This window comes from Chiloscyllium punctatum, chromosome X, assembly GCF_047496795.1.
Source record: "Chiloscyllium punctatum isolate Juve2018m chromosome X, sChiPun1.3, whole genome shotgun sequence".
NCBI classification, from domain to species: Eukaryota; Metazoa; Chordata; class Chondrichthyes; order Orectolobiformes; family Hemiscylliidae; genus Chiloscyllium; species Chiloscyllium punctatum.
The window spans coordinates 19,222,414-19,294,502 of record NC_092791.1 but is presented as its reverse complement, the minus strand read 5'-3'; positions in this window follow the sequence as shown (position 1 = coordinate 19,294,502).

The window sequence follows — 72,089 nt, the reverse complement described above, 5'->3', positions numbered from 1 at the left end:
ATGAGTTCATGAAAGACGCTGTAGAAATGCAAATGCCTTCCGTTCTTTCAAAGAACTGGAGTCATTTATCTGAATCCTAACAGAACAGCAGTTGTGGAGCAGAAGTGAGGAATGCTAAACAGTGTGATGGTGTCAGTCAAGAAACCGCCACATTCCTGACATTGCATCTCATCCGCTCCTTGGAGCTGCAGGGGCCATGGGAAGGTAATAGGAAGCTTAAAAAAATAAACAGCAAAAGAAAATGTGAGGGAGGAAGGAGGGGAGGGGAGGACAAACACCAACCACAGCAGCTGCAGTGTAAGTCAAATGGGGAAGGAACTGACAGCCCAGACTAATCATTCTCAGCCTTCACTCCTTTATGTGTTGCCGAATTATAACTTCCATCTTCAACCAGTTCCAGTTTTGGAATTTATTCTTGCTTTTTACTTCTAGAGTCAAAATGATAGTGAGTGAGGGAGGAAGGCAGACAGCAAGACCCTGGGGAACAAAAAGGTGCAGTAGTGAGTGGGGAGGCAAGAGAAAGCTAAGAGGACACGAAACGTGAGATTGTAATAAATTTGCAAGAAGCAGGGAGACACGAAGAGGAGGGGGCAAACCAAACAAAAGGTGGTAAGAAAGTAATAAGAAAATGGGAGGGGAGACAAACTGGGGATTCTCATGGCAAATTGTGAAAAAGAGAGAGGGGGCAAAGGAGAGAATGTCAGAGAAGAAGGAGAATGACGCTACGGGGATGGGACGTGTAACATGAGAAAGGGGACAGTCAGGCAGACTGACAGTGTTTCTGCAACTTTGGATATTCCCTGACAAAACGTTTAAACTGATGCATCATGGAATGCTGGTATCACAGGTGGAATAGCCAGTGAAAAGCCAGCAATAACTTTGAAATGAACAGATTGGTCAAATGGAGTTCCAATATGACCAGTCAGACCAGTATGTGTCATTCATGAGTCTTACTGGTCTTTTCTTCTGGGATATTTGCTCTGACCATTTTGTCTCGTACAATTTCCTTGCAGTGAAGACAGTTGTAAATTCAGGATTGCCCTCAGGCTGGGGTTAGCTTGACACATTGTCTTCTTCACAAAAGAAATGAACAGCAGATGTAGCTTGCTGGTAAAGTGGTAACATCTGGAGTATGAAATGACTGGATGGGAAGAACACCCAGGTCAGCGAGGCATTTGAGGAATAACAATATGGAGCAGTGATGGGGAGCACAAAGGAAATCAAAGAGCGAGGGAACGGGATGGCATCAACAGAGACAAAAGGGAGAATGAGAGAGAGGGTTTCAGAGAAAGAGCCATAAGGAGATGAAATAAGGAGAGAAGGAGATTCAGACAAGCAGAGCCAGAGATAGAAAGATCTAATGATCCAGAAAGAGAGAGAGAAAGAGAGAGAGAAGCGAGACAGAGACACATACAGATAAATCAAGACGGAATGACAGAACAAAGATAGGAGATAAATATAAAAAGACCATGAGAGTCTGAGAGGAACAATGTGCCAGAAGAGACAGGGGACAGAGAAAACCACAAGGTGAAAAAGAGAAAAAGATAGAACAGAAAGACAAGCAGAGAGAAATATATGAGAAAGACAGAGACAGAGAGAAATGCAAAGAGAATAACGGACAAAGTGCTGAATTTTAATCTGCCAGGTCAGATGGGTTTCTGCACAGGATGCAGGTTAAAATTTCTGGTTTGTCAGTACCAGCAGAAACCTCTATATTTAATTCAAACACTTGGTAGATCATCCAACTAAACTAAATAGCCTGTTCCTACTTTTCCCCACATCCTTTGATGCCTTTAGCCCCAAGTGCCAATTCAAATTCTTCTTGAAATCATACAATGTTTTGGCCTTGATTACTTTCTGTGGCAGAGAATTCCACAGGCTCACCACTGTCTGGGTGAAGACATTTCTCCTCATCTCAGTCTTAAATGGTTTATCCCATGGACTCCCCTGCCATCAAGAACATTATTCCTGCATCTACCCTGTCTCATCCTGTTCGAATTGTATAGGTTTCTATGAGATCCCTCTCATTCTTCTAAACTCCAGCGAATATGATGACCTAGTTTCTCCAATATGCTGGTAGGAGAAGGGGAATGTAGTAACTGCGCTACATCTTTGGAGCAGGAGGAAAAAAAGGATGACAAGCTTGATGTGGCAAGGACTCACTTAGCTGCCAGGGACAGACTGATTCAGGCTTCAGCTAATCTGAGGCTGCACATAGGAGCATAGGAATTAGGAGCAGGAGGAGGTAATTCAGCCCTTCAAGCCTACTCTGCCATTTCACATGATCATGGCTGATTTTATCCTGGTCTCAACTCTACTCTCCTACCTGCTCCCCATAGCCCTTTGTCCTGCTTTTCATTATAGCTGTTTCTTTTTTGAATTTGTAGATTGATTCTGTCCCACTTTGGGGTAGTGAGCTCCACAGATACACAACCCTCTGAGAGAAATAGTTTCTCCATATCTCAGTTCTGAACCAGCCTCCACTCAGTCTATATCTATGATGTCTTATTCGAGACATCTGATCAATGTCCATCTTATCAATCCCCTTTAGCATTTTCTATATCTCAAGTAGATCCCACCTCATTTTTCTGAACTCCAGCGAGTAGAAGTCCAGGCAATTCAACTGCTCCTTGTACAACAGCCCTTTCATCCTTGGAATCAACCTGGTGAACCTCCTCTGAGCTGCCCCCAGTGCCACCACATCCTCCTTCAAGTAAGAAGACCAAAACTGGACACAATATTCCAGATGTGCACTCACCAACACCTTATATAATCCAGTTATTTTGCAATAAATGCTAGGATTCCATTTGCCTTTCTTATTATAAGCAGCACCTGCACACCCACTTTCTGTGATTCATGCACAAAAGCACCCAGATCCCTCTTTGTCGATCTCCTTTTTTGAATATGGGCATCACGTGAGCATGTTTCTAATCCACTGGCACCAGACCAGAATCCAAGGAATTTTGGAAAATCATAACTAATGCATCCACTATCGCTAGTACCACCTCTTTTAAAACCTTAGGTTGCAGGCCATCAGGCTCCAGGGATTTATTTGCAGGCACAGCCATCGAGCACCCCAATTCTGAACCAATTGTGTCCCCATCGTGCCGTAGAATCCCCAGAGTATGGAAGCAGGCCATTCAGCCCATCAAGTCTACACCCACCATAGCATGGTCAATTCACCTAACCTGCACAGCTTTGGACTGTGGCAGGAAACCAGAGCACCCAGAGACAGGGAGAATGTGAAAACTGCACACAAACAGTTGTCCGAGGCTGGATTCGAACCTGGGTCCTGGCACAGTGAGGCAGCAGTGTTAACCAATGAGCCACTGTGTCATCCAGCTTCTGCTAGCCTCCAGGTCAAAGCAGTCACACAACAAACAATCCAGCCCCATCTCAGCCATCCATCGTTTATTGTTCACTCTTGTCATCACATTCTTCAAAGGCAGAAGACCCCCATGGCAAGCAGCTGCAACAGTAGTGAGGACAGGACAATGGAGTGCTTTGAAACAAAATTCATTGAAGATTTCACACAATAATCGTGTTGTCACAACATTAAACAAACAAGTGTACAACCTTGTACAACCATACATCCTGCACCTCAAGTCCAACATACACAATCCCTGTGATATCAGGTGAGCTCGGCACAGGCTCCTTAGAATCCTGCTTGAGGGTTCGGTTGCTCTGGCTGAGTGTCTCTTGGTTTTGGAGCCTGTGAGGCCCCTACTTAAAACTGCTCTGTGCATGGGCAGCAGGAGACAAACTATGTGGCTCTGACTGGGGATCATGAATAGAAACACTTTGACTAGGACCCTTTCTCACTTCTATGAGCCCATTCTCAACATTGCCTGTCCCAGCTCATCCCTACTTCCAAGCTGGACATCAGTGAGTTGCTCAGCAGGCACAGCAAAATACGCTACTCTCTGTTCACAGAGACAGAATGAGTGTGTTGGTTACTGATCAGCTGCATCTGAGTATTGAGCTGCATCGATTGACCATGCCACTAACTGCTCTTGGCATGAGGTTGGACATCAGTGCCGAGGATCAAAACATCATGGCACACATGGTTGAGAAAGCCACCTCCAATCTCACTTCAGTGGGCCAGTATCTCTGGAAATGCTGACAGAAACTTACTCAATTCACCCTGCTGCTCCAGAATGGTCTGTTTGTCACCAACTGTCAAGGCTCAGCTCCTTCATCCAGTTCAGCAGAGCCTGGAAGATCCTGAGCACTCTGGCCTCCCCACTGCTGGACCTGTCTTCACCTCCTGCTGTTGCTCCCTTGTGATGTGTAATTCACCATGTGTGCCCCCACCTGAGGTATGTGCATCCGAGCTGGTGGTGGTCACCCATGTCTGTATTTCTTCAGACCCCAAAGGTATGTTTGCTGGGCTGATGGGAGATTCAGGGTGAGAGAGTTCTGAGTCATTCTGTATTGAGCATTGTAATGCAGTGGTTGCTGATATCAAGTCAATATGAGTGACTGCACTCTGCCAAATGACTGATATTTCCTTCTGGCATCGTGTAGTTGGGGGAATGCCATCCCTGCACGGCCAAGACTCAACTTGTCTCTCATGCACCCTCCTCCACAATGATCCCAATGCGATGAGGATTGCAATGCCATCCCAAGTTGTGTGTCTCATCCTACCCTTCTGTGCTGTCTTCTCCTGCAAGTAATGAATGAAGAGACTACTGGGTTGGAGAAATGGAAAGGTTTAAGTGGATTTATGGAGCATCACTGTAAGGGTGGGTGGTGATAAGGTGAGAAGATATGGTATCAACACTGGTTGTTCACATGGGATATACTGGGGTTAGGGTGGGGTGCGGTGACTTGAGAACACTGAATGGGTGTACCTGCAAGGTTTGTTGGTGTGAGGGGTGGGGAAGAAGACTTGGGAAGCCAGAGTGAGAGGGATTTGTACATGACTGTCACACACCACAAACTGATCCTGATCAGCTTCTTAAATCTCTTGCAGCTCTGTATTCAGGAGAATGGCTGTTCAGTTCTTCAGCCATTTCCAACCATGCCTCCTTGTTCTGTACCTCTTCCTTCTTCCTGTTGTCTGCAGAGAACTGAATCTCCCTGTGGGCCCTGACAGCCCACAGCCTGATGTCCCAGGCTGCATCTGAGGACTAGGTGCGAACTCTGCCAAACTGGCACCTACCTATTAGTCAAGTAGTTTGGCTGGTTTGACATGTCTAGAAAGCTTTGTACTGACATTCACAATTGGGTCCCTTGAGGTGCAGGAGCTGAAAGTGGTTATCGTGTTGTCATCGCATCCGCTGTCAGTAATTCATCAGAATCACTGGAAAGCAGATGCAAAAGCTATGAGAAAAGTGCTGCAGACATGCCCGAGTATTGCTGGGCTCCAACAGTTAAAATACAGCTTGACACGTCTCATGGGTAGAAAAGGGAGATGAATTAACGAAGAAGACTTGAAAGATAAGGAAATGTTGGTCAATAGCATTGAGAAGCTGAAGACGATGTGCAAGTCACACAAATATCTAAATTCAGGCAGGTTATATCAAATGCACAATTGGTCATTGAACTGTATGGATATTACAACACCAAATCAGAGTGGTCAGCATAACCAGTCCCTGTTACTGTTCATCCTATCTAAAAGCAGTGAGCTAATCTGTACCTATGTTGTTACCACTTATTTGACAACACTTTTGCACCTGCATCTGAAGTTTGTTGGTTCAAATTCTACTACAAGGATTAAAGTGTAAAAATCCAGGCTGGCAGTCTCGTGCAGTCCTGAGGTAGTACTGCTCTGTCAAATAGTTGTGTGCCAGCCCCCATGTTAAAGTGTGACACCATCTCAGGTGGGCGCTGAGGAGCCCCTATCAGCATTCAGAGGACAAGCACATGAGCTCCCCCTGGTGTTCTGGTTAATACTTGTCCCTCAATCAGTGTGTGATGTCATATCATATCAAGTAATCATACAAGAATAAGGAAATTTGCTAATAGAACAAACTTAAAGGCTTTGTATCTGAATGCATGAAGCATTCAAAATAAAAAGAATGTGTTTACAGCACAAATAGAGATATATGGATATGTTTTACTGGCAACAATTGTGACATGGTTGCAGAGAGAGCAGGTTTGGGAATTAAATATTCAAGGGCATTCAGTGTTTCAGAAGGATAGGCAGAAGGAAAAGGTGGTGGTGCAGTTTTATTAGCAAAGGATAAGATCAATGCTGCAGTGAGAAACGATATCAGCACTCAAAATGAAGACACAGAGTCCGTTGCGTAGAAATAAGAAATAACAAGGCAAAGAAGTCACTGGTGGGAGTGACTTTATTCCTGATGAAGGGCTTTTGCCCGAAACGTCGATTTCGCTGCTCCTTGGATGCTGCCTGAACTGCTGTGCTCTTCCAGCACCACTAATCCAGTATATAATAAACAGTAGTCCCATAATGGAGCACAGTAAAAACCAGGAAATGCTGGGGGCTTTTAAGAAGGGTACAACAATAAACATGGGTTATTTTAATATGCATATACACTGGATTAATCAAACTGGCAAGGGTAGCCTTGAAGAGAATTCATTGAATACATTACAGATTGTTTCTTGGAGCATATGCTGGGAACAAACCAGGGAGCAGGCTCTTCTGGATTTAATGTTGTATAATGAAGGAGGATTAATAAATGATCTCACAGTAAAGGACCCTCTCAGGAAGAGTGATCATAGCATGCTAGAATTTCAATTTCATTTGGACAGTGAGAAACTGGAGTCCCACACTAGTGCCAATACTAACCCCATTTATCCCTTGATCTGTGCTCTATGGCTCAGTGGTTAGCACTCTACCGCACAGTGCCGGGGACCCGGGTTCAATTCCATCCTCAGGTGACTGTCTGTGTGGAGTTTGCACATTCTCCCCGTGTCTGCGTGGGTTTCCTCCGGGTGGTCTGGTTTCCTCCCACAATCCAAAGATGTGCAGGTCAGGTGAATTGGCCATGTTAAATTGCCCATAGTGTTAGGTCAATTAGTCAGGGGTAAGTGTAGAAGAATGGGTCTGGGTGGGTTACTGTTCGGAGGGTCGGTGTGGACTTGTTGAGCCAAATGACCTGCTTCCACACTGTAGAGAACGTAATCTAATCTAAACTGGTGTTCTAGAGTGAACCAAACATAATTACAAAGGCATAAAGACAGATCTGGCCCTAGTGGACTGGGCGGGATGGCTAAAGGTTAGGACAGTTGATGAGCAGTGGCAGATGTTGAAGGAGATACTCAATTGCTCCCAACTAAGATATATTCCAGAAAAGAAGAGAGATTGTAAGGGAGGAGCATAAAACATCCATGACTAGCTGGGAGTTTGTATTGCAGACATTTTGTCCCCTGTTTAGGTGACATCCTCAGTGCTTGGGAGCCTCCTGTGAAGCGCTTCTGTGTTAGCGCTTCACAGGAGGCTCCCAAGCACTGAGGATGTCACCTAGACAGGGGACAAAACGTCTGCAACACAACGAGCACCTGAGCTACAAATCTTCTCACAAACTTTGAAATCCATGGCTAAGCAGGAAATTAAAGTTAATATAAAGATAAAAACTAAGACATACCATATTGCAAAGGCAAATGGCAGACTGGGAAAAATTTAAAGATCAACAAAAAGTCCCTAAAAATGTCATTAAAAAGAGCAAAGGTAAACTATAAAAGAAAACTCACACAAAATGTAAAAAACGGATAGCTAAAGCTTCTATAGGTATATAAACAGGAAGAGTGGAGCTAAGGTGAATGTTGGCCACTTGGAGGATGAGACTGGGGAGTTCATACTGCAGAACACAGAAATGGCAGAGTGACTAAATCAAAATTTTATTTCAGTTTTTGTGGTAGAGGATACTAGTACCATCCCAGTAGTTACAAATAATGCAGAGATTATAAAGAGGGAGGAACTTAGAACAATTATCATCACAAAGAAAAAAGTACTGAATAAAGTATGGGGATTGAAGGCAGACAAGGGCCCAGGGCTTGATGGGCTACACCCTAGGGTCTTAAAGGATGTGGCAGAGATAGCGGATCCACTTGTTATAATATTCTAAAATTCTCTGGATGTAGGGAAGGTTCCAGTGGATTGGAAAAATGGTAAGAAAACACCCTTGTTCTAAAAGGGAAGGAGACAGACAGTAGAAGATAATAGACCAGTTAGTTTAACATCTGCTGTTGGCAAATTGTTAGAATCCACTCTTCAGGAAGTGATAACAGGACATTTGGGAAGTCAAAATATAATTCATCAGAGTTAGCATGATTTTATGATGAGTAAATCATGTTTGACTAATTTGCTAGAGTTCTTTGAAGATATAATAAGCAATGTGGAGGGAGGCAACATCCTGGTGGTATTATCGCTGAACTGTTAATCCAGAGATCTGGGCACCCAAGTTTGAATTCTGCCACTAATGTCCTTTAGGGAAGGAAACTGCCATCCTAACCTGGTCTGGTCTATATGTGACTCCAGACCCACAGCATTGTGGCTGACTCTTAACTGCTCTCTGGGCAATTAGAGATGGACAATAAATGCTAGCCTAGCCTCATCCGATGAAGGAATTTTAAAAATGGTAATAGGGATCCTGTAGTTGTTGTATATCAGGACTTCTGGAAGCCATTTCATCAGATGCTGCACAGAAAGCTACCATGGGGTTATGGGTAATTTATTTGCTTGAATAGAGGATTAGTGAACCAACAGAAAACTGAGAGTTGGGGTAAATCAGTCTCCTTTCTGGTTGGCTAGTGGGGTACCATAGAGTTCAGTCCTCGGGCCCTAACTAATTGCAATCTATATTAATTCCTTGGATGCTGGGATAGAAGAGACTATAGCCAAACTTGCAGATGACTCTAAAATAGGTGGGAAATAAGAACTTTACAAATGGATATGGATAGGTTAGGTGATCGGGCTAAAATGTGGCAGATAAAGTTTAATGTGTGAGGTTATCCGTTTTGGCCAGAGGAATAGAAAGGCAATTTATTGTCTAAATGGAGAGGAACTTCAGAATACTTCAGTGCAGAGGAATTGGGTATCTTCTTGCTTGAATTGTGGAAAACTAGTATCAACACGGACATTTACTATAAACCGACTAACTCCCAGAGCTACCTAGACTACACCTCCTCCCACCCTGCCCCCTGTAAAAACGCCATCCCATATTCCCAATTCCTTCGTCTCCGCCGCATCTGCTCCCAGGAGGACCAGTTCCAATACCGAACAACCCAGATGGCCTCCTTCTTCAAAGACCGCAATTTCCCCCCAGACGTGATCAGCGATGCTCTCCACCCCATCTCCTCCACTTCCCGCTCCTCCACCTTTGAGCCCCGCCCCTCCAATCACCACCAGGACAGAACCCCACTGCTCCTCACCTACCACCCCACCAACCTCCATATACGTCGTATTATCCGTCGTCATTTCCGCCACCTCCAAATGGACCCCACCACCAGGGATATATTTCCCTCCCCTCCCCTATCAGCATTCCAAAAAGACCACTCCCTCTGTGACTCCCTCGTCAGGTCCACACCCCCCCCCCCCCACCAACCCAACCTCAACTCTCAGCACCTTTCCCTGCAACTGCAGGAAATGCAAAACTTGCGCCCACACCTCCCCCCTTACTTCCCTCCAAGGCCCCAAGGGATCCTTCCATATCCACCACAAATTCACCTGCACCTCCACACACCACTTACTGCATCCGCTGCACCCGATGTGGCCTCCTCTATATTGGGAGACAGGCCGCCTACTTGGGGAGCGTTTCAGAAAACACCTCTGGGACACCTGGACCAACCAACCCAACCACCCTGTGGCTCAACACTTCAACTCCCCCTCCCACTCCACCAAGGACATGCAGGTCCTTGGACTCCTCCATTGCCAGACCATAGCAACATGACGGTTGGAGGAAGAGCGCCTCATCTTCCGCCTAGGAACCCTCCAACCACAAGGGATGAACTCAGATTTCTCCAGTTTCCTCATTTTCCCTCCCCCCACCTTGTCTCAGTCAAATCCCTCGAACTTAGCACCACCTTCCTAACTTGCAATCTTCTTCCTGACCTCTCCGTCCCCACCCCACTCCGGCCTATCACCCTCACCTTAACCTCCCTCCACCTATCACATTTCCAATGCCCGTCCCCCAAGTCCCCCCTCCCTACCTTTTATCTTAGCCTGCTTGGTACACTCTCCTCATTCTTGAAGAAGGGCTCATGCCCGAAACGTCGATTATCCTGCTTCTTGGATGCTGCCTGACCTGCTGCGCTTTTCCAGTAACACATTTTCAGTTAAGGAGGAGATAGGCAGATCTTTAATTGGACAAAAGTGAGGACTGCAGATGCTGTAGGTTAGAGTCCAGAGTGTGGTGCTGGAAAAGCACAGCAGGTCAGGCAGCATCCGAGGAGCAGGAGATTCGATGTTTCAGGAAAAAGCCCTTCATCAGGAATAGTATTGGGTTGAAGCATTATGGAGAGCGGGCAGGAAAGTGCAATGGAGGCCAAAATGAGATCAGCCATGATCATATCAAATAGCGGAGCAAGTTTGAGGAGCTAAATTGCCTACTCCTGCTCCTAGTTCTTATGTCCTCAATCAACATCACATAGAGATTGTCTGGCCATTATTGCATTGCTGTTTGTGGGAGCTTGCTGTGCATGAATTGGCTGCTGCATTATCTACATTACAACAGTGACCGCACTTCAAAAGCAATTAGTTGGCTGCAAAAACATTTAAATATCCTATGGTCACGAAAGTCTTTTTTCTTAACTCCTTTATCCTCCCTTCCTTTAAACAGTTATCTAACCTATTCTTAAACTCTGCCATCTTCTTTCAAACACAAACTAAACTGCTGCATTTCACAGCCTCAAAATCCTGAGTAAATCATTTTCGCTTGCTGACTCTCCTGAATTTCTCACATTTTATCTCATACTGATAACCTCCTTATCACTGGTAGCAATTATTTCTAAACTGTTCTATCTGGTCCTAATTTTAACAAGCTTTATCAATTGACTATCAAATCTCATCAGGATTCACTGGAGGCTTGGTGTAGCAGTCTCCTCTCTGTGTCACAGGCTATGAATTCAAACATCACTAAAGGCCCGAGCACCAATATTCCCTCTAAGTTGCACATTAAGGCTCCCATACAGGCCATGCACTAGTTGCCCCTTTAAGTTAGTGTGTGCATAGCTACATGCCAAAAAAATTAAAATTACTCCCCCACTTTAACTAATTGCCCACACTGTGTAAAAAATTTGGAGGGTACATCATTGAGACATAATCTAGTCTGACAGCACATTGTTCTGAAGAACCATATCGGATACAGAATATTAACTTTCCATGGATGTTGCTGAGTTTCTCTAGCACTCTGTTTGTTTCAGATTTCCAGCATCCACAGTTATTTTGTCTTTACCTGTCAGAGGTGCTGTTTTTTGAACAAGATATCAAATTAAGATCTACTCAGAGGGAAAAAAAGCCAGTAAATAACCAGTAATAACCTTGCCCAACTGCCCTGTCCTTGCTGCATCTGTGTTATTACTTCAGCCCAGAAACAGGACCAAAAAAAACAGCCTCAGTTCTTCATTTACACAAATCAATAGCAAGGAGCCCATGAGGACACGGTGAAGGAATGGCAAGATGAAGGACTTTGAAGCACAGCTAAGTATTACATACACACAGTGTGTAAATGGATCAAATGGAGACAGGATCTGGCTATGTCGTGAGGCCCGCTATGGTCAAAATAGCCTGCTGACACACACTTTCCAGTGTTGACTTATGATGAACAGACACCTATGTGAGCAACCAACTACTGAACCAATCCTGTAATGAGATGGCAGTCTGATTACCTGTGGAGTAGGACAGGATTAAAGAAAACACAGAGTAAGAGGGGTTCTGGTCCATGGCAAGAAACCATTTTTAAATTATTTTAAAAAGACAAACTCTTGATCCAAGAAGATGCAGCCATTTTCTCTGCATGAAGGGACACCTGATACCTGAGCACCTCCGAGCCCCATAGATCCTCAGCACACAGTGGCAGAGCTGTTTGGAATGTAGACACATCAGTGTTCACACATAGAAGGGAGCACTGTGTGTGTGTAATTGTGTGTGTAGATGCTCGCTAAACCTCCAGCCTGGCTGGATTGCTTACCAGAGTGCCTGTGAAAGTCTTTTTTTTTTAAAAACAGAAAGCATTTGTGCGTCAGAGGCTAACAAAATCGTTCTTTAATATATCACTTGTATGCTGGTCTCTCTATTTCCCAACTTGTTTTCTAGTTTAGCCAATAAGCCAGCAGACAGCGGGTGCCTTGCTGGCAGATTGCAGGGCTGCTGTTTGCCAAGTGGAAAGCAGGGAAGTGCACAGGCGAAGTTTGCGAGATCCAACACCAAGCCTGTGTTCCGGGGTGTTGCAGGAGCACTGGGGGAGCTTGGCCCTGCAGATCAACACTGACTGCTTGCAAGGTCCCAATGGGGGCACTGGGCCTCATCAGGCTGAGCCAGTCCAGGAAGTGAGACTGAAGCAGCAACCGCCAGAAGTGCAGAGAGTGGGAAGGTTCAGGTTGGTGATGGTTGGGATAGAAGTAGAGATTGAACTTCTTATGTCACTGTAGTACATCCACCAATCAGGTTTTCAGCCTTCATGGGAATCGCCTTAATTTTGGGTCTTGCTGCATGTTGCAGAAGAGCCTGGGCTTTTTAGAATGACCTGATTCCAAACTTGAGGAATCTTTTTATTCGCTGTATCCTCTGCCGATTCAATCTTGGCAGAGGCTATGTTCCTTTATAATTTTCCTTCCCCCTTTAAATTTCCCTTAAAGGTGCTGTGACTGACTGAAGAGGTGTGCTGGTAATCAAGCCCTCTAACTCCATGAGCAGTACGCAAGGTGTAAACATTTAATTTATCACCAATATAGTCAATAAACTTCTGTTTATTGCTGTTACCTTAAACAAAAGAGAAGTTCACCAGGTTTTTTCAATATACTCAAAAATAAGTTGTTTATTAGAAACAAATCAATTCTTTAGAGACATGGCAAAAGTGGTTATCAATTATGCTACTGTGCAGAATTAAGCTATATCCCCTTAATCTAAAAATACACATTCATACATAAACAACACAGATCTGTAATGATATCATGGGTTTGGGTACAAAATAGGCAAAAAGTGAACAAGGTCAAGGATACTGATTTCAGTTTTGACTTCTCACAGTTCCTTCAATTTCTTGTCAATGAGATAAAATTGCTGACAGTCACAGAATGATAGAAGATCTTCAGGAAGATTTCGGATTCAGTTGGGAAACTCTTGGGAATCTTGATACGTGAAACTTTATTAGGTTTTCAAACCACCTCACTAAGGGAGTATGCTTTTCGCTGTCTTTGCTTTTGTCTCTTCTTGGGTGAGAGAGAGAAAGAGACTGGCTTTCTGATGCACGCATCTCCTACAATTCAAATCCCGTGGATGTGAAAACGCACAGCAACCTGGTCCCAGAGACTGCTGCTAGGCAGTGAACAGTTTAAACTCAAGACCTTTTCAAGTCTCTATATTCTGCAATAAAGGTATAACCCTGCCCCCTCCTTATTTCTTTTTAAAAGCACGGTCTCTCTGCTTTAACAAAGTCACTTGGATTTTGTGAACAGTAGGTAAGCCACGCCTCTCTCTGACCTTTCAATATTTTGTTTCCAAGAAATCACATTATTACACCTCTTCAATCGAGAAATGTCCAAACCTTTCCAAATTCCAGTTCCCCATGTTCCTTAAATATCTGGTATTCATAACAAAGGTGAGGCCACATCTGAATGGAATATTGAGAGTGTTTTGGTCTGTTTGCCATGGAGGGAGTACAGCGAAGACTGATCCCTGGGATGGAGGGATTATCCTATATTGGAGGATTAAATAAAATGGGTCTATATTCGCTGAAGTTTAGAAGAATGAGAGGTGATTGTCCTCAAACACTGAACATTCCTACAGGAATCAACAGAGTCGATGCAGGAAATATGCCCTGCCTGTGGGCCCTTGAATCAAGGGACAAAGTCTCAGGATAAGGGGAAACCCAGTCAGGACCAAGATGAAGTATTTATTCTCTTGGGGGTAGGTGAATTCTCCACCCAGATGCCTGTTGAAGCTCAGTCAATGAGAATTTCAAGACAGAAACTGATGTTAATTTCTAGGTATTAGGGATATATAGGACATGGGGATCTTGCAAGAAAATGGTGCTGAAGTAAAAGATCAGCTATGACTTAATTGGACAGCAGAGTGGGATTGAAGGGCTGAATGGCCTCGCCTTACTCCCATTATCTATGTTTATAAACATAATTAAACCCTATCACCTTCAGTGTCAACCTGGAATAAATTTAGCTAATGGTGTGAGTTAATTATGATTCATCGCAAAGCTTACTTTCAACTCAGAAAATTAACTGCAGCTGGCAATTAAGGTCATAGAGTTGTACAGGACAAAAACAGACCCTTCAATCCGACTCATCCATGCCAACCATCTAGCCTAAATTAATCTAGTCCCATTTGCCAGTATTTGGCCCATGTCCCTCTAAATCCTTCCTATTCATGGACCCATCTAGATGCCTTTTAAATGTTGTTATTTTACCAGCCTCCACCACTTCCTATGGCAGCTCATTCTAAACACATGCCACCCTCTGTGAAAATATTGCCCCTCAGGTCCCTTTTATATCTCTCCCCTCTCACCTTAAACCCAAGCCCTCTAGGTTTGAATTCCCCCACTTCAGAATCAGGTGGGGCCTTGAAGCTGCATCAACCAAATCAAAGCTGAACTGGCTGAAGACCATACTCAGTCCTTCATCTTCTATTTGGTGGTATTTCATGAGGAGTACCTACTATTTTTCTGGTTGCTAACAGTGTGTGGTCTCTGCCTTTATTGTAACTTAAAGAAGGAAGTGCTTTCTAGTTCATGGATAAATCTCACCGTTGTTTTCAGGGGTGAGTTTTTTTTAACTTAATGGTCAGACTTATCATATTTGAAGTAGATGGTTATGGGTTTCAGTTTCACACAGACCTAAGCACAAAATGCAGGCTGGCACTCCAAAGAAAAGGACTGTTGCCCTCTTGGAAATGCCATCTTTTAGATTACATTAAACTGAATCGGTCTAAGATCTCTCAGGATCCACAGTATGAGGTCAAGGTCCTGCCATAATTACTAATGGCAATATTGTTCCTTCCACCAGTATCAGCTGATCAAAAGCCCATTGATATTTGGGATCAAACTGCGTGTTATAAAACAGTGACTGCACTTCAAAAATAGTTTATTTATGGTGAATATCCTGCGATCAAAAAGGTGCAAGATAAATGCAAACATTTTTTAAAAACTACATATTTTGTAAAACGTTTCATCTTGCACTCATCAGCACCATTTGGAAGGATAGCAACTCAAGGGGAAACCCAACATTTATATTGTATGAGAGGAGATTACTAATTGTTTGGCATGTGGACTATTGACCAATCTATGTCAATCTACCCGGTTTACCATTTAAACAGAGCTCAGCAGTCAACTGTCAGTCATCATTAACTGGTGCATTCACCATGGCAACATCTCTACCAAAAAGTGACATGCCAACCAATCACACTGTCTTCTCATACAATATAAATAATTTGAACTCAGATTATTTTCCTTGATGTGTACTCACAAGCAAGCAATACTGCCGTCTCCTGGAATGGGGAGAGGGGTTTGGGATAACATGCGTGTGTTAGTTCCTTTCAATGCAGCCGAGCCTGCTCTTTCACTGTCTCAGTTATCCATGCCATTGGATAAAGACCTTGCCCGCGAACTTCAATTTTATGACCTTGACAATACTGGTCTGAGTAAGACAGGGATCGCAGTCAGCTCAAAGAACAAAGTGGCAGATACAACTTCTTCTGGAAGGGTTAACCCTAGGAAGACTGCTTTTGTAATCATTCAGTTCACCCAAAATCAGAAACAGAGCACCACAGTCATCAATGCACAACCCACAACCTGAGAGGTCCTCGATCAGACTGCTCCTACCCAACAACATGGTGCCCTCAATTATCGAGATCCATAGTGAGCTACCAGACAATGTTCATCAGTTCTCATAAATGGTAGCTTTCCTTCACTTTGTCACTGAAATTCAGCATCATCTCAAGAGCATAAGCATGCACAGATTTTGGCTGTCTGAAGAACAGAGGGATGTACCTCAATTTTGTTTGGCTAGGTGACAGTTTTGTCAAAATGTTTGGAGGGTTTTTCACTGGAAGGCCTAGTGAGATCTCTCACTTCATCTGATCAAACCCAGCTCACGAAATACCTACTATGACACAATGGCATCCTGACTCCAGTCTAATCTTACATGCTAGAGACAAAAAAAAATGCAGATTCTAGAATCCCAAGTAGACAGGCAGGAGACTAGAAGAACACAGGCAGCATCAGGAGGTGGAGAAGTCGACGTTTCAGGTGTAACCCTTCATTCCCAGAACAACCTATCAGTCACCAGATATCTGCCAAATGACTGGCATCCCTTGCGCCTGTGTCATTTTAAAAACACTGCTGAGCATCCAGATGAGCGCAAGGAATTCCAAAGCAGCCTTGCTCACTCAAGGACAGATTGTGAACATATCAGAGATGGGAAGATGGTGCTGCGATTCTCCAACACGTTCTGGGGGGTCTGGTACAGCGGAGGGCTGTCCTCTTCCCAGATGACCAGAAAAGGACTTGATCCTTGCAGCCAGGTTCGTGGTCACCAGCCAGGTCAATGCCATCAAGACAGTCCAGAGGAGTAGCCAGTGGTGCCATAAAAAGATCAATGACCTTCCTCACTGAGCCAAGGTAAGTGCTACCAGCTTCTCCCTGCCACCTACTGCATCCACTTCCCACCAAGGCCCATGCACTATTACTTCCACTGTTACCTGAAACATCTTCGCTCACCCACTCTCATATCCTTCCCTCCCTTCCTTCCCAACTAGATTGCCACACCATTAATGATGCACGCCCTCTTCACTCTCACAGAATAGCTCAACACTTTTCAACCACCTGCACCGCTTTAAACAGCCTTGGCACCTACTTTCACCTCACTCAATCCCTTCCTTTCTCTCATTACAAGACAAGGTAGTCCATAACAGAGCACAGCAAGCCCATACAGGTGAAGGATTACCTGACACTAGATATAGAGACCTGAGTTCAATTCCCGCCTCAGGCGACTGACTGTGTGGAGTTTGCACATTCTCCCCGTGTCTGCGTGGGTTTCCTCCAGGTGCTCCGGTTTCCTCCCACAGTCCAAAGATGTGCAGGTCAGGTGAATTGGCCATGCTAAATTGCCCCTAGTGTTAGGTAAGGGGTAGATGTAGGGGTATGGGTGGGTTGCGCTTCGGCGGGGCGGTGTGGACTTGTTGGGCCGAAGGGCCTGTTTCCACACTGTAAGTAATCTAATCTAATCTAAATAATATATATAATGTAGAATGAGAGCTATCCTATTCAATGATAAGTACTAGGTACAGGGAGACATTGCCTGCTCCATGATATTTACTGGATACAGTGAGAGACACCCCATTCCTGGAAATATATACTGGGCACTGTGAGAGATATCACACTCAATGATATACACTGGGTATAGTGAGAGATACCCTGCTCAAGAATATACACTGTACTCAGTGAGAAATATCCTGCTTCAGGACTTTTATTAGGAGGTACTGTGAGAGATACTTTGCTCACTGACATACACAGGAAAGATTGAGAGATATCCACCTACATGATATATAATGCATTTATTGATCAATATCCTGCTCCATGATTTATATTGGATACAGTGAGAGATATCTTGCTCAATGATATGCACTAAGTGAGAGATATCCTGCTCCATAATAAATAATGGGTAGAGACAGCAATATCCTGCTCCAGGATATATACAGGGTACAGTAAGTGATATCCACCTCAATGATGTACACTGAGTACAATGATAGATTTCCTTATGGATATAGGAAAGAAAGTGAGAGATTTTCTGCTCAAAGATATATACCACCCAAACTGAGAGGCATCCAGCTCCAGGGTAAATATACTGGGTGCAGTGAGAGGTATCCTGCTGAAGCATATATTTGATTTGATTTATTGTTGTCACATGTATCAAGGTACAGTGAAAGGGATGCTTTGTGTGATCTACAGGCAGATCGTAGCATACAAAATGCATCAGGTAGCAGAACAGAGTGCAGAATAACATGTTATAGCTGCAGAGAGAGATATCAGAATTAACATCTGAGAGGCCCAGTCAAAAGTCTGATAACAGCACAGAAGAAGCTGTTCTTGAATCTGTTTGCACATGTATTCAAATGTTTATATCTTCTGCACAACAAAAGAGGGTAGAACAGAGTATAACTGGGGTGGGAGCGTTGTTGGTTATGTCAATTGCCTTCCTGAGGCTGCAGGAAGTCTAGATGGAGTCAATGGATGGAAGGCTGGTTTGCATGATGGATTGGGCTACGTTCACGATTGTGGTCTTGGGAAGACCAGTTGCCATACTACACTGTGATGTATCCAGAAAGGCAAGAGATTTCCTCCTTATATTTACATACTGGGTTTAGTAAGAGGTAACCTGCTCAAGTGAAGATCGTGAAAGTTATTCTACTCCAAGGTATATACTGGATACACTAGAGTTCGAAAGAAGGGTAAAAGCAAATTATTGCAGATGCTGGAATCTGAAACCAAAAGAGAAAATGCTGGAAAATCTCAGCAGGTCTGGCAGCATCTGTAAGGAGAGAAAAGAGCTGACATTTCGAGTCTAACTGACCCTTTGTCAAAGCTTTGACAAAGGGTCAGTTAGACTCGAAATGTCAGCTCTTTTCTCTCCTTACAGATGCTGCCAGACCTGCTGAGATTTTCCAGCATTTTCTCTTTTGGGTTCTAAAGAAGGGTCACTGGATCCGAAACGTTAACTCTAATTTCTCTCCACAGATGCTGCCAATCCCGCTGAGCTTTGCCGGCAATTTCTGTTTTTATATATATAATGGGCGCACTGACAGAGATCTTGCACATTGATATACACTGGGTGTACTGAGAGATAGCCTGCTTAATAATTTATATTAGGTGTTTGAGATTTTGGAAAAGATTTGTAGCTCCGGTAGTGGATCAGGTTGTCAGTCTGCTTGCTGGTAGATTTGTTTTCAGAAGTTTCATCATCATGCTCGGTAAAATCATCAGTAAGCCTCCCTGATGTTAGGTAACATGATTAGTGAGCTCAGCGAACAAACCGACAACCTGGTATATTAAGTGCAATAAAGAGATATCTCGCTCCAGGATATATACTGGGTAAAGTGAGACATCCTGCTCAAAGGTATATTGAAATACAGGAAGAGATATCCTCCTCCAGGATACATTAGATTAGATTGCTTACAGTGTGGAAATAGGCCCTTCGGCCCAACAAGTCCACACCCACGTGCAACCCACCCCCCTACATTTACCTAACACTACGAGCAATTTACACCAATTCACCTAACCTGAACATCTTTGGACTGTGGGAGGAAACCGGAGCACCTGAAGGAAACCCACGCAGACACGGGGAGAATGTGCAAACTCCACACAGACAGTTGCCTGAGGCGGGAATTGAACCCGGGTCTCTGGCGCTGTGAGGCAGCAGTGCTAACCACTGTGCCACCATGCCGCCCACAAATTGAATATAGAGAAAAATATTCTGAGCAATATGTACTGATATATAGTAGATACAGTGAGAAATAGTCTGCTTACAATATATACTGGGTACATGAGAGATATCCTTCTCCAGGATATATACTGAGTACAGTGAGTAATAAACTGCTTATAGTTACACACTGGGTATATTGAGAGATATTCTGCTCAATTATATATCCTGTGTACAGTAAGATATATCCTGATTCATGATATATACTGGGTACTGTTTGAAATAGCATGCCCCGGGATAAATGCTGGCTACAATGAGAGATATCCTGATGAATAATTTTTCTGGGAACAGTGAGAGATTCCACTGCTCCAGCATATATATTGGGTACTGTCAGAGATATCCTGCACCAGAATATGCACTGTGTAAAGTGAGAGTTCTCCTGCTCAATATATATCCTGGGTACAGGGAGATATTCTGCTTCAGGATATATAGTAGGTACACTGAGAAATGCAGGTCCTTGGACTCCTCCATCGCCAGACCATAGCAACACGATGGTTGGAGGAAGAGCGCCTCATCTTCCGCCTAGGAACCCTCCAACCACAAGGGATGAACTCAGATTTCTCCAGTTTCCTCATTTCCCCTCCCCCCACCTTGTCTCAGTCCCAACCCTCGAACTCAGCACCACCTTCCTAACCTGCAATCTTCTTCCTGACCTCTCCGCCCTCACCCCCACTCCGGCCTATCACCCTCACCTTCACCTCCTTCCACCTATCGCATTTCGAACGCCCCTCCCCCAAGTCCCTCCTCCCTACCATTTATCTTAGCCTGCTTGGCACACTCTCCTCATTCCTGAAGAAGGGCTCATGCCCGAAACGTCGATTCTCCTGCTCCTTGGATGCTGCCTGACCTGCTGCGCTTTTCCAGCAACACATTTTCAACACCGAGAAATATCCTTTGCTGAGATGTATACTGGGTACTGTTTGAAATAACCTGCACCAGGATAAATGCTGACTACAATGCGAGATATTCTAATGAATGATATATACTGGGACCAGCAAGAGAATTACTGCTCCAGAATATATACTTGGTACTGTCAGAGATATCTTGCACCAGTGACAGTATCCTGCTCAATTATATATACCTGGTACAGTGAGAGGTATGCTGCCCCAAGATACATACTGAGTACAGTGAGAGATATCATGCCTGAGTACTGTGTTCCACATATATAATGGTTACATTGAGAGATATACTTGTTACAGTGGGAGATATTAAACTCCAGGATGTATATGTACTAGGTGCAGGGAGCGATATTCTGCTCCAGAATATATATAGAATGCAGTGAGAAAAATCCTGCTCCAGCATATGTACTGGGTATAGTAAGAGAAAGCCAGTCCAATGGCCCCACTAGAGGCATACAATATTTTTGTCTTTATTGTTTACCAGGAGATGAAAGATGAAAGGAATATGAGCTCATTGTTGAGGAATAATCAATGCTTGAAAAGAATACAAATCATGTGCAGAGTTATCAAAGCCTTGTACATGGCTTCCTCAAGTCTGATTATTTGATCCTTACATACACCCTCGTCATTCAATGTTGGCATCGTAATTCTGCTGGTGATTTTAAAATAAAGTGGAAACAGCCCACCACAGTGATTGACCAATTTTAATGATCTGAAGAAAACTAACTCACTGAAACCACACTTGCTTTTTTTTATGTTTTATAGAATGAGGAGCTCATAAAAGTCCAAATATTTCAGTGCTTGTTGTCGTAATTCCTTTTAACTACATCTGGTTTGACCTGGCTTCCCCTGCTCACTTCAATCACAGTTGTGAATGAAAGCAACCTTTTCACTGTGACATCTACTATATTTGAGATCAGACAACAGTGGATAATGCGTGAAGTGGCACAAAAACGATCTAATCTTCACAATTTTCAACATTATAGGCTCCCTATTTTAGCCTTTAAAGATCATATAGTGTTTGTAGTAAGTGTTTACTATTGGCAGGAAGAGAAGATCAGAATGAGAAACAACATCAGTATTATCAACTGATTTTCAACCCTAGGCTGTGGGCCTTTTCCAAAGAACTTCACATAATTTGTCACAGGGAGTTCAAAATTGGTTGCGGCCAATTTTTGTGGATTGAAAGAGTAGGCAGCATGCTGAAAACCTGTGCCAGCAGCTCAAAGCTGGTCTGAAATCAGCCCTCGGAACATATTTTAATAATCATGAAAGTGTGTCACCTTTACTATGCTGAAACAGTGACTGCACTGCAAAAGTATGTCACTGGCTGTAAAACAGTTTGAGCCTTTCAAAGATCGTAGAAGATGCCATATAAATTTTCACCCCTTTGCTTTTGAATAAGAGGATGGAGATATGAGCCATTGCAAACATTCCAGTTCCAATTCTCACACCCCTACCTGATAATTGGGCAATAAATGATGCATCTGGGTTCCTGGAGAAATGAGAGATGTAGAGACATAGAAAATAGAAAAGACCATTCAGCCCACTGAGTTCAATAATCACAGCTGAACCTCTAATTCACACCATACTCCTTGACACCTTTAGTCTTGAGAAATTTTGGCCTTCACAACTTTCGGTGACAGAGAATTCCACATGGTCACTACCCTTTGTGTGAAGAATTTCTCATGGGTCTGAAATGGCCTATCCCATACCCTGAGACTGGGACCCCTGTATCATCATCCTCGCATCTTGTCTATCCTGGTCAGAATTTCAGCTGTTTCAATGAGATCCCCTTTCACTCTTCTAAACTCCAGTCAATACAGGCCCAGTCAATTCAATCTCTCCTCAAACCTGCCAGTCAAGGAATCAGTCTGGAGAACCTTTGCTGCTCTCCCTCTATGAGTAACAGAAAATGAGGTTTTCATAAGTGTTCAGAAGGGAGACAACAAGACAAACCTATCCCGGTGAAACAAGAAGCTGAACATGATAATCAGGACACAGCTCATATTGTTCTGATTTTTCAATATAAGTGCGAGCAGTTCAGCCCTGAGGATTGTAGGCTCAACACCCACATTAGGAAGGTGAACAGCAATTGGTTATGAGTAAAACTAAAAAGCTCAGAACAATGGCTGCAAATCAATGGCTGGTTTGAAGAGAGAGAGGCACATGTAATTCTTTGAAGGTGTGACAGGAGTTATGGTAAGGGAGAGATATTACTTCCCTTGAAATTTTCAATATCATCCCTGTGCAAACCCCTTACATTGATTTCACCCTGTCCTTCATTCCTCTCACCTCTCCCATTCACTTGGGTTTTTTTCTTCCTCGTGGCATCTCCATCTCATTGATCTGAGCTGAATTTAAACATGGAGACCATTGCAAACCCAGATGCTAGAAATCTGAAATAAAAACAAGAAATACTCAGTAGGTGAGCTCAGTTTGTGAAAAGAGGAGCAGAGTTAAAATTTTAATTCTGATGAAAGGTCACTGACTTGAAAGGTTAGCTCTGTTTCTCTCTCCATACCTAACCCAATGAGTATTTCTGTTCTTTTTAATTTTAGTTTCAGCAGCCCACTCGCCAAATGCATTTATCTCCGCCACAGTTTTTGTATTGGAGCTCTGGGTTCAGCAGCCAAATAAGCAGGGTGAGCATGATCACAATCCACTGCAGTCTGTTTAAGCTCCAGTATTCGAGAAGTGCCAAGAACTGAGTCAGTAGCTGGACAAATAATGAGGCCATGAGGATAGACTGCAGGAGAGTGTTTAGATGCAGCCTGGGACATCAGGCTGTGGGCTGTCAGGGCCCACAGGGAGATTCAGTTCTCTGCAGACAACAGGAAGAAGGAAGAGGTACAGAACAAGGAGGCATGGTTGGAAATGGCTGAAGAACTGAACAGCCATTCTCCTGAATACAGAGCTGCAAGAGATTTAAGAAGCTGATCAGGATCAGTTTGTGGTGTGTGACAATCATGTACAAATCCCTCTCACTCTGGCTTCCCAAGTCTTCTTCCCCACCCCTCACACCAACAAACCTTGCAGGTACACCCATTCAGTGTTCTCAAGTCACCGCACCCCACCCTAACCCCAGTATATCCCATGTGAACAACCAGTGCTGACACCATATCTTCTCACCTTATCACCACCCACCCTTACAGTGATGCTCCATAAATCCACTTAAACCTTTCCATTTCTCCAACCCAGTAGTCTCTTCATTCATTACTTGCAGGAGAAGACAGCACAGAAGGGTAGGATGAGACACACAACTTGGGATGGCATTGCAATCCTCATCGCATTGGGATCATTGTGGAGGAGGGTGCATGAGAGACAAGTTGAGTCTTGGCCGTGCAGGGATGGCATTCCCCCAACTACACGATGCCAGAAGAAAATATCAGTCATTTAGCTGAGTGCAGTCACTCATATTGACTTGATATCAGCAACCACTGCATTACAATGCTCAATACAGAATGACTCAGAACTCTCTCACCCTGAATCTCCCATCAGCCCAGCAAACATACCTTTGGGGTCTGAAGAAATACAGACATGGGTGACCACCACCAGCTCGGATGCACATACCTCAGGTGGGGGCACACATGGTGAATTACACATCACAAGGGAGCAACAGCAGGAGGTGAAGACAGGTCCAGCAGTGGGGAGGCCAGAGTGCTCAGGATCTTCCAGGCTCTGCTGAACTGGATGAAGGAGCTGAGCCTTGACAGTTGGTGACAAACAGACCATTCTGGAGCAGCAGGGTGAATTGAGTAAGTTTCTGTCAGCATTTCCAGAGATACTGGCCCACTGAAGTGAGATTGGAGGTGGCTTTCTCAACCATGTGTGCCATGATGTTTCGATCCTCGGCACTGATGTCCAACCTCATGCCAAGAGCAGTTAGTGGCATGGTCAATCGATGCAGCTCAATACTCAGATGCAGCTGATCAGTAACCAACACACTCATTCTGTCTGTGTGAACAGAGAGTAGCGGACTGTACCTTGCTGAGCAACTCACTGGGGAGTAGGCCCTGTCGCCAAGGATCATCTACTGACTCTGAGTGATGTGACTGGAGCAGAGTTGAAGAAGTATGCAAGCTTGCCATGTACCTTGATCAGGCTGGTATGATAATCTTTTGGTGGCTGACAAATATAGAACCACAGTGCGCCTACAGTGTGGAAAGAGGCTATTCGGCCCATCAAGTCTCCACTGACCCTCCGAACAGCATCCCACCTAGCCCCACACTCTATCCCCACATTTCCCATAATTAATCCACCTCCTGGGCACAATGAACAATTTAGCATAGCCAAACCACCTAACCTGCACATCTTTGGACTGTGGGAGGAAACCCACGCAGACATGGGAAGAATATGTAAACTCCACACAGTCATCCTACAGTGAAATCAAACCCAGGTCCTTGGTGCTGTCACGCAACAGTGCTAACACTGAGTCACCATGCTGCAACTGAACATTGAGGCAGTGCAAGCTCTTCCCATAGTTCAATGCTGCTGGGTGATCAGCGGGACCCTCAAGTGTCATATGTGTGCAGTCTGCGATTGGCTGTACTGCTCAGGATCTAGCCAGCGGCCAATCCAAGGATCCTGTTTTTCCGAATGCATTCATCTGTGACAAAACAGTTGGAGTGGCAAGTAAGAAATATGGGAGATACACTTGTAGGCAGAAGATGAGGAGATTCTGAAATATCATTGGCAGAACACGAGACATAATCGGAGGTGAAGAAACGCAGAGCTATTTTGACCCTGTACACCAATGGCAATGGTCACCCACTTGGAAGGAAGCCTTTTGTGGCTGCAAGTGGCAACAATGTGATGGTGTGACTGAACTAGCTAGGCCAACTGGTGCTCAGTCACCCTCAAAACGCTGTCCAACCAGTGCTAGAGAGTGGGGAAGGGATCATTTGCTGAGAGTTTGCTGCGGCACTTTGCGGTGTGGACTGTGGCTCAGAAGGAGGGATGAAACTGCTGTTGGTGTTGGCACTTCTCCTCTTGTTCTTCATCAGATGTGCAAGGAAGATATTCAGAAGCAGCTTCCACACTGCAGTCATGCAGAGCAATGACAAAATCATTCTAAGGCAGCAGAAACACATCCTGACTGTTGGACTTTGCTCCCAAAGAAGTGGAAGCACACTTTCAGAGCAAGCCTTGTCAGCAGATGCTTTTGACTGAGGTAAGCAACTGCCAACCGATTTCAACATGTCAGGTTTTTTTCCCATTCTTCACTTGTGTAGTTTAACCTGGTGAGTTGGAGGAAGCTTGGACAAGGCGTGTGTTTGAAGTCCAATCCAGAATCCAGGGTTAAACTCTACTTAATTGTCAACTATTCAAAGGTGTCTGTCCCATGCAGGTGCTCCATTTATTAATAAATGCACTTTTTGAGTTAAATATGGACATTGTGAACTGGTCCTGCACCAGTATTTGTTTTGCCAGACCTCCTACAATTTCAAACCACTTGCTATTTGGAACAGGTTAACACTTCAGCCTAGATTTCTAGCAGCCAGGCCCAAATTCTGACTGCTGTCACTTCAACTCACTTGGATGATTTGCTCGTTTTTGGAAATGTATTCCAGAAACCTGTGCTCCTTTGAAAGTAAAGAATTGCATTTATAAGTATTTTGAATCAACCTGTTTGGATATGTTGTGACAAATTACCAGTGCGGATGGAATTTGAACTCAGAACTCTGGCTCAGAGGCAGGGGCACAACCACTATGCCACAACAGCCCTTGGTCTTGCATTTATGTAGTGGCTTTTACAAACTCAATGTTCTAGAAGCATAGAAACTCGGAGTATGAGTAGGCAATTGGACTCTTCAAGCTTGCTCCACCCTTCAATATGATCAGAGCCAATCTTCTACCTCAATACCATATTCCTGCTTTCTCACCATAACTCATGTTGCCTTTAATATCTAAATATTTATCTATCTCTCTCTTGAACACAGTCAGTGATTCAGCCTTGGCAGCCTTCTGTGGTGGGGAATTCCACAGGTTCACTACCCTTTGAGTGATCACATATTTCCTCATCTCACTCCGAAATGGCCTACTCCACATCCTGAGACTGTGTCCTATGCTTCTATACTTCCCCAACCATGGGAAACTTTCTCCCTGCATGTCATCTGGCCAGCTCTGTTAGAATTTCATACACATTAATCAGATTTCCTTCAGAAGCACTTTGCCACTAATTCAGTAAATTAATTGAAGTGTAGCCTCACAGGAGGGAAATGTGACGCTAATTTGCACACAGTAAGATTCTACAAATAATGGTGATATAAGTGAACAAATGATTCATTGAGGGATGTTAATTAAGTCTCCCCTCCCTTAAATTCCCATCATGCCCCTAATTCAAAACACTTAACTTAATGTCCTGTGGGATTTGAATCTTTCACCACAGGGAACAATTTTCCAGAAAAAAAACAATTTCCCTGAGTTAGTCTCACCAACTTACCTCAGAAATTTGAAAAATTCAATTAGGCTACCTTGATCATTCCTGTTTTCTGAAGAATATAATCCCAAGCTTCCTTAGCCTTACCTCATAATTTGAATTCATACTGACTTGCAATGCTTGCAATTGTTCAATTCACACAAGAAACATTTTGAGTGAAGTTTTGGATTGGAACAAACAGCTTCCATTCCCCATCCCCACTCCTACCATCCAGCTCAGGACTGAAGGATATGTAGAGTATCTGCAATGGGATATCCTGCCCCAATTGATATGCACGTTGGTCAGTGTTTGGGCTCAGTATACCTATTATCATATAAAAGCTCAGGTCAAATATTGGAAGATTTTCCTGTGTAGGATCATCCAGCTATTTCAATAAATAGGCAACACCTCGGTGAAAGCTTGAGAATTTGATCGAGCATGGATTCCTGTGACAGTTCAACATTGCATTGAATATGCAAACCAGTAGCCTGGACAAGCTTGGGTTGTTTTCTTTCGAGTTGAAAGTTGAAGGAGGGACCTGATAAAGGTGTTTAAGATTGAGAGGCATGGACAGGGTGAATAGAAAGCAGCTGTTGCCCTTAGTCAAAGGGTCAATAACAAGGGGGCATCATTTTAATTTGAAAGTTAGGAGGTTTAGAGGGGGTTTGAGGAAAAGTCTTGTCACCCAGAGGATGGTGGAGGTCTGGAATGCACTGCCTGGGAGGGTAGTTGAGGTAAGAAACTGTGCTACCTTTAAAAAGTACTTGGATGAGCATAACATTTCAGGCTGAGCATTGTGTGGGAAAGTGGGACTAGTGCAGATAGCAGGATAGGTTTAGCAGCATAGACTCAATGGGTTGAAGGGCCTCTTCTATACGGTATAGTTCTATGATTTGTGATTTTAAAATCAATAAAAGTGTGTTAAGTGTTTATACAATGACATCTCTGGGGAGTAATTGCCACGCTAATGGATGTGCATTACGTGCAGCTTCAGGACAATGCCATTATGTGATCACTGGGAGAATGGAATCCCTGCACTTGTGGGGAATTAGTCTCTGGTAAGTGAAAAATGAGGAAGCTTGTAACAATGTGAAACATGTAACCAGTAGTATCCTCAGAACTCAAATGTGAACATCATTTCAGACAGTGCAGATATCAGTACGATCCCCAACATGACTGTTTCATTAGATCTGCGTTCTCCTGGATACTTGGGGTGCTCTACATTCTGGGTTTCAACACTGTTTTAGAATCAATCACTCTTATCACACTGCCATGGTCATCTTACAGCGAACAGAGTAACTTCCACTGATGAGCACATTATCAAAGCTGCCACTCCTGTGGAATGGTATAGTTATGACAATAGAGACATGTACAGTTTTTTTAAAATAGCTCATGCTAAACTAGAAAATGAGAGTTGTTCATGTCAATGACATGATTAAGAGGAAACAGCTGATGAGTGTTAATTCATTGTCTTTGAGCACATACAAGAGGGCTGCTGAGGTGCAGTGGTAGCGTCTATACCTTTGAGCCATAAGGCCCAGGGTTCAAGTCCCAACTGTTCCAGATGTATGTCAGAATATTGCATATCTGAAGAGGTTAATTAGGAAAATACTTGAAGTGTGTGAAAAGGGGTCAGTTCAGTGCCATGAAACTCTGGATCTTTGGTCAACTGGAGCACAGGGGGCCAGGCAGATCATAGAACCATCTCATGGCTCTGCTCCTGGGCCTGGCCAAGGTGGTCATTTAACAGATTCCTACAGCAGACTGTGGAGAGGATTTGTTGACTTGACTGCCTTCCAATCTTTCATAGTTGTGCTTGCCCCAGCTTCAGTGAACATTCAGCAGAGAACAATGATGTTTTCCTTGTATTAAGGCTAGTTATGTTGATCATTTGTCGTTTGAGCTGGTTGGGGTTCTTCAACATACTGTAGGATTTTAAGAGCAAGTTATGTATTTCCGATGACATTCAAACAAAGGAATACTAAGAGTACTCTCAAAATATAGAATATTGGTCTCTGTACATTTAGAGTGTTCCCTGAATCTTTGAACACTGTTCTGCATGCACTATGCCGTTCTATCAGTCCTCCTCCATTCTGAGCAACCCTTGGAAGGAACACCGATTATGGATAGGGCACAGAATGTACTATGGTTGGGAGGATCAAAGTCCATTGTTAAGAGCACCTCTGCTGACTAAGCTGGGTAACTCCTAAGGGACATTTATGTAAGACCAGATCTGCTGAGAACCAGCAAGAATTAGCTTATCCTTATCAGTCAAGATGTATCAGTCCATGAAAGCATTGGTTAGCACTAGATCACTGTTCAGATCTTGTAGAGATGAAGTGCTGTCTGCACACCGAGAATACTCTTCATCTAGTGTAGCACTATCACTGTTAAATAAGATGGATTTAGGACAAATCTTGCAACCTAGATTGGGCATCCATGAGACATTGTGGATTATCAGCAACAGAATTATACTCCAATACAATCTGCAACCTCATGGAACAGCATTTCCCCAAGGCTACCATGATGATCAAGCCAGGGGATCAACTGTGGTTCAGTGAGGAGTGTAGGAGAGGATACCAGGAACAGCACAAGGCATACCTAAAAATGGAGGTGTTAACCTGGTGAAGCTACAAAATCGAACTACATGCATGCCAAACAGCATAAGCAGCAAGTGTTAGAAAGAGATGAACAGATCAGAGCTAAGCTTTGCAGTCCTGCTGCATCAAATAGTCATGAATAGTGGTGGACAATTAAACAATTCACTGGAGGAGGTTCCACAAATAGCAATTATGGGGGAGCCCAGCACAAGTGCAAAAATAAGGTTGAAGCATTCACAATAATCTTCAGCCAGAAATGCCGAGTCATGATCCACTTTGGTCTCCTCCAGAGATCCCTAGCATCACAGTTGGAGGTTTTTAGTCAATTTGATTCACTCCACGTGATATCAAGAAATGGCCAAAGGGACGAGATACTCCAAAGCGACATGAGCATTGACAACATTCTCGCAGTAATACTGAAGACTTATGGTCTCGAACTTGTTGCATCCATAATCAAGCTGTCCCAGTACAGCTACACATTGGCATCTGCTGACAATGTGGAAAATTGCCCAGATATGTCCTGCACACAAAAAAAAAGAACAAATTCAACCCAGATAATTGTTGTCCCATAAGTCTACTTTTGATCACTTATAAAAGAATGGACAGCTGGCAATGCAATCATGTGATTCTTTTATGTTATGTCCTAATAGAACCCAAACTGAGCATTAGTGAGGTCATTCAGCTCCTGAATGCATTATAGCCTTGGTTCAAACATGAACAAATGAGCTGAGTTCCAGAAGTGAGGTGAGAGTGACTGTCCTTGGCATCACGGCCACTTGACTGAGTGTGGCATCAAGGAGCCCGAGCAAAACTGAAGTATATGAAAATCAGAGGTTGGAATCATACCTGGCACAAAGGAATATGGTTGGAGGTCAGTCATCTCAGCTCTAGGACCTCTCTGGAAAAGTTCCTCAGGGTAGATACTTTCTCAAATTTGCAACCCCTACTGTTGAGAAGACCCATACCACAAGCTTCCTTCCATGCTGGGCTCTAACTTGCAAACATATCACCGTTGCTTTGTTTTGTCTGCATCCTACAGCATCCTCTCTAATGGCATTGTAGGCGTCCCTACATTACATGGACCACAAAGGTTCAAAAAGGCAGCTCACCACCACCTATCCAGAGTAAATAGGATTGGGCAATAAATGCTGCTCCAGACAGTGACATCTCAATCCTATTATTGAATATAAAAAAAGAGAAATTGCTTTGGTCAAGTTGGCCATTAACAGGAAAAACTCAGCAGGTCCAGCAGCATCTGTAGAGATAAAGCAGTTAATGTTTCAGGTCCAGTGACCATTCTTAAGCCCTTTTCCAGTTCTGAAGAAGGGTCACCAGACCTGAAATTTTAACTCTGCTTTCTCTCCACAGGTGCGACCAGACCTGAGTTTTTCCAGCAATTTCTGTTTTTGTTTCTGATTTCCAACTTCTGCAGCTCTTTGGCTCTTTTGGCTATTAACAGGTCCAGGCAAAGGGCTGTGGAGGGGATGATAGCTGCTGCCTGCTCCTCTTCTGTGGCTATGTTCGAACTAAGGATCCTTGGAGAGGGAACTTGCAGCATACACCAATACTCTTAGTGCCTTTAGAGAGTATTCAGAGTCATACAACACAGAAACAGACCCTTTGGTCCAACCAGTCCATGCCGAACATAATCCCAAAATAAACTAGCCCACCTGCCTATTCCTGGCCCATATCCCTCCAAATATTTCTTATTCATGTACTCATTCAAATGTCTTTTAAACATTGTAATTGTGCCCATATCCACCACATCCTGAGGAAGTTCACTCCACACATGAACCCACCCTCTTGTATAAAAAAATTTGCCTTTCATGTCTTTTTTAAGTTGCTCTCCTCTCACCTAATCAGAATTTGAGTTATGATTTCCTTGTATTATTGAACTAGCAACCCAGAAAGCACAATTTCAAATTGCTGTTTAAAGATCTGAATTCAATTTAACAAATCTGAAAATGAAAAGTGACCACAATCGATCAAATAGTCAGTCATAAAACCCTAAACACTTCATGAATGACCTTTTAATGAAGGAGACTTGTCATCCTTACCCATTTTGGTCTGGCCTCCAGGCTCTCGCTTCTTGTGTTTAGTGAGGGTCAGTGTCTGTGGAACTATATAACAAACGGTGCCTAAAAAGCTACTATGGACAATAAATATGCACCTTGTCAATTGGCCTCACATCCCACAATATACTACAATTACAGCCTCAAAACTCCACAAAAGGCAATGTTTGACTGACATACACCTCAGGTTTCCCTTCACATATACACAACATGAGTACTGCTATCAGAACACAATTTTTTGAATAGTAGACTGCTTCAATATTTACAAGACTTGCAGACTTGATACAAGTTCCCTATTCTTGTGATTTCCTTCTGTCCTAGCAGGAGCTGCAAGCTTCAGGCTCACTCAGAAACACCAGCAAACCCGGATCCTGGCAGTACAAACAAGTATTGCAATAGCATTTAATGAAAAAACAAGACGACAATTATTCGGTACAGGTATATTCATCTAAACTTCACAATTACAAGTTCCACGCACGCACAATCTCACTGGAGTATGGGTCCCATGCATACTGACACTCAGAGGTACAGTTCCAACACATTAGCTCTCAGTAGAGTACAGATTCCATACAATCTGACTTTCACTGGGGTATAGGTTATGCACAAACTGACTCACTAGAATTTGGGTTCCACACACAATGACTCTGGGATATAATTATAGAGGCACTGAGTACTGTTCACAAATACTGATTCTCAATGGTGGGGAGTAATGCTGCATTTGTTTTCCATTATATCAACAAAATGGTTTTCATTCATTATGGCCCCATAGACTATAAAAAGTTCAATATAGCTAAGGTGAATGCTTGTGTAGTGACTGGAACCAGGTTGACCTCATTGATTACAGGGTCCTTGATTGGCCCAGGTTAACAACCCCAATCAGGAGGCACTGGCCAACCAAAATAAACAGGGGATCACCCAGCACAGAGGATCGCTGTGGAGTCCGTGGATCATGTATATATTGGGTGTGGGCGTTTGCACTCCCTTTTTGATTTTCTGAAAAACCTTCTCCTCTGTTTCTGGCTGCACTTCAGTCCCACGCTCCTGATCTTCGGGCACCCGGTACGGAGGAGGGAGGGCAGGTCCGAGGACCTCCTCGTGGGTCTGCTCCTGGGCCTGGCCAAACTGGCCATCAACAGGTCCAGGCAGCGGGCCGTGGAGGGGGTCGTTAGGGCCGACTGCCTGCCCCTCTTCCGCGGTTACGTTAGAGCCCGGGTGTCCTTGGAGAAGGAGCACGCGGTGTCCACCGACACCCTGGAGTCGTTCAGGGAGAGGTGGGCGCCGCAGGGAGTGGAGTGCATCATTTCCCCCTCCAACTCTATTTTGATTTAGTCCCTACCCTCCCCTTCACTGTTTTGCTCACACAGCATTGCCCTGTGGTTTGAAGGGCAGTGCTTGTCACTGGCCACTCGGGTGTCTTTCCTATCTTCCTGGTGGTGAAAATTGAATAAAGATTCGTACACTTTGTGTCTTTTCACTGTGTCTCACACCTGCACACGCACACACTATGGGTGCTGGGGAATAAAAATAAGCACTACCGCACAAAAAAAAAACAGGATTGTTCCCGGGTGTCCTTGGAGAAGGAGCACGCGGTGTCCACTGACACCCAGGAGAAAAAAAAAATAAACAGGAGATTCAGAGTCTCTTCAGTTTAGGGGACTGACTCTGTGCTGGCTGGTGCTACAGAAAAAAAAAAAAAATTAACAGGAGATTTACGTTAAAAAAAAATAAATAAACAGGGGATCACCCAGCACAGAGGATCGCTGTGGAGTCCGTGGATCATGTATATATTGGGTGTGGGCGTTTGCACTCCCTTTTTGATTTTCTGAAAAACCTTCTCCTCTGTTTCTGGCTGCACTTCAGTCCCACGCTCCTGATCTTCGGGCAACCGGTACGGAGGAGGGAGGGCAGGTCCGAGGACCTCCTCGTGGGTCTGCTCCTGGGCCTGGCCAAACTGGCCATCAACAGGTCCAGGCAGCGGGCCTTGGAGGGGGTCGTTAGGGCCGACTGCCTGCCCCTCTTCCGGGGTTACGTTAGAGCCCGGGTGTCCTTGGAGAAGGAGCACGCGGGTGTCCACTGACACCCTGGAGTTGTGACTGGCCACTTGTGTGTTTCCTTCCCTTCTGGAGAGATTGGACCATCTTGTGACTGTGACTCTGTGTATGTGCAAGGACTGTTCGTGTTGCTGCCTGGGGCCTGCCTCACTGCTGCTGCCTGGGGCTTGCCTTGGGGCCCCTCCCCAGGACCTCCACCACTGCTGTTGCTGCTGTTACCTGAGGAGAGGCCTGCCTCTACTGCTGCTGCCGCCCGAGGCCTGCCTCCGCCTTTGCTGCCTGGGACTCGCCTTGGGGCCCCTCCCCAACAGGTCTGCCCCACACCGCTGCGACCGAGGGCCTACCTGGGACTCGCCTGAGGCCTGCCTCCACCGCTGTTGTCGCCTGAGGCAGGTCTCCACCGTCGCTGCTTGGGACTCTCCCTGCGACCTCCACCACTGCCGCTGCCAGAGGCCCGACTCCACCACCAGCAGCAGAGGATGGCGAGCCCGAAGGTCGCGGGGCCCAGCCGCACCTACGCCGGGGTAGCCGCTGCCTTAGGCTCGGCTGGCCCAGCCCCGGCTGCAAACCACACCCCCTTCAGGCACCTCACGAAACGCCTGGGGGTCAAGGCCTATCCCCACCCCAATATGACCATCGAGGCCTGCAGCAAGGCCATGGCTAGTGTGGTCGGCCCACTGGCCATAGTCGCTGCGGCCCGGATGTACGGGAAGGCCGTATTTTTCCTGAGGACCGAGCAGGCGGTCCACCTGGCCGTGGAGAGGGGGCTCGCTGTGGGCGGGACACATTTGCCCGTGGACCCTCTGGAGGTCACGGCCCAGAGGGTCGTGATCTCCAACGTCCCGCCCTTTATTGCCAGCGAGCTCCTTCTCCCCCACCTCACCACCTTGGGGGAGATCCGGTCAGGGATCCAGCCGCTCCTGCTCGGTCTGAAGGACCCCGCCCTCCGGCACATCTACTCCTTCCGACGCCAGGTGTTTATTTGCCTGGCCCGGGAGGAGGTCACGGAGGGCTCCTTTACCCTCCTCCACGAGGGCGCGGCCTACTGCGCCTTCTGGACGGCAGACGGCGTGCGGTGCCACCTGTGCCGCGAGGTGGGGCACATCAGGAGAAACTGCCCCACCCAGAAGGCCGCCCAGCCCTCGCCAACGGCTGACGGTGGTGCCGCCGCACCCACTCCCCCTCCCCCAAAGTCAACACCACAGGCCCCGGCACCGGAGCCTGAGCCGGAGGCTTCTGATCCTCCAGCCTCCGGCAGGGAGAGGGGTGAGCGTCCAGCCGGCCGGAAGGCGCTCAGGAAGGCGTGACGCGTCAGGCCCGCCCACGGGGAGACCACCCTATCCCCATCCCCGACACCCAGCCCACGACCTGCCCCGCCCCGGCACGACAATGCCCTTGCGGCCGTGCCAGCGTCGCCCCGGCGCGGGAACCCTGACCCCCAAACCCCCGAACCCGTACCCGACCCTGACCCCACATCTACCCCCCGCCCCGATGGAGATACCCCTGGGGCTGCGACGCCCGCCCCGGGCACTGCAACACCTGGCCCCGGGGACCCCGAGCCCGAGCCCGAGCCCGCGCCCGGGCCCGAGCCCTGCCCCGCCCCGCCCAGCCACACCCTGGCACTAACCTGGGGGGGACCACTGCTGCCCGATCTCCCGCAGCCACCGTGTCTCCGGGCCCCGGAGAGGGAACTGGGCCCCTGCCCCGCCCGCTGTCACCTGATAAACCAGGGGCGGGGCAGGAAGTGACACGGCTGACCCTCCCCACCCTGGCCACGCCCCCTGCCTTCCCCCAGCCAATCGTATTCCGGGAAAGGCTGGGGGGAGGGGCCTCAGGCCCCATGACCACCAAGGCGGGCGGGGAGGGAAAGGCCCATAAATCCCCCCCTGTCTCTCTGGGGAAGAGGGGCTGGCCCTTGGAGGGGAGAGACAGTCCTGCAGCGCGCCGGCGGCGCTGCCCCTCTCCAGGGGACGGGCCCACGGGACCCTCCAACGAACCCGCACCGCGGCCTGACCTGCCCAACAACAACGACGAGGGCCGCGGTGCGGGCGTCGACAAAGGACCCTTTACTGGGTCGCCGAGCGGCGGAGGGGAGGTAGGTGTTATCCCCGCTCCTCCCTCCCAGACTGTTTTTCCGGGAGCCTTGGCCCTGGGGGATGGCCTTGGCCCTGGGGGATGACCTTTTCCCCGAGGAGCCAGGCGTCCCGGTGTCGGGAGGAGAGCGGGGCCCCGAGCCTCCGCCGCCCGACGACCCGAACTCGGGGCGTTCCGGGACGGGGTGCGCCGAGGAAGGTACTGCCGGTGACCCTGGGGGTGGGGTTGCCGGGGGTTCGAGGCCTGTTGGCGGCGCCGGACCAGCCCCCATCCTCTCGGTGGGGGAGGGGTTGGCGACCGAGGGCGACCTCCCGGAGGAGGGTTCGGGATCGGTGGCGGACACCGGGGACGACGCGGACTCCGTCTGCAGTGACGTTTTTGAGTCCCAGGTGCCCCCCGCCGATCTCCCCCTCATCCCCCTCGAGGAACTCCGGGAATTTGTCGAGGAAACTCGAGGTCGCCGGGATAGAGCCCAACTGGCTCTCGACCGCTGGAGCTCTTATGAAAAAGTTTATTGGTCGGCCCACGCTGCTCGCCAGGCGCCTGGGCTCGACGTCAACGAGCGAAAGCGAGTCAGGAACTTCCTGGGGGCACTCCTGGTGAGGACGAGGGACTCCTGTGCCCCTCCCTCGTCCTCCCAGTAATTGTACTTGTTTTTTAACTGTACTGGTGGTGGTAGCACAACGCTTCCGACATGGAGACGACTATAGCCAGCCTCAACATCAACGGCAGCAGGGAGTCACAGCGCAGATTCCAGACCCTCTCGGTCCTTCGGGACGGGAGGTATGCGGTGTGCTTCCTGCAAGAAACCCACACTACCCCGGGAGACGAAGCCACCTGGCTCCTGGAGTGGCGAGGGGGGGTCTACATGAGTCACCTCACCCGCAGATCTGGCGGGGTGGCTATCCTGTTGGCCCCGCATTTTCAGCCAGAGATCTTGGGGGTCAGGGAGCCAGTACCAGGCCGTTTGCTTCACCTGACGGTTCAGCTGGGGGGCGCGGTGCTTCACTTGGTGAACGTATACGCTCCCCTGGCCGGGCCGAGGCAAGCGAGCTTCTTTCAAGAACTGTCCACTCATCTCGCTTCCATCGACGAGAACCAGTGCGTCGTCCTCGGGGGAGATTTTAACTGCGTCCTCGAGGGCAGGGACCACGGCGGTGCCCGCACTGGCTGTGCGTCGGGGAAGAGGTTGGGGGACTTGGTCAAGTCCTTCGACCTGGTGGACGTCTGGCGGAATCTCCATCCCGACTCCATCGCCTTCACCTTCGTGAGGCCTGGGGTCGGAGCGTCCAGAATCGACCGCCTGTACGTTTCGCGGGCGTACGCCTCCTGTTTTCCGAAGGCCTCCACGCGGCAGGTGTTGTGCACGGACCATCACCTGGTGTGGGCGGAACTCCTTCCGTTCGGCGCCAGGCTCGGCTCCGCGTACTGGCACTTTAACAACCTGCTGCTGGAGGACGAGCGGTTCCGGGACTCGTTTCGTCGTTTCTGGGCCGGCTGGAGAAGGAAGCGGGGAAGCTTCCCCTCCCTGAGGCTATGGTGGGACGTGGGCAAGGCTCACGCCCGCGTCTTCTGTCAGGAGTACGCGAGGGGGTCGACCAAGAGGCGGAAATCCAGGATCGTGGAGTTGGAGAGGGAGATGCTCGACCTGGAGTCACGCCTCGGTCAGCCCGACGCGGACCCGGCCCTGCGCGGGGTGTACGAAGAGAAGAAGGCCGCGCTCCGGGACCTGCAGCTCGTCGGGACTCGGGGCGCGTACGTGAGGTCGCAGATCCAGCTCCTCCAGGACCTGGACCGCGGCTCCCCCTTCTTCTACTCGCTGGAAAAAAGGCGCGGCACCCGTCAGCAGCTCCTTGTGCTGCTGGCCGACGACGGGTCCCTCGTCTCGGATCCGGAGGGCGTCAGGGCCCACGTCCGAAACTATTACACGGCTCTGTTCTCTCCGGATCCGTCCAGCGAGGACGCTCGCAGAGTTCTGTGGGAGGACCTGCCGCAGCTCAGCCCGGAGGACGCCGGAAGGCTCGACGCTCCTGTCACTTTAGAGGAGCTGACCGGCGCTCTCGAGGGGCAAAACCCCGGGGCTGGACGGGCTGACTGTGGAGTTCTTCAGGGCGTTCTGGGACGTCCTGGGGAACGACTACGCACAGGTCCTGGGGGAGTGTCTAAATGCCGGACAGCTGCCCCTTTCTTGGCGTAGGGCGGTCATCGTCCTGCTGCCGAAGAAGGGGGACCTTCGTTCCTTAAAGAACTGGCGTCCGGTCTCCCTCCTCGGCACGGACTACAAAATCTTCGCCAGGGTGTTGTCTTCTCGCCTGGCTTCCGTGCTGGCCCACATGATTCACCCGGACCAGTCCTACACGGTCCCGGGTCGGAGGATACATGACAACGTCCACCTGGTCCGGAACCTGATCCATTTCTGTCGACGGGCTGGTCTGCCGAGCGCCTTCCTGTCTCTGGACCAGGAGAAGGCGTTCGACAGGGTCGATCACGAGTACCTGCTCGGGACTCTGCGGGCGTTCGGGTTCGGGACGCGGTTCGTTGCCCGGATCCGACTTTTGTACGCCGCCGCAGAGTGTCTGGTTAAAGTTAACGGGTCCCTGACGGCGCCCCTTCGCTTCGGGAGAGGAGTGCGTCAAGGCTGCCCCCTGTCCGGCCAGCTGTATTCCCTGTGCGTGGAGCCTTTCCTGCGCCTCTTGCGGAGGAGGTTGTCGGGGCTGGTTCTGCGCGGCGCGGGCACGGGGGTGGTCCTCTCGGCCTACACCGACGACGTGCTCCTCACTTTCACCGACCCGGCTGACCTGGGGAGGATGCGCGAGTGCCAGGCCGTGTACTCGGCGGCGTCTTCCGCCAGGATCAACTGGGCCAAGTGTTCCGGACTACTGGTCGGTCCGTGGCGGGTGGACTCTCTGCCGGAGGAGTTACGGGGGTTCAGCTGGAGTACCACCCATCTCCTCTACCTGGGGGTCTACCTCAGCCCGGCTGAGGAATCCTGGCCGGCCAACTGGCAGGAGCTGGAGGCCAAAGTCTCGGCTCGCCTAGGCCGCTGGACAGGACTGCTCCGAGTGCTATCTTACAGGAGTCGAGTGCTGGTCATAAACCAGCTGGTGGCCGCCATGTTGTGGTACCGGCTGGTCACTTTGGTCCCTCCTCCTGGTTTTGTCGCTGACATCCAGAGAACGTTGGTCGACTTCTTCTGGGACAAAAAGATGCACTGGGTCGCCGCGCAGGTTCTCTGAGTCTCCCTATCGAGGAGGGCGGTCAGTCGCTGGTGTGTGTCCGCACCCAGGTCGCGACGTTCCGCCTTCAGACCTTGCAGCGATACCTTTACGTCGAGCCTCCTCCTAGGTGGTGCGCCCTGGTGACGTATTGTTTCCGCCAGGTGCGTAACCTCAACTACGACCCGCAGCTCCTGTTCGTCGACCGCGACGGTTTGGAGGTCGCCCTCAAGGTGCTGCCTGTCTTTTACCAGGACCTGATCACTGTTTGGAACATGGTCGAATCGCGTCGCGCCTACCCTCCGGCTGGAGTAGCGGCTGTCGTCAGGGAGCCGTTGCTCAGGAATCCGCACCTCCGTACTCGCGGGTTCGAGTGGCTGTCGGAGGGGAGGGCCGTGGCGGCGAGGGCGACCAGGGTCGGGGACGTGCTGGGTGCCGGGGGCCTGGGCTGGACGCTGCCGCAGGACATAGCGAGCAGGGCAGCGGTAGACGTCCGGTACGTGGCCACCGCCATCCGACGCCTTAAAACGGCGGTGCTCAGACCCGACGTAGTGCACCAGTTGGAGGACGCTCAGGTGTGCGGTGGGATCACGTCCGCGCTCACCCCAGCCCACACGGAATTTCACATTGGCCCCAAGGTCCCGTACTTCCCGCGGGAGCCTGTGCCCCACAACCTGAGCCGCCTCCGGAATTTTAATTTTGTCCCCTTAAGGGATATAAAAAGGAAGGCCCTGTATCGACTGCTGCTGCACACCGTCCACCTCTTCTCCCTCATCCACCGTCCGGACACACCTTGGTGTGCCCATTTGCCACTGGCCGGTGGAGATCCCCAGTGGAGGGCTCTCTACGCGGGAGTCCTCCCCCTTTCTCTCGGGGATCTGGGGTGGAGGGTGCTGCACGCAGCAGTCCCCTGCAACCGCAGATTGCGGTAGTTCACGGACTCCCAGCCCAACTGCTTGTTCTGTGGCGCTGTGGAGTCCGTGGACCATGTCTATATTGGGTGTGGGCGTTTGCACTCCCTTTTTGATTTCCTCAAAAACCTTCTCCTCTGCTTTTGGCTGCACTTCAGTCCCACGCTCCTGATCTTCGGGCACCCGGTACGGAGGAGGGAGGGCAGGTCCGAAGACCTCCTCGTGGGTCTGCTCCTGGGCCTGGCCAAACTGGCCATCAACAGGTCCAGGCAGCGGGCCGTGGAGGGGGTCGTTAGGGCCGACTGCCTGCCCCTCTTCCGGGGTTACGTTAGGGCCCGGGTGTCCTTGGAGAAGGAGCACGCAGTGCCCACCAACACCCTGCAGTCGTTCAGGGAGAGGTGGGCGCCACAAGGAGTGGAGTGTATTATTTCCCCGTCCAACTCTATTTTGATTTAGTCCTTACCCTCCCCTTCACCTTTTTGATCACACAGCATTGCCCTGTGGTTTGGGGGGCAGTGCTTGTCGCTGGCCACTCGGGTGTTTTTTCCTATCTTCCTGGTGGTGGAAATTGAATAAAGATTCGTGCACTTTGTGTCTTTCACTGTGTCTCACATCTGCACACACACAAAAAAAAAGTAAATATCGAGAAACACAGGTCCAAAGGATCCTTCTATTTCATGGCCTCCACAAGGATTAATGTGCTTTGCAAAGACCATAAAAGTATTAGAATTTAAGTTTCTTTTCCCTTGTTAATTTTATAGTTCGGATTTTTTACTAGGTCTGTCCCTTTATAGAACAGATAGGCACATATAAAAAGAGAGAGATGGTTGTCAGAGCACAATTTATCATAGAAACACTTCTTGATTGCCTGACTTCAATCAATTGAACGCAATGATTGAGATTATCATCAAAAGTGGTCATGAGAATCAAGACATTGTATACTGAATGATGTCAATGAATCATTCAGGAGGTGAGGATTCTTCTGACCAGATTATTTTTTCCAGTGAGTAAGGAATTTGCTGAAGAGTAATCAGTGGTTACGGGTTGGATGGATTATTATGGTGTGAAGTCATGATTTGGAGATGCCGGTGTTGGACTGAGGTGTACAAAGTTAGGGATCGTGCAACACCAGGTTGTAGTCCGGCGGGTTTGGTTGGAGGGATTAGCTTTTGGAGCGCCGCTCCGAACCACCTGATGAAGGAGCGGCGCTCTGAAGGCTGGTGCTTCCGGTTGAACCTGTTGGACTGTGGCCTGGTGTTGTATGATTTTTAGCTATGGTGTGGAGTGAAATACTGAGTAGAGAGTCTGGCGTTCAATGGTGGAACCACTTCTGTTTCTAATTTGCAAAAAAAAAAAATAAACAGGGGATCACCCAGCACAGAGGATCGCTGTGGAGTCCGTGGACCACGTGTATATTGGGTGTGGGTGTTTGCACTCCTTTTTTTGATTTTTCTCAAACCTCCTCCTCTGCTTTTTGGTTGCACTTCAGTCCCACGCTCCTGATCTTCGGGCACCTACTACGGAGGAGGGAGGGCAGGTCCGAGGACCTCCTCGTGGGTCTGCTCCTGGGCCTGGCCAAACTGGCCATCAACAGGTCCAGGCAGCGGGCCGTGGAGGGGGTCGTTAGGGCCGACTGCCTGCCCCTCTTCCGGGGTTACGTTAGAGCCCGGGTGTCCTTGGAGAAGGAGCACGCGGTGTCCACCAACACCCTGGAGTCGTTCAGGGAGAGGTGGGCGCCGCAGGGAGTGGAGTGCATCATTTCTCCCTCCAACTCTATTTTGATTTAGTCCCTACCCTCCCCTTCACTGTTTTGATCACACAGCATTGCCCTGTGGTTTGAAGGGCAGTGCTTGTCACTGGCCACTCGGGTGTTTTTCTATCTTCCTGGTGGTGGAAATTGAATAAAGATTCATGCACTTTGTGTCTTTCACTGTGTCTCACACTTACACACACACACCATGGGTGCTGGGGAAAAATAAGCACTACCGCAGTTAGGCGGTAATGTGGGGGTTAAGGAAAAAGAAAAGAATAAACAGGGGTTTACGTTAGAGCCCAGGAAAAAAAAAGAAAAAAAAAGCACAGAGGATCTCCTCACAGGGGTCTGCTCCTGGGCCTGACCAGGCTGGTCATAAGCAGGTGTGGGCAGTGGAGGGGGTTGTTAGGACTGACTGCCCGCCCCTCTTCTGTGATTACGTTAGGGCCCAGGTGTCTCTGGAAAAGGAGCATATGGTGTCCACCAACACCCTGGTGTTGTTCAGGGAGAGGTGGGTGCCTGAGGCCTGCCTACAATGCTGAGGCCTGCCTCCACCACCGCTGCCTGGGACTCACCTTGTCCCCTCCCCAGGACCTCCACCACTGCCACTGCTGGAGGCCCACCTCCACTCCTGCTGCCTGGGACTCGCCTTGGGGACCCTCCCCAACAGGTTTGCCCCCACCGCTGCGACCAAGGGCCTACCTGGGACTTGCCAGAGCCTGCCTCCACCGCTGCTGTTGCCAGAGGCTGGTCTCCACCGTCGCTGCCTGGGACTCTCCTTGGGTGACTCGCCTTGGGCACCTCCCCAGGACTTCTGCCGCTGCTGCCTGGGGCACACCAACATCCAGCAGCAGAGTATGGCGAGCCCGAAGATCGCAGGGCACAGCCGTACCTAGGCCGGGGTAGCCGCTGCCTTAGGCTCGGCTGCTCCAACCCCGGCTGCAACCACGACCCCCTTCAGGGACCTGACCAAACGCCTGGGGGTAAAGGCCTATCCCCACCCTAAAATGTCCATCGAGGCCTGCAGCGAGGCCTGCAGCAAGGCCATGGCTAGTGTGGTCGGCCCATTGGCCATCGTCACTGCGGCCCGAATGTACGGGAAGGCCGTCTTTTTCCTGAAGACCGAGCAGGCGGTCCACCTGGCAGTGGAGAGGGGGCTCACTGTGGGCGGGACACATTTGCCTGTCGACGCTCTGGAGGTTACGGCCCAGAGGGTCGTGATCTCCAACGTCCCGCCCTTCATTGCCAGCGAGCTCCTTCTCCCCCACCTCACCACCTTGGGGGAGATCCGGTCGGGGATCCAACTGCTCCTGCTCGGTCTTAAGGACCCCGCCCTCCGACACGTATACTCCTTCCGATGCCAGGTGTTCATTTGCCTGGCCTGGGAGGTGGTCACAGAGGGCTCCTTTGCCCTCCTCCACAAGTGCGCGGCCTACCGCGCCTTCTGGACAGCGGACGGCGTGCGGTGCCACCTGTGCTGCGAGGTGGGGCACATAAGAAAAAACTGTCCCACCCAGAAGGCTGCCCAGCCCACGCCAATGGCTGATGGTGGTGCCGCCGCACCCACTCCCCCTCCCCCTCCCCCTCCCCCGAAGTCAACACCACATGCCCTAGCACCAGAGGCTTCCAATGCCCCAGCCTCTGGCAGGGAGGGGGGGTGAGCGTCCGGTCGGCCAGAAGGTGCTCGAGAAGACGCGACGCGTCAGGCCCGCCCACGGGGAGACCACCCTATCCCCTTCCCCGACACCTAGCCCACAACCTGCCCTGGCACAACAATGCCCCTGCAGCCATGCCAGTGTCACCCCGGCACGGGAACCCTGACCCCCAAACCTGTACCTGATCCTGGCCCCACTGACTCCACATCCACCCCCCCAGATAGCAAAACCACTGGGGCTTCGACACCTGCCCCAGGAGCCCCCAAGCCCTGGCACTAACCTGGGGGGAACCACTGCTGCCCTACCTCCTACAGTGACTGTGTCTCTGGGCCCCAGAGAGGGAACAGGGCCCCTGCCCCGGCTGCCATCACCTGATAAACCAGGGGTGGGGCAGGAAGTGACACGGCTGACCCGCCCCACCCTGGCTGTGCCCCCCGTCTTCCCCTAGCCAATCGTATTCGGGGAAAGGCTGGAGGGGGGGGGGGGGGGGGGGCCTCGGGCCCCACAACCACCAAGGTGGGTGGGGAGGGGAAGACCCATAAATTCCCCCGTCTCTCTGGGGAAGAGGTGCTGGCCCTATGAGAGGAGAGATACTCCAGTAGTGTGCCAGCAGCACTGCCCCCTCTCCAGGGGATGAGCCAACAGTGCCTCTTGACTGTCCCACACCATGGCCTGACCTACCCAAACCTCCCAGGGGCGAGAGCAGGGCCTCCTGCTGCCTTGACTCCCCTGGCCCCTGGGGAGGACTGTAATAACCACACGGGCCATGGTGCGGGCGACAACAGAGGACCCTCTGCTGGATTGTGGAGGGGAGGAAGGTGTTATCTTTGCTCCTCCCTCCCAGACTGTTTTTCTGGGGGCCTTGGACCTGGGGAAGGACCTTTTCCCTGAGGAGCAGGGCCCTGAGCCTCTGCCGCCTGATGACCTGAACTCCGGGATGTTCCGGGAAGGGGTGTGCCGTGGAAGGTACCACTGGTGACCCTGGGGGTGGGGTCGCTGGGGGTTTGAGGCCAGTTGGTGGTGCCGGACCAGCCCCCATCCTCTCGGTGGGGGAGGAGTTGGTGACCGAGGGTGACCTCCCGGAGGAGGGTTCGGGATTGGTGTTGGACACCGGGGATGACGCAGACTCTGTCTGCAGCGACATTATTGAGTCCCAAGTGCCCCCCCACCGATCTTCACTTGGTGAACGTCTACGCTCCCCTGGCCGGGCCGAGGCAAGTGAGCTTCTTCGGAGAAGTGTCTGCTCATCTCTCCTCCATCGACGAGAACCAGTGCGTCGTCCTCGGGGGAGATTTTAACTGCGTCCTCGAGGACAGAGACCACGGCGGTTCCCGCACTGGCTGTGCGTCGGGGAGGAGGTTGGGCGACTTGGTCAAGTCTTTCGACCTGGTGGACGTCTGGCGGAATCTCCATCCCGACTCCATCGCCTTCACCTTCGTGAGGCCTGGGGTCGGAGCGTCCAGAATCAACCGCCTGTACGTTTCGCGGGCGTACGCCTCCTGTTTTCCGAAGGCCTCCATGCGGCAGGTGTCGTGCACGGACCATCACCTGGTGTGGGCAGAACTCCTTCCGTTCGGCGCCAGGCTCGGCTCCGCGTACTGGCACTTTAACAACCTGCTGCTGGAGGACGAGCGGTTCCGGGACTCGTTTCGTCGTTTCTGGGCCGGCTGGAGAAGGAAGCGGGGAAGCTTCCCCTCCCTGAGGCTATGGTGGGATGTGGGCAAGGCTCACGTCTGCGTCTTCTGTCAGGAGTACGCGAGGGGGTCGACCAAGAGGCGGAAATCCAGGATCGTGGAGTTGGAGAGGGAGATGCTCGACCTGGAGTCACGCCTCGGTCAGCCCGACGCGGACCCGGCCCTGCGCGGGGTGTACGAAGAGAAGAAGGCCGCGCTCCGGGACCTGCAGCTCGTCGGGGCTCGGGGCGCGTACGTGAGGTCGCGGATCCAGCTCCTCCAGGACCTGGACCGCGGCTCCCCCTTCTTCTACTCGCTGGAAAAAAGGCGTGGCACCCATCAGCAGCTCCTTGTGCTGCTGGCCGACGACGGGTCCCTCGTCTCGGATCCGGAGGGCATCAGGGCCCACGTCCGAAACTACTACACGGCTCTGTTCTCTCCGGATCCGTCCAGCGAGGACGCTCGCAGAGTTCTGTGGGAGGACCTGCCGCAGCTCAGCCCGGAGGACGCCGGAAGGCTCGACGCTCCCGTCACTTTAGAGGAGCTGACCGGCGCCCTCGACCGGCTCTCGAGGGGCAAAACCCCGGGGCTGGACGGGCTGACTGTGGAGTTCTTCAGGGCGTTCTGGGACGTCCTGGGGAACGACTACGCACAGGTCCTGGGGGAGTGTCTAACTGCCGGACAGCTGCCCCTTTCTTGGCGCAGGGCGGTCATCGTCCTGCTGCCGAAGAAGGGGGACCTTCGTTCCTTAAAGAACTGGCGTCCGGTCTCCCTCCTCAGCACGGACTACAAAATTTTCGCCAGGGTGTTGTCTTCTCGCCTGGCTTCCGTGCTGGCCCACATGATTCACCCGGACCAGTCCTACACGATCCCGGGCCGGAGGATACACAACAACGTCCACCTGGTCCGGGACCTGATCCATTTCTGTCGACGGGCTGGTCTGCCGAGCGCCTTCCTGTCTCTCGACCAGGAGAAGGCGTTCGACAGGGTCGATCACGAGTACCTGCTCGGGACTCTGCGGGCGTTCGGGTTCGGGACGCGGTTCGTCGCCCGGATCCGACTTTTGTACGCCGCCGCAGAGTGTCTGGTTAAAGTTAACGGGTCCCTGACGGCGCCCCTTCGCTTCGGGAGAGGAGTGCGTCAAGGCTGCCCCCTGTCCGGCCAGCTGTATTCCCTGTGTGTGGAGCCTTTCCTGCGCCTCTTGCGGAGGAGGTTGTCGGGGCTGGTTCTGCGCGGCGCAGGCACGGGGGTGGTCCTCTCGGCCTACGCCGACGACGTGCTCCTCACTTTCACCGACCCGGCTGACCTGGGGAGGATGCGCGAGTGCCAGGCCGTGTACTCGGCGGCGTCTTCCGCCAGGATCAACTGGGCCAAGTGTTCCGGACTACTGGTCGGTCCGTGGCGGGTGGACTCTCTGCCGGAGGAGTTACGGGGGTTCAGCTGGAGTACCACCCATCTCCTCTACCTGGGGGTCTACCTCAGCCCGGCTGAGGAATCCTGGCCGGCTAACTGGCAGGAGCTGGAGGCCAAAGTCTCGGCTCGCCTAGGCCGCTGGACAGGACTGCTCCGAGTGCTATCTTACAGGAGTCGAGTGCTGGTCATAAACCAGCTGGTGGCCGCCATGTTGTGGTACCGGCTGGTCACTTTGGTCCCTCCTCCTGGCTTTGTCGCTGACATCCAGAGAACGTTGGTCGACTTCTTCTGGGACAAAAAGATGCACTGGGTCGCCGCGCAGGTTCTGAGTCTCCCTATTGAGGAGGGCGGTCAGTCGCTGGTGTGCGTCCGCACCCAGGTCGCGACGTTCCGCCTTCAGACCTTGCGGCGATACCTTTACGTCGAGCCTCCTCCTAGGTGGTGCGCCCTGGCGACGTATTGTTTCCGCCAGGTGCGTAACCTCAACTACGACACGCAGCTCTTGTTCGTCGACCGTGACGGTTTGGAGGTCGCCCTCAAGGCGCTGCCTGTCTTTTACCAGGACCTGATCACTGTCTGGAACATGGTCGAATCGCGTCGCGCCTACCCTCCGGCTGGAGTAGCGGCTGTCGTCAGGGAGCCGTTGCTCAGGAATCCGTACCTCCGTACTCGCGGGTTCGAGTGACTGTCGGAGGGGAGGGCCGTGGCGGCGAGGGCGACCAGGGTCGGGGACGTGCTGGGTGCCGGGGGCCTGGGCTGGGCGCTGCCGCAGGACATAGCGAGCAGGGCAGCGGTAGACGTCCGGTACGTGGCCACCGCCATCCGACGCCTTAAAATGGCGGTGCTCAGACCCGACGTAGTGCACCAGTTGGAGGACGCTCAGGTGTGCGGTGGGATCCCGTCCGCGCTCACCCCAGCCCGGACGGAATTTCACATTGGTCCCAAGGTCCCGTACTTCCCGCGGGAGCCTGTGCCCCACAACCTGAGCCGCCTCCGGAATTTAAATTTTGTCCCCTTAAGGGATATACAAAGGAAGGCCCTGTATCGACTGCTGCTGCACACCGTCCACCTCTTCTCCCTCATCCACCGTCCGGACACGCCTTGGTGTGCCCATTTGCCACCGGGCGGCGGAGATCCCCAGTGGAGGGCTCTCTACGCGGGAGTCCTCCCCCTTTCTCTCGGGGATCTGGGGTGGAGGGTGCTGCACGCAGCAGTCCCCTGCAACCGCAGATTGCGGTGGTTCACGGACTCCCAGCCCAACTGCTTGTTCTGTGGCGCTGTGGAGTCCGTGGACCATGTATATATTGGGTGTGGGCGTTTGCACTCCCTTTTTGATTTTCTTAAAAACCTTCTCCTCTGTTTCTGGCTGCACTTCAGTCCCACGCTCCTGATCTTCGGGCACCCGGTACGGAGGAGGGAGGGCAGGTCCGAGGACCTCCTCGTGGGTCTGCTCCTGGGCCTGGCCAAACTGGCCATCAACAGGTCCAGGCAGCGGGCCGTGGAGGGGGTCGTTAGGGCCGACTGCCTGCCCCTCTTCCGGGGTTACGTTAGAGCCCGGGTGTCCTTGGAGAAGGAGCACGCGGTGTCCACCAACGCCCTGGAGTCGTTCAGGGAGAGGTGGGCGCCGCAGGGAGTGGAGTGTATTATTTCCCCGTCCAACTCTATTTTGATTTAGTCCCTACCCTCCCCTCCACTGTTTTGATCACATAGCATTGCCCTGTGGTTTGAAGGGCAGTGCTTGTCACTGGCTACTCGGGTGTTTTTCATATCTTCCTGGTGGTGGCAATTGAATAAAGATTCGTACATTTTGTGTCTTTCACTGTGTCTCACACCTGCACACACACACCATGGGTGCTGGGGAAAAAAATAAGCACTACCGCACTTAGGCGGTAGTGTGGAAAAAAAAAAGAAAAAAAAAAAAAAACAGGTGTGTCGGGTGTCCTTGGAGAAGGAGCACGCGGGTGTCCACTGACACCCTGGAGTTGTGACTGGCCACTTGAGTGTTTCCTTCCCTTTGGAGACTGGAAAATAAAAAAAAAATAAAAAAAATAAAAAAAATAAAAAAAAAATAAAAGAAAATCGTCTCCCAGCCCAACTGCAAAAAAAAAATAAATAAATAAAGATTCGTGCACTTTGTGTCTTTCACTGTGTCTCACACCTGCACACACACACCATGGGTGCTGGGGAAAAAATATAAACAGGAGTGAGCCCAGGTGTCCTTGGAGAAGGAGCATGCGGTGTCCACCAACACCCTGGAGTTGTGACTGGCCACTTGAGTGTTTCCTTCCCTTCTGGAGAGATTGGACCATTTCTGTAAAAAAAAAGGGTTTGTACTAATATACAAACTGCCATTTGGGGTAATGTCAGCTAGTGCAATTTTTCAGAGAACATTTTACAATATTTACTCCAGGTCACCATTTATTAGATTAGATTAGATTACTTACAGTGTGGAAACAGGCCCTTCGGCCCAACAAGTCCACACCGCCCCGCCAAAGCGCAACCCACCCATACCCCTACATCTACCCCTTACCTACACTACGGGCAATTTAGGATGGCCAATTCACCTGACCTGCACAGGTGCCTGACCTGCCACCGTGCCGCCCACAATTAGTCAGCTAGTGCAATTTTTCAGAGAACATTTTACAAGATTTACCCCAGGTCACCATTCATCTGAATGGTGCGCTAATAACATCAGTTATCCACTTTTGCTACTTGGCCTCCTGGATGGTGTTCCAACTTGCAATTACATGCCCTTATAGTTAGAGCCCATCACTGAATTCCATGTGAAGCTATGGGCGACATTGCCTTGTCTTCTTTAAGCAGACCTTGCAGGGGTTTGTGGTCCCTTATTATTACAAATGTATATCCGTAAAAGATATTGGTATAATTTCCTGACTCCAAATAGAACTTTAGTTAGGCCACACTTGGAATATTATGTACAGTTCTAGTCATCACACGACCAGAGGATGTGGATGCTTTGGAGAGGGTACAGAAATAGTTTACCAGGATATTACCTGGTATGGGGGATTTTAGCTCTGAAGAAAAGTTGGCTAGACTGGGTTTGTGTTCACTGGAACACAGGAGGTTGAGAGGCGACCTGATCGAAGTCGATAAGATTGTGAACGGCATGGATAGAGTGAAATGGAGGCTTTTTCCCAGGGTGGAGGGATCAGTTACTAAGGGACACAGGTTCAAGGTACGGGGTGGGGGGGGTTTTAAAAGAACTGTGTGAGGCAAGTTTTTCACACAAAGGCTGGCGAATGCCTGGAGTGTGTTGCCAGGGAAGATGGTGGAAGCAGACACAATAACAGCATTCAGGAAGCACCTGGACAAATACATGAATAGGAAGGGAATAGAGGGATATGGATCCTGTAAAGGAAGGCAGTTTTAGTACAGAAGGGCAAAATGTGTCAGTGCAGGTTTGGAGGGCCAAAGGGCCTATTCCTGTGCTGTATTATTCTTCATTTTCTTTGTTCTATGACCACCAAACCTTCCTTCTCTACCTGGGCATATTTACACTCTGCATTAGCTAAAGTCCTGGTTGCACATTCTATTGGGCTTTCCTTTCCATTGGGCCACCTATGAGCTAATATTACCCTGATGCCGTACAGGGAGGCATCACATGTTAATACCAGGTCTTGCTGGGGATCATGGTGTGCCAACACCTTCAAGGATGTTTCTTCTCTTCCCTGTAGGCTATGACTTGGCTACATGATCATTTCCAAGTCTGACCTTTGTTTTAAGAATTGATGCAAAGGATGGAGGCCAGGTTCTGTATGAACTTTCTGTAAGAATTCACCAGCCCAAGAAAAGACCTAAGGTCCAGTGCAGACGTGGAAGCCAGGGCACCTTAGATTACCCTCACATTATCTTCAAGTAAGTGTAACCCAATCTTTTTGGTTCTAGCCCAAGTAGATCACTTGGGGTGCCTGGAACAAACATTATTCCCTTCTAAGGCGTACACCTGCCTGGGAGAAACATCTGTGAGAAAGTTCTCTAAGTGCTTCTTATTGGTCTACCCTGTTATTAGCGCATCACCGTGGGCGGCACGGTGGCACAGTGGTTAGCACTGCTGCCTCACAGCGCCAGAGACCCGGGTTCAATTCCCGCCTCAGGCGACTGACTGTGTGGAGTTTGCACGTTCTCCCCGTGTCTGCGTGGGTTTCCTCCGGGTGCTCCGGTTTCCTCCCACACTCCAAAGATGTGCAGGTCAGGTGAATTGGCCATGCTAAAATTGCCCGTAGTGTTAGGTAAGGGGTAGATGTAGATGTAGGGGTATGGGTGGGTTACGCTTCGGCGGGGCGGTGTGGACTTGTTGGGCCGAAGGGCCTGTTTCCACACTGTAAGTAATCTAATCTAATCTAATCTGACAATACCTGTCACTGGCAGATACATCACCATGGTACTGCCACTGGAAGTGTCCGTAATTGTTTTAAATTTTCGGGACATACTTCCAGTCACAGCTGACAATATCAGACTTTGGGCACAGAAATATCCAGTCCTGGCAAAACTGAAACAGCTGGGGATTATGGGGGATACCAAAGGCTTATCACAACCAGAACTGAAACCTTTTTGGACCCAGAGAGACCAGATCACGGTAGAGGACGGCATATTATTATGGGGACCAAGGGTGATTGTCCTGAGCAAAGGTTGCTGCCAGATACTGCCTGCACTCCACCAGGGTGATCCAGGAGTTTCCAAAATGAAGATGTTGGCGAGAAGTTATGTCTGGTGGCCAGGATTGAGTACAGGCATAGCTGCATTGGTGGGAAAGTGCCCAGAGTGCTAACAAGGACAAAAATTACCACCACCAGCTCCCTCACATTCATGGGAATGGCCAGGTGAGCCCTGGACTCAGTTACACATTGATTATGCAGGTCCTTTCATGGGCACAATGTTCTTAGTCATTGTGGACACCCAGTCAAGGTGGCTGGACATGCATAGAGTTCATTCTATCACTGTCTCAGCGTTTGACGAAAAACTGCACACATCTTTTGCAATGCACAGACTCCCAGAAGCGTTAGCCACAGATAATGGGCCATTGTTTACCAGCAAGGAATATGAGTATTTCCTAAAGTTGAATGTTATTTGGCAGACTAGGACAGCTCCATACCATCAATCATCCAACGGTCTGGCAGAAAGAACAGTCCAAACTTTGAAGGCAGGCTTAAAGAAACAGACTACAGCTTCACTAGATACCAAAGTGTCCCCGTTCCTATTTGATTATAGGACCACCTCTCACGCATTTACAGGGATAGCTCCAGCAGAGTTGGAGAAGACTCCACACCAGGTTAAATCTGGTTCTCCTGGACCTGGGAAGGGGAGGGTGAACCGGCAAGCAGAACGCCAATTCCAGACACAAGACTCTGCTATGTGAGAGAGACAGTTTACATCAGGGGATGAAGTTTGGTATAGGAACCATGAGAATGGCCCTGCGTGGGTAAGAGGCACAGTTGATGCAAAGTCAGGTCCAGTCATGTACAAGGCTTGGGTAGGTAAGACGGTCATGAACGTGGACCATATGAAAGCTGCAAACTCGCAACGGTGTGGGACAAAATATGCCCAGCTGTTTGATAGCCTTTCTAACTTTTGTGGAACCCGTAGGTTCTCCCTCTCCGTCAAGCGTTGAAGATACCTTGGAATCTGAGATGGACTCAGTGGATGTTACCACCTTTGCGACCTGAAGGGAATCAATTTCTTCCAAAGAATTCCGGGTGCAAGAGGCAAGCTACTATGCGATACACGCTGCCTGTATCAGAGGCAGAGTCGGAGGAACCTGACTCAGTGCTAAACGACCCAGGAGCTACAAAACAAAAACAGCCTAGATCCAGGGATGCAGTGATTGTAACGAGGTCAGCCAGGTGGACCTCAGATTATGAGTTCCCTGATTGGACCAGATTAAAAGCCCCAATTAGGGAGCCCTGGCTGACAAAAAGGAACAGGAGTGTCAAACATCCTGTTCACTTTGAGAGCTGGCTAGGAGGGAACTGGATCAGTGTCAAGGATTTTCAACAAATAAATAAAGGATGATTTTGTGATGGGATACCAGCCTCTGTGCAGTTATTTCAGGCATCACTGAGCTGGTGCTGCTTGATAACACTATTCATGGCACGTTCCATCACTTTACTAATGATAGAGAATAGACTGTTAGGGTGGTAGTTGGCCGGGTTGGATTTGTCCTACTTTTTATGTACAGGACATACCCTGGCAATTTGCCACATGGTCAGGTAGATCACTGTTTTGATATAGTAGCTGTTCTGGAACAGCTTGGCTAGAGGTGCCTATGTTAGTGCCGAGTGGCCAATCCTGTTTCATTCCTTCATAGTGATCAATACAACTGCTAGGTTGTTTCAGAGGCCAGTTGAGAATCAACCACGCTACTATGTGTCTGGAGTAACATACAGGCCAGACCAAGTAAGGCTGCCAGATTTCCTTCCCTCAAGGACATTCGTGAACCAGATGGGGAATCAGAGTTAACATTTTGAGTCAGGTGACATTTCCTCAGCCCTTCCTCCACTTCTCTTCACAGATGCTGCCAGACCTGATGAGCTTTTCCAGCAATTTCTGTTTTTGTTTCTGATTTACAGCATCCACAGTTCTTTCGGTTTTTATTTCATAGTGAACTGGATGGGTTTTTCCAACAATTAGCAAAGTCATAATTAGATCCTTAATTCCAGATATTTTTGAATTCAAATGCCACCATCTGCCATGGTGCAATTTGATCCGAGGTTCCCAGAACATTAGCAGAGTTTGTGGATTAATACTGTTGCGACAACACCGCTAGGCCATTGTCTCCCATGGTGCATCATGCTTAGGTTAAGCACTCAAATCATAGCAAAATACCACAGATGTTGGAAATTTAAAATAAAAACAGAAATAACTGTAGAAACTCAGGAGGTCTGGCAGCATCTGTGGTGAGAGACGTGAACATTGAATCCTGTATGACTCTAATGCTTGGGTTAAACAGGCTGTAGATTGTGTGAGGAATTGAAGACTGGGCACAGTAAGAAGGTCCACGTGTTTGAGGCCCGGAAAAATGTTGAGTCAAATTAGGAAATGGTGCAATGCGTCTTCGGAACTGGTGACATTGCTCGGGATTTCCTGTAGCACATGGCAATGATGGAGAGCATCTTCAAAAAAAATCTCTGGCCAAGAGATACAAAGTTTTGCTCTCTGTCAGTGTCACTCTCCTGGAAAGCACTGCAACACAAATTGACCCTTTCATTCTGATATACTGAGCATGTGGAAGACAAGAGAATGTTCAAGAAGAGCAATGGAATGTGGGGCAGCTCAATGGCTCAGTAGTGCTTCACAGTGCCAGGGACCCAAGTTCAATTCCACCCTCAGGTGACTGTCTGTATGGAATTTGCACATTCTCCTCATGTCTGTGTGGGTTTCCTCCAGCTGCTCCAGTTTCCTCCCACAGTTCAAAAATGTGCAGGTTAGATGGATTAGCCAATGCTAAATTGCCCATAGTGCCTAGGGATGTGCAGGTTAGGTGGATTAACCATGGTAAATACAGGGTTATAGGTAAATACAGGGTTAAGAGTCTGAGTGGGATGCTTTTCAGAGGGTTGGTGTGGCCCCAATGGGCTGAATGGCCTGCTTCTACACTGTAGGGATACTGTGAAAACAATAGTAGTAGAATTTATGTCCTCTATGTTATTCTCTGTAGGATTTGCAACATGATAAGCAGTTCTGACAAGCCATAATATTGTTATTACTCCAGCTGATATGGGTAGTTAGTCCAAAATGGCAGGAGAGTCCCCAACCCATCTGCTGAGGTGGGAGACACCCAGAGACACAAATGTCTCATTGGATGTCAGCCCACGTTTCAGAACAGGAATTCTGCTCTCTGCTTGCAGGGATTCAATGCTGTACCTTCAAATTCCAAGGCAATGCAAGGTTTGTGAAGGTTTGTTCCAAGGCAATGCATTTACTGAGCTAAGGCATCACTCTCTCAGTCAGCTAGAGAGAGAAAGAGGGACAAGAAAGGTTGGGCTGGAGGTGGGCCAGGGATCACCTATCAAGTGGTAAAGAGTTTCTTTCATTCTTGCTCTCGGCTTTCTTTGAATGCAAAGGCGTGACAGAATGTGCAGAGCAGCGATACAAAACACTAATGAACCCTGGTCAGTCCTGCTTTAATAGAGGGAGGTTTGACTGCAGCAAGAGAGGAATCTGCTTTTGGCAACTTAAGCTAAAAAACTGGGCTGCAATTCAGGGAGCTCAGTGGAATAAACTGCGACAGGATCTGGCATTGGATTGAAAACAGTAGCCTCCAGTGTACTGCTGCTGACAGAGTCATACTAGTGAAAACCCACAGCTGGCTAAACTTAACGCTTTGAAGGAATAAATCGCAGCACACGTGGAGGCCATTGACACACTAGACGGAGATTAATGCCTGCACTAAATTAAGACACTTCTGCCTTCCATCCCTCAACCCAACCTCCAAAAGGAATTAAGGTTAGGGGCAAATCTTGATTTCTACACTTGAATAGCATTTCCAGTGAGGTCAGAATGGATGCTCTTTCATAGCTTGTGGGCATCACTGGCAAGGCCAACATTTGTTGCCCATCCCTAATGGCCCTTAAAATGAGTGACTTACAAAGTCATTTCAGAGGTCAGGTAAGAGTCAACCACACTGCTGTCACAGGGAGGCCAGATCAGGTAAGGAGGGCAGAATTCCTTTTTTAAAGGGCATTTGTGACTTCGATGGGTTTTCACAATAAACAATAACAGCTGTGACTGAAATGAATAAATTGCTGATTTATTATCAGAGTTGAAAATCTAATACCATTCCAAGATTTGAACCCATGTCCCCATACCGTTAGCTTGGGCCTCAAGATTACTAGCCCAGTAACACCACCACCTTTGTCAGGCCCCCATTTGGACTTTGATGAGATAGACAGTTGGCTAGTCAGTGTCCAAAAGAGACTGGAAAATAGGCACTGCAATGCTTCAGTGGGAACCTTCATTAGCATTGGCATGACATAGTTGGAAAAACTCCTTTATCAGACTGTCCAAATGAGAAACGAGGGTGGGGGAGAAACAACAGGCCTCAGTTAATGTTTCAGACCTATTAGTCTGTCTATTAATTAGAAAGCTCAAGAGTTTCATTGATACAAATTTAAAACTTGAGTTGAAAGAGTTGTGAACCAGGACACATCAACTGACAGAAGCAACAATAACATGAGAACAAACCTTTTTGTGGTGAGGGTGAGCATTTGGAAAGCACTGCTTTGGGATGTGGTGGAAGCAACTTCAATCATAGCCCTTCAATAGACATGCCCGTGATGAGAAAAATATTGCAGAGTTGCAAGGAAAGGCGAGGGGTATGGAATGAGCTGAGTTGCTCTTGCAGAGGGTCAGCATACACAAGACAGGACCTCTTCCTGTGCTGTCACTATTCTGTGGTTCTTCTGTTTGACTGCCAGTCGATGTGATCTGAACTCTGTGGTTGGTTCATTTGTCGATGATCTTCAATTGACACTCTAGGATCAATTCCCACACTCCTGCCTGGCTGTTTTTCTGGCAATTTGGCAGAAAAGTCTGAGAATAAAGATTTAGCCACTCAATGACCCATCCGAGGAGTCTAATACTTGTCTTAGGTGGCCACTAAGTCACCGAAGAAATTGCCCAGCTTGGTATTTCAGACATAGTTACATGTAATTGACACCTACAGCCCAATTTTTTTGCCTGAAAAATGAATGTAATGAAGACAAACATTTACTCCACATTTTTCTATAAACTCTATTCTCCTCTTATAATTTTAAAGACTTTGATCAAAATTCCTCTCTCCATGTCCTTTTCTCTCATGAAAACAATTTCCAAATTTTGGTGACAGTCTCACCATTCGTAATCAGTAGTTTGGTTGCATATTGAGCTGAAAAATGTGTTGCTGAAAAAGCGCAGCAGGTCAGGCAGCATCCAAGGAGCAGGAGAATCGACGTTTCAGGCATAAGCCCTTCTTCAGTAAGGCATATTGATTCTTTGGTTGCATATTGCCAGCAGTTAATTGTGTGAATGACATTGTCTGCACTGTGCATGGAGACAAAAGTATAAACATAAGTTGAGAAAACTCTCAGGAGAAACTGGAGAATATGCACTGTAAGGCAGTCAACAGATATGTGGAAAAAAGACACGCGAGTGGGCTCATGAAAGTCACAGACCACAGTTGGAATATCATGCAGAGTTTTGTGACATTATAGGAAAAATATGAATGCATTGGAGAGAGTGCAGAGCAATTTACAATAGTTCTAGGAATTTGAAACTTCAGACATGAGTATAGAAATTGGGACTGATCTCCCTGGGCAGAAGATTGAGAGGAGATTTGTTAGAGGTTTTCAAAATCACGAGCAGGCTGGATGCAGGAGATAGCGGGAAGTTGTTCTCACTGAAAAAAGGGTCAAGTATCAGAGGGCATGGATGGAAATGATTTCAAAAAGTAGCAAACGTGAGGTAAGATTAAAAAAAGACTTTTCACACAGCAAGCAGTTAGGGTCTGGAATGCACTGCCTGCAAATGTGGGGCAGGCAGGTAAAAATAAGGCAACCAAGAGAGATTTGGATGATTATTTGGACAGGTTTGCAAGGGTGTGAGGACAAAAGTGGAAGATGCACAATAGTTAATGATGTTCATTTGAAGAGCCAATGCAGGCATGATGGACCGAACAGAATCCTTCTGAGTTATAATGCTTCTGTGATTGTGAAAACTCTGCACCTCAAACTCTCCTGGTTTACATGTTGAATGCTTCAGTGTTGCCAAATGACATCCCCTTGTTCTTTCCTTGAATATGAACCAGGTAGCTGCGACAATTTGTTTCTCACCTGGGATAAGGAGCACAGGTCTTAACTGAGGTGCTAATTCTTTTCTTGGGGTAGGGACACTACGACTATGCGACAAGAGGACCCATGGGTCTGCTTTTTTTCCTTGTTACCCCTTTTATTTTCCCCAAATCACCCATTTGCTTATTTTTTTAGAATAGCAAGACAGAAAATGAAGATACTGTTGCAAATAGAGTTCATTATTATATATTTTCTCTCCACCACCAAGAAAACATCCATGTGGCCAATTCAAAATTTACAAGCAAAGTCTGTGAAGGGAAATGCTAACATCAAAAAGTGAGGGAGGGTGTTCAGGTACTAATTGGCATTCAGCCTGTCGATCAAGCTGACTGATCACTTTCACGAGAAACCAGCTGTTCCCTGGATTTATAAATTACGCACATTCACAAGGGAATGCCTCATGAAGGGCCCAACACTAGGAACTGCCCTGTCCTCCAACATCTCATTGTCAGGGTTAGGCAAAGGATTCAAATAAAGATAACGTGAAATAACTCCATAGAAGTCAGTATCCCGTCACCCTTTATTTACATATGCATAGTACTTGACACTGGTCCGGCTTTGTTAGAGCCAGCTATCAGAATGAACAGAACCTCTAACACTCATGTTTATTTTTTTTCCCCCACCCCCACATTACTGCCTAGCTGCGGTAGTGTCTATTTTTTCCCCAGCACCCATAGTGCGTGTGTGCGCGCGCAGGTGTGAGACACAGTGCACAAATCTTTATTCAATTTCCACCACCAGGAAGATAGGAAACACCCGAGTGACCAGTGACAAGCACTGCCCTTCACATCAAAGGGCAATGCTGTGCGATCAAAACAGTGAAGGGGAGGGTAGGGACTAAATCAAAAATAGAGTTGAGGGGGAAATAATGCACTCCACTCCCTGCAGCACCCACCTCTCCCTGAACAACTCCAGGGTGTTGGTGGACACCGCGTGCTCCTTCTCCAAGGACACCCGGGCTCTAACGTAACCCCGGAAGAGGGGCAGGCAGTCGGCCCTAATGACCCCTCCACGGCCCGCTGCCTGGACCTGTTTATGGCCAGTTTGGCCAGGCCCAGGAGCAGACCCACGAGGAGGTCTTCGGACCTGTCCTCCCTCCTCCGTACCGGGTGCCCGAAGATCAGGAGCGTGGGACTGAAGTGCAACAAAAAGCAGAGGAGAAGGTTTTTGAGAAAAATCAAAAAGGGAGTGCAAACGCCCACACCCAATATATACATGGTCCACGGACTCCACAGCGCCACAGAACAAGCAGTTGGGCCGGGAGTCCGTGAACCACCGCAATCTGCGGTTGCAGGGGATTGCTGCGTGCAGCACCCTCCACCCCAGATCCCCGAGAGAAAGGGGGAGGACTCCCGTGTAGAGAGCCCTCCACTGGGGATCCCCACCGCCCGGTGGCAAATGGGCACGCCAAGGCGTGTCCGGACGGTGGATGAGGGAGAAGAGGTGGACGGTGTGCAGCAGCAGTCTATATAGGGCCCTTCTTTTCACATCTTTGAAGGAGACAAAATTAAAATTCCGGAGGCGGCTCAGGTTGTGGGGCACAGGCTCCCGCGGGAAGTACGGGACCTTGGGGCCAATGTGAAATTCCGTCCGGGCCGGGGTGAGCGCGGACGGGATCCCACCGCACACCTGAGCGTCCTCCAACTGGTGCACTACGTCGGGTCTGAGCACCGCCGTTTTAAGGCTTCGGATGGCGGTGGCCACGTACCGGACGTCTACCGCTGCCCTGCTCGCTATGTCCTGCGGCAGCGTCCAGCCCAGGCCCCCGGCACCCAGCACGTCCCCGACCCTGGTCGCCCTCGCCGCCACGGCCCTCCCCTCCGACAGTCACTCGAACCCGCGAGTACGGAGGTGCGGATTCCTGAGCAACGGCTCCCTGACGACAGCCGCTACTCCAGCCGGAGGGTAGGCGCGACGCGATTCGACCATGTTCCAAACAGTGATCAGGTCCTGGTAAAAGACAGGCAGCACCTTGAGGGCGACCTCCAAACCGTCACGGTCGACGAACAGGAGCTGCGTGTCGTAGTTGAGGTTACGCACCTGGCGGAAAAAATACGTCGCCAGGGCGCACCACCTAGGAGGAGGCTCGACGTAAAGGTATCGCCGCAAGGTCTGAAGGCGGAAGGTCGCGACCTGGGTGCGGACGCACACCAGTGACTGACTGCCCTCCTCAATAGGGAGACTCAGAACCTGCGCGGCGACCCAGTGCATCTTTTTGTCCCAGAAGAAGTCGACCAACGTTCTCTGGATGTCAGCGACAAAGCCAGGAGGAGGGACCAAAGTGACCAGCCGGTACCACAACATGGCGGCCACCAGCTGGTTTAATGACCAGCACTCGACTCCTGTAAGATAGCACTCGGAGCAGTCCTGTCCAGTGGCCTAGGCGAGCCGAGACTTTGGCCTCCAGCTCCTGCCAGTTGGCCGGCCAGGATTCCTCAGCCGGGCTGAGGTAGACCCCCAGGTAGAGGAGATGGGTGGTCCTCCAGCTGAACCCCCGTAACTCCTCCGGCAGAGAGTCCACCCGCCACAGACCGACCAGTAGTCCGGAACATTTGGCCCAGTTGATCCTGGCAGAAGACACTGCCGAGTACACGGCCTGGCACTCACGCATCCTCCCCAGGTCAGCCGGGTCGGTGAAAGTGAGGAGCACGTCGTCGGCGTAGGCCGAGAGGACCACCCCCGTGTCCACGCTGCACAGAACCAGCCCCGACAACCTCCTCCGCAAGAGGCGCAGGAAAGGCTCCACGCACAGGGAATACAGCTGGCCGGACAGGGGGCAGCCTGGATGCACTCCTCCCCCGAAGCGAAGGGACACCGTCAGGGACCCGTTAACTTTAACCAGACACTCTGCAGCGGCGTACAAAAGTTGGATCTGGGCGACGAACCACATCCCGAACCCAAATGCCCAGAGTCCCGAGCAGGTACTCGTGATCGGCCCTGTCGAACGCCTTCTCCTGGTCGAGAGACAGGAAGGCGCTCGGCAGACCAGCCCGTCGACAGAAATGGATCAGGTCCCGGACCAGGTGGACGTTGTCGTGTATCCTCCGGCCCGGGACCGTGTAGGACTGGTCCGGGTGAATCATGTGGGCCAGCATGGAGGCCAGGCAAGAAGACAACACCCTGGTGAAGATTTTGTAGTCTGTGCTGAGGGGGTAGAAGAAAAAGAGAAGACCGGACGCCAGTTCTTCAAGGAATGAAGATCCCTTCTTCGGCAGCAGGACGATGACCGCCCTGCGCCAAGGGGCAGCTGTCCAGCATTTAGACACTCCCCCCAGGACCTGTGCGTAGTCGCTCACCAGGACGTCCCAGAACGCCCTGAAGAACTCCACAGTCAGCCCGTCCAGCCCCGGGGTTTTGCCCCTCGAGAGCCGGTCGAGGGCGCCGGTCAGCTCCTCTAAAGTGACGGGAGCGTCGAGCCTTCCGGCATCCTCCGGGCTGAGCTGCGGCAGGTCCTCCCACAGAACTCTGCGAGCATCCTCGCTGGACGGATCCGGAGAGAACAGAGCCGTGTAATAGTTTCGGACGTGGGCCCTGATGCCCCCTAGATCCGAGACGAGGGACCCGTCGTCGTTGACCAGCAGCACAAGGTGCTGCTAACGGGTGCAACGCCTTTTTTCCAGCGAGTAGAAGAAGGGGGAGCTGCGGTCCAGGTCCTGCAGGAGCTGGATCCGCGACCTCACGAAAGCGCCCTGAGCCCCGACGAGCTGCAGGTCCCGGAGCGCGGCCTTCTTCTCTTCGTACACCCCGCGCAGGGCCGGGTCCGCGTTGGGCTGACCATGGCGTGACTCCAGGTCGAGCATCTCCCTCTCCAACATCCCAATACTGTATTTCCGCCTCTTGGTCAACCCCCTCGCGTACTCCTGACAGAAGACACGGACGTGAGCCTTGCCCACGTCCCACCATAGCCTCAGGGAGGGGAAGCTTCCCCGCTTCCTTCTCCAGCCGGCCCAGAAACGACGAAACGAGTCCCGGAACCGCTCGTCCTCCAACGGCAGGTTGTTAAAGTGCCAGTACGCGGAGCCGAGCCTGGCGCCGAACGGAAGGAGTTCCGCCCACACCAGGTGATGGTCCGTGCACGACACCTGCCGCGTGGAGGCCTTCGGAAAACAGGAGGCGTACGCCCGCGAAACGTACAGGTGGTCGATTCTGGACGCTCCGACCCCAGGCCTCACGAAGGTGAAGGCGATGGAGTCGGGATGGAGATTCCGCCAGACGTCCACCAGGTCAAAGGACTTGACCAAGTCCCCCAACCTCTTCCCCGACGCACAGCCAGTGCGGGCACCGCCGTGGTCCCTGCCCTCGAGGACGCAGTTAAAATCTCCCGAGGACGACGCACTGGTTCTCGTCGATGGAAGCGAGAGGAGCGGACACTTCTTCAAAGAAGCTCGCTTGCCTCGGCCCGGCCAGGGGAGCGTATACGTTCACCAAGTGAAGCACCGCGCCCCCCAGCCGAACCGTCAGGTGAAGCAAACGGCCTGGCACTGGCTCCCTGACCCCCAAGATCTCCGGCAGAAAATGCGGGGCCAACAGGATAGCCACCCCGCCAGATCTGCGGGTGAGGTGACTCATGTAGACCCCCCCCTCGCCACTCCAGGAGCCAGGTGGCTTCATCTCCCGGGGTAGTGTGGGTTTCTTACAGGAAGCAAACCGCATACCTCCCGTCCCGAAGGACCGAGAGGGTCTGGAATCTGCGCTGTGACTCCCTGCTGCCGTTGATGTTGAGGCTGGCTATAGTCGTTGCCATGTCAGAAGTGTTGTGCAACCACCACCAGTACAGTTTTATACATTTACAGGGAGGATGAGGGAGGGGTACAGGAGTCCCTTGCCCTCACCAGGAGTGCCCCCAGGAAGTTCCTGACTTGCTTTCGCTCATTAACATCGAGCCCAGGTGCCTGCCGAGCAGCGTGGGCCGACCAGTAAACTCTTTCAAAGGAGCTCCAGCGGGGCCGTATCCCAGCGATTCAGAGTTTCCTCGACAAATTCCCAGAATTCCTCGAAAGGGATTGGGGGGGGGGGGGGGGGGGGGGGGCACAAAGAGAGATCAGTGGGGGGCACCTGGGACTTGAAAATGTCACTGCAGACAGAGTCCACATCGTCCCCGGTGTCCACCACCGATCCCGACCCCTCCGCCGGGAGGTCACCCTCAGTCACCAAACCCTCCCCCACCAAGAGGATGGGGGCTGGTCCAGCACCGCCAACTGGCCTCAAACCCCCAGCAACCCCACCCCCAGGGTCACCGGTGGTACCTTCCTCGGCACACCCCATCCCAGAACACCCCAGGGTCAGGTTGTCAGGCAGCGGAGGCTCGGGGCCCCACTCCTCTCCTGACACTGGGATGCCTGGCTCTTCAGGGAAAAGGTCATCCCCCAGGGTCAAGGCCCCCAGAAAAGTAGTCTAGGAGGGAGGAGCGAGGATAACACCTTCCTCCCCTCCGCCACTCGGCGACCCAGTAAAGGGTCCTCTGTCATCGCCCGCACACGCGGCCCTCATGGTTGTTAAAGTCCTCCCCAGGGGCCAGAGGAGTCGAGGCTGCAGGAAGCCCTACTATAGCCCCTGGGGGTTCTGGCAGGTCAGGCTGCAGTGCAGGACAATTGGAGGACACCATTGGCCCATCCCCTGGAGAAGAGTAGCACACTACAGGACTGTCTCTCCCCACCAAGGGCCAGTACCTCTTCCCTAGAGAGACAGGGGGGAATTTATGAGCCTTCCCCTCCCCGCCCGCCTTGGTGGTCATGGGGCCCGAGGTCCCACCCCCCCCCCCCCAAGCCTTTCCCAGAACACGATTGGCTCGGGGAAGACAGGGGGTGTGGCCAGGAATGGGAGGGTCAGGAATGGGAGGGTCAGTCATGTCACTTCCTGCCCCACCACTGGTTTATCAGGTGACAGCGGGCAGGGCAGGGGCCTAGTTCCCTTTCCAGGTCCAGGAGACACGGTTGCTGCAGGAGGTTGGACAGCGGTAGTTGCCCCCAGGTTAGTGCCTGGGTGGGGTATGGGGCTCCTGGGCCAGGTGTTGCAGCGCCAGGGGTTTCTCTATCGGGGTGGATGTGGGGCCAGGGCCAGGGCCAGGGCCAGGGTCAGGTATGGGTTTGGGGGGGGGGGGGTCAGGTATGGGTTTGGGGGGGGGGGTCAGGTATGGGTTTGGGGGGGGGGGTCAGGTATGGGTTTGGGGGGGGGGGGTCAGGTATGGGTTTGGGGGGGGGGGGTCAGGTATGGGTTTGGGGGGGGGGGGTCAGGTATGGGTTTGGGGGGGGGGGTCAGGTATGGGTTTGGGGGGGGGGGTCAGGTATGGGTTTGGGGGGGGGGGTCAGGTATGGGTTTGGGGGGGGGGGTCAGGTATGGGTTTGGGGGGGGGGGTCAGGTATGGGTTTGGGGGGGGGTCAGGTATGGGTTTGGGGGGGGGTCAGGGTTCCCGTGCTGGGGCAATGCTGGCACAGCTGCAGGGGCATTGTCGTGCTGGGGCAGGGCAGGTCGTGGGCTAGGTGTCAGGGAAGGCAATAGGGTGGTCTCCCTGTGGGCGGACCTGACGTGTTGCATCTTCTTGAGCACCTTCTGGCTGGTCAGACGCGCACACCCCCTCCCTGCCAGAGGCTGGAGGATTGGAAGCCTCCGGCTTAGCCTCCGGTGCTGGGGCTTGTGGTGTTGACTTAGGGGGAGGGGGAGTGGGTGTGGTGGTGCCACTGTCAGCCGTTGGCGAGGGCTGGGCAGCCTTCTGGGTGGGGCAGTATTTCCTAATGTGCCCCACCTCGTGGCACAGGTGGCACTGTCCGCCGTCCAGAAGGCGCGGTAGGCCGTGCCCTCGTGGAGGAGAGTGAAAGAGACCTCGGGCCAGGCAAATAAACACCTGGCGTCGGAAGGAGTAGATGTGCCAGAGGGCGGGGTCCTTCAGACAGAGCAGGAGCGGTTGGATCCCCGACCTGATCTCCCCCAAGGTGGTGAGGTGGGGGAGAAGGAGCTCGCTGGCAATGAAGGGCGGGACGTTGGAGATCACGACCCTCTGGGCCGTAACCTCCAGAGGGTCGACGGGCAAATGTGTCCCGCCCACAGTGAGCCCCCTCTCCACGGCCAGGTGGACCGCCTACTCGGTCCTAAGGAAAAATACGGCCTTCCCATACATCCGGGCCGCAGCGACGATGGCCAGTGGGCTGACCACACTAGCCATGGCCTTGCTGCAGGCCTCGATGGTCATGTTAGGGTGGGGATAGGCCTTTACCCCCAGGCGTTTGGTTAGGTGCCTGAAGGGTGTTGACGTTGCAGCCGGGGTTAGGACAGCCGAGCCTAAGGCAGCGGCTACCCCGGCGTAGGTACGGCTGGGTGCCGCGACCTTCAGGCTCTCCATACTATGCTGCTGGACCTTGAGTTGGGCCTCTGGCAGAAGCAGTGGTGGAGGTTGTGGGGAGAGTCCCAGGCAGTAACGGTGGAGACCGGCCCCAGGCAACAACAGCGGTGGAGCCAGGCCTCAGGCGAGTCCCAGGTGGGCCCTCGGCCGCAGCGGTGGGGGCAGACCTGTTGGGGAGGGTCCCCAAGGCAGGTCCCAGGCAGCCCCAAAATTGAGTCCAAGGCAGCAGCAGTGGAGGTGGGCCTCCACCAGTAGTAGTGGTGGTGGAGGTTTTAGGGAGGGGCCCCAAGGTAGCGGTGGTGGAGGCAGGCCTCAGGCAGCAGCAGCAGTGGATTCAGGCCTCTGGCAAGTCCTGGGCAGTTCCTTGGTTGCAGCAGTGGTGGGGGTCAGACCTGTTGGGGAGGATCCCCAAGGCAAGTCCCAGGCAGCCCCAAAATTGAGTCCAAGGCAGCAGCAGTGGAGGTGGGCCTCAGGCAACAGCAGCAGTGGTGGAGGTCCTGGGGAGGGGCCCCAAGTCAAGTCCCAGGCAGTATCAGTGAGGCAGGCCCCAAGCAGCAACAGGGACAGTCCCCTTCAAGGAGGAGAGTCCTTGCACGTGCACACACACAGTCACACACCGACCCAATCTCCAAAAGGGGAAAACACCCGAGCGGCCAGTGACGAGCAGTGCCCTTCACATCAAAGGGCAATGCTGTGTGATCAAAACAGTGAAGGGGAGGGTAGGGATTAAATCAAAATAGTTGGAGGGAGAAATAATGCACTCCACTCCCTGCGGCGCCCACCTCTCCCTGAACGACTCCAGGGTGTTGGTGGGCACCGCGTGCTCCTTCTCCAAGGACACCCGGGCTCTAACGGACACTCCTGTTTAACCCTGTCAGCCAACAGTCCCAAACAGGGATGAAGAATGTGGTGCTGGAAAAGCACAGCCGGTCAGGCAGTATCCGAGGAGCAGGAGAATCAACGTTTCGAGCATAAGCTCTTCATCAGAAAACAATGTCATTCTATGAGGTCCACCTAGCTGACCTCATTACAATCGCATCAACATGGTTCTAGATCATTCCAGATCAATGAATTATGAAGATTTAATATCAAATCAATTCATATTGATCTAATTTGTGTTAAGTCAACATAAATAGGAAAATCTGAGTTAAGAAGCTAAAATAAACAGAACATAGCTGAAAGATTAATTTCTTTACTTCCACAATCACAGACTGATGGCAGATACTGCCCCCTAGTGCAGCTAACACACAGTACAACATAACATCCAACAAATATTGAATACTGATTCAACAAACAGTAAAACTTTAATGGATATAAATGGTCATTTTAGCATGAAGCAACAATGGAATGTAAAGTGAATTCTGCAGGTACTGTACCTGGGGAATGGGTAGACTGGGTGGGTCCAGAGTTGCTTGATGGAGTATTCCTAGCCTCTGAACTGCTCTTATAGCCACGGTATTTTTTATGCCTAGTCCAGTTCAGTTTCTGGTCAATGGTAGCTCCCAGAATGTTGAAAGTAGGAGATTCAGTGGTGCCATTGAATATGAAGTGGCATTGGTTGTATTATCTCTACTGGAGATGTTCTTTACCTGGCACTTGTGTGGCACAAGTACTATTTGCCACTTGAGAGTGTGTTGCTGGAAAAGCACAGCAGTTCAGGCAGCATCCGAGGAGCAGTAAAATCGACGTTTCAGGCAAAAGCCCTTCATCAGGAATACAGGCAGAGAGCCTGAAGGGTGGAGAGATAAGTGAGAGGAGGGTCACTTATCTCTCCACCTTTCAGGCTCTCTGCCTGTATTCCTGATGAAGGGCTTTTGCCTGAAACGTCGATTTTAATGCTCCTCGGATGCTGCCTGAACTGCTGTGCTTTTCCAGCAACACTCTAACCTAGACCCTGGTTTCCAGCATCTGCAGTCATTGTATTTACGTGAATGATGCTGAACATTGCACAATGAACTTCCCCACTTCTGACCTTATGAGTGGGGGCGGTGGTCATTGATGAAGCAGCTGAAGATGGTTGGGTTTTGGTGATTTTAGATTATCTATGTAGAGATGGTCTGTAGAGAAACCGAACAGTAAACTGTTGAGATTATTCAAAGAGGGATAATATAGTAGATGGTTGAGACAAGATTATCCTGTGAGCCTCTACAAAAAGTATGTTGAGAGGACACTACTTGTTCAAGGCTAGGACTTAAAAGATTTGTTATTGTTCTATGCTAATGATACAGCACTGCAAGGATTTTGACATTCTATACTAAGTAATTTGGCACTACAGTTTTGTGGTTTTGGTACTGGATTAGTTACCCCATAAATTTGGCCATTTGTGGGTTGGCACTACATTAAAATGGCTCTGAAAAATGCCAGACTTGTTAATATGATCCAAATGATTCACTGAAGCCTTCAGAGAGCCTGCCAACGCTACCTGGACTGGTGATTACATTCTAATCGATTGGTTTTAATTTCAGGATGGGCAATAAAATCGCAGCCTTGCCAGTGTTACCCACAACCCAAGACAAATAATAATAAAACAGAAGCATTAATGTACCTTTGTACTGTAAGAAAAGATGAGAGATACCAGGAAGAGTGTTTCCTATTTTGCCACGTTCTTGAATGATAATCACGGAAATTGCTGGAGAAAGTCGGCAGGTCCGGTAGTATCTGTCCGGAGAGTTAGTGTTTTAAGGCACTTTCATGATTCCATTGGGATGAAGTCCAGGCCTGTGAGACCGTAATTGCCCGTCGACGGTTGCGACCCTCAATGCGCTGAAGGGCCTCATCCTGAAGATGTCGGGGATTAACTTTGTTCTATACTCAAAGCAAGAACAAGGGACTAGATGCTTCCAATCGAGCTACTTTCCCTCTGCTCATCCATGATTTATCTATGGCCAAGCTCCCTTCCCAATCTTTGGAAGGGCTGAGAGGAATGATGTCTTTGCAGCCGCCAGTCTCCCCAGGAATCGCCGCTGATTTGGGCGGGAGCCGAAGATGGAGACCCCGCGTGATTCCGCAAGACCTTCGCGCGCGAACGGGTGTGACGGTTCGACATACCCACCAACACTTCAACAAGTTTCCGTCCAATGTTCCAGGTCAGAAACCCTTTCGTCAGAAGGGAAAGGTGTGAAAACTGTGACCATGTGACAGGGAATTGGTGGGTAGATGATTGACCTTAAGGGAAGGTCTGTAACAGATTGTCCTGCATGTCCTCCTCACAGGTTACCGTTCTCCCAAGACTCGTGTCGTTTGCAAACTTTGAAGTTGTCCCTTGCACACCAAGATCTAGATCACTTATATATGATCAGGAAATCCACAGCTTTCCTCCAGCACAAAAAATTAATTGATCGTTACTCTATTTCCCACCACAGCCAATTTTATATTCATCTTGTTTCAATCTGGTTTGTACCATGACCTGTTGCTTTGCTCACAAGCCTGTTGTGTGGCACTGTCTCAACCACCTTCTGGAAATCTATGTACACCACATCAACAGTGTTACCCTCATCAAGCCTTTCTGTTATAACTGCAGCAATTTAGTGAAACACAGATTCCCCTTTAGAAACCCATACTGCTATTACTAATCAATCTACCTTTTTTTTCATATGACTATTAGTTCTAGCTCCAATAATTGTTTCTAGAAGCTTCCTTATCATCAAACTGACTGGTCTGTAATTTCCAGGAATATTCTTACAACCTTTCTTGAACAAGGCCATAATGTTTGCAATTCTCCAGTTTTCATGCACCTCTCCTGAGTCCAGGGAAGACTCAACAATTGTGGCCATGTCTCCTGCAATGTCTACCCTTGCTTCCTTCTAAATCCTTGGATGCACCTATCCCAGTTCCAGTGTCATGTCAGTTTAAAGCCAAGACTTCTGTCCTATCAATTTTGAACACTTTTAGTGACTCGTTTCCCTTCTCTGTCACCATGACCTGAGCGATATCTTCCTCTTTGGTAAAAGTAGAAGCAGCATATTCACTTCACACCATGCCCCTACCTCCAGGTGTATATCTTCCTCTAAGAATAAGCAAAACCAAATCAAGACAGAGAATATGATGCAAATTGTTGAATCTGGAAGGCTATTAAGTTCCCTGTCAAAGGACCCCTCTTGGAGACTGAGAACAGAAAAAAGAATTTAAGTGACAGCTGACCACACTGGCCTGGCTTTGTTTCTAATTCTCTGGCATCTGCAGGTATTCTGCTTTTCTGTTAATATTAAACACCACTTGCTCTGTGGGATTCCAGGGCAACTTGGAGCAGTTGGTGGCATTATGGTAATGTCACTGCACTTGTAATCCAGAACCCGGGCTAATGTTCCAGGGACCTGGATTCGAATATCACCAGAGCAAATGGTGAAATTTGAACTTCTTGCAAGTCTGGAGTTAAACAAAAAAATGCCAGTCTAATGGTGGCCATTGTCATAACCATCCTTCTGCTTCAGCTAGTGCCTGTTGTGGGTAAATCACCATAAGTTACCTTTAATTCAGCTTATTAAGAAATCTCAAAGACAATCAAATGCTGAAATATTGATTCAAACTTTATTGCATGTAACAACCAAAGTAAGACTCCTCAAGTAAGCAAGTTAAGCCTTACCTCCCAACTTGGCTTTTATCCAATTCATGGTGGAATTTCAGTATGATTCTAACCAACAATGTCTGTCCCTGACGTCCAGGATTTGATCCTCGTGCAGCATTGTTCTTCGAAGTTCTGGAGTTGAATTCAAATACAGATTTGCATTCTTCAGGTCTATGGTGTGAGAATATTGATGATCTTTTAGATTCTTTCATCCAAAATATTGATTATTCTTTTGGAGTCCTTGACTGTGCAGCTTGCTTCCTTATCAGAAGTAACTCTGCTGTTCCTTGTTATGTTTGATGTTAGCTGTCTGTTTGAAGACACAGCTTTCCTATGATTAACTCCTTAAATTCTTCTTGGATATATCATAGAATTCCCTACAGTATGAACGCAGACATTTGGCCCATTGAGTCCACACCGACCCTCTTAACAGTATTTCACCCAGACCCACCCCTTCATTCCTCATGACTAGCCTACCTTCCCTGCACACTGTGGGCAATTTAGCATGTCAAATCCACCTGGCCTGAACATCTTTGGATTGTGGGAGGAAACCAGAGCACCCGGAGGAAACCCACACAGACATGGGAAGTGGAGTTTGCACATTCTCCCCAAGTGGTGGAATCGAACCTGGGTCCTTGGTGCTGTGAAGCAGCAGTGCTAACCACTGAGCCACTGTGCTGTCCCAACCTGCAGTGCATTCTGTTCTCTGTGTAGCATAAAGCAGCCAGTTGTCAACAGTTCTGTTCGTGTAACCTTGACTCCATATTCTCCCAAACTTAGCTAATTACTTCCAAGGAAGGAGAAAGTGAGGACTGCAGATGCTGGAGATCAGAGTCGAGAGCGTGGCGCTGGAAAAGCGCAGCAGGTCAGGCAGCATCCGAGGAGCAAGAGAATTGACATTTCGGACATAAGCCCTTCATCAGCCTTTTCCTGATGAAGAGCTTATGCCCAAAACGTTGATTCTCGTGCTTCTCGGATGCTGACTGCCTACTGTGTTTTTCCAGGAGCACACTCTCGATCCCAATTACTTCCAATTCCTGTATAGGTTTGTTCTTGTCCTTTAGTAGTTTATTCCAGACAGAGCTATTGCTTCTTCTTTCAATTACGGATAGTTATTACGAAAGTTGACACCATCACATGCTCTTTCGAGAAGGAGACTGCAGTCCTTACCTGGTCTGGCCTACATGTGACTCCAGACCCACAGCGATAGAGAACAACTGCTGACCCAGCCAATGACACCTACATCCCATGAAAGAGTCAAGTCAAAAGAATGTGATGTTTATGAGTAGCAAAATGTAAGGAAGCAATTTGTTCAGAGTTACTGCAATACTTCTTGGGTTTTCAGGAGTACTAAGGAAGCCTTGTGTGGGAATGATGAATGGTTTAACTTGAAACCCTGGACTAGCAGGATGAACACGGATTAAAGGGCATGATAGATCAGAAAATAAGAGCAAATTAAAGATGATTCAAATGTACAATTGAAGCTAAATATCAATTAATCCTGGAGATGAATTGGGCAGGGGTTAATAAAATCATAAGATGTATCAGCAGAAGTAGGCCATTTAACCCGTTGAATCTGCTCTATCATTCAATGAGATCAAGGCTGACTTGATAATCCTCAACTTCACTTTCCAGCCTTTTCCCCATAACCCTTAATTCCCTTACTAATTAAAATCTCTCTATCTCAGCCGTCAATATACTTAGTGACCAGCCTCGATAGCCCTCTGCAGTAAAGATTTCCTCCTTATCTCTGTCTGCAATGGGAAAGCCCTTATTCTGGGATCATGCCTCTCTGCTCCTAGACTCTCTCCCACAAGGGGAAACAACCTCTCCACATCTTCCCTGTCAAGTCCTCTTGTACGTTTCAATAAGGTGGCCTCTCTTCCTTCTAAACTCCAATGAGTACAGGACCTACTCAACCTCTCTTCATCAGACAGTCCCTTCATACCTGGGATCAGCCGAGTGAACCTGCTCTGGACTGCTTCCAATACCAGTCCATCTTTCCTTAGATAAGGGGCTTAAGACTGATCACAGTATTCCAGGTGCAGTCTGATGAGTTTGAGCAAAATCTCTCTACTTTTATACTCCATTCCCTTTGAAATAGAGGCCAGCATTTCACTTGCCTCTCCTATTACCTGCTGAACTTGAATGCTAACGTTTTGTGATTTATGGATGAAAATGCCCAAATCCCTCTGTTCTGTAGCTTTCTGCAGTCTTTCTCCATTTAAATAATATTCAGCTCCTCTATTCTTCCTACCAAAGTACATGACCTCATATTTTCCCACATTATACTTCCATATGCCAAGGTTTTGCCTATTTGCTTAACCTGTTCATATCTCTCTGTAGACTTTTTATGTCATCCTCACCATTTGCCTTCCCACCAATGGCAGTCAAAGACTGAATCTTGGCGAATTCATTCCCAACATGCTGTGTAAGCACCAAACGAAAGTGGTTTGTGGGCACCTGGGTGTTCCAATATGGAGCCTGTCCCACGGTGTCATAGGGAACTTCATTTAAAATTTCCTGCAAAACATCTCTATCAGATGATAAAGCCAGCAGTAGAATGTGTGAGTTGACTTTTACATCACTCCTTGTGAACTAAGAAAGCAGGAGTGCTTCTCTACGTCCCTCAAGGAAAAATTTGACCTCTTCCCTGCTGGTTTCAGATTCTTCCCCCAATCCACACAAGCTGTGATGGCTGAATTTCCCTCCCGATTACTGAGTCGGTCCAAAAGCTCCTGATTGCAGCCTGTTGCCGCTAGCTTTCTCTTCTGTCAATCAGGCCAGGCTGTCAATTTGGTTAGCTACCAGATGGTAACTGGACGGTTCGTAAAAAAATGCAATGAGGTATTGTCCTTAAGGAAGGTCCTGTGAGACAGTGGATAGCGTCTTCGCTTTTGAGCCAGACATTCAAATCTAGGGCTGGATGTCGAAGGCAGACAATGTGGCCAGACAGGTTGATTGTTGGCAAAAGTGAGGA